Here is a 55,506-nt window from a genome sequence, read left to right on the forward strand (position 1 = left end):
TCTCACTTCTGAAGATCAATCACCTGAAAAGTAAACGAGGCATCCATAATATTAAATACGGTTTTTAGCTGAACATATTTCAATACTTTTAATCGTCCGACATCACTTCTTTATCTTTGTCTGGTTTCTCTTATTATTTATATACACATATATTGTATTTCTGCACTAGGCACAATACATCAAAATAACATTAATTAATGAGAAATCATCGCTAGTTACTTGATTGTCTAATAAGTAACAGGACTTGCACGCCGTAAGCAAACAACGGAACAACTTAAAGAAATAGGTAGACACTCCATATCAGAGATATTTTGGGTAAAACAGCCGATAACGTCACGCCGTGTTTGATTTTTTTACTTCGTTCAAATGAATAATTATTTATTTGTTTGTCTGTTTAAGAGTAGATTTTCTTCGACATGTATTTTCCCTAATACAAAGGTCCGATAGATATCTCGGAGCCATTTCATTAAAGGATTTCAATACTGTCCAGCAAAGCTTATATTTTATTCTCACTGGGCTTTAACCAGTGCAAATCTCGAAGATGTTGTGAGTTGTGAGAATATTTTTTTACTCCCGAAATCATTATTCTCTTTCCGCACCTAATGGTGCATAGGGCACTGCATCGGTACACCAATCGCGGCGTATTTTGATATTTTTTGTTTCATGATCAGTCTTACGCTTCAGGGGTGAAATTATAAATTTTGTCTGTCCCCTTTAGAATGGTTAATTTGAAGAATTTATTTTTCCCAAAGTGCCGACACTTTGCTTCATATATGGCCACACTGATGATTAATCATCAAATGGCGTATAAAACTGCTACAAAAGCGGAAATAAAACTATTACGGTTTGGTCAATTCAAGTTAATTTAGTATTTTGGGTAATGCTTAACCTAATCTTAGAGGGAACTTTAGACAGTCTGAAAAATCGTGCCCCGTACGCGGCAACTGTCTTTAGACATTTTCGACTTTACAGGCTGATACTTTGATAATTACACGATAGATGGCTAAAAAGTTTGTATGGAAATATTCCCTGAACATCTGTTGATGAGTGACATCTCCGAATAATTCCTAGGATTATATTTGTTTATATTATAAAAGATTTAAATCGGAGCGGGCGAAAAAATGACCCAGCAGTTTTAAAATTCCCGCTTGGCAATGACCTCGCGTCGTAACTCGGGTGTCGTATTTTGTTATCTTTATAGAACTGTCATTGATAGTGTTATTGAATACCTTGTGTTACTGTTGACTGAAAAGATGTAAGAATTGTATTTGTAATAATAACGAATTTAAATAATAACTACTATATTAATTACATTAAAAACCTCTTTTCGTTTGTTTCGTATTTTGTTTTTCTAAAAGTATACATAATTTTAAAAAAAATAAAAATAATGAAAATAATCATAATATCTCAATATAACAAACCGATGTTAAAAGTGATGAGCAGATTTGTGAAGGACAGAGTTTAAAGTAAGCGAGAAGAGTATTTCATGTTGAAAACGATATTTGAAATATTGTTGTTTCCATATATGCCACGGAAAACTCCGATATTAACCGACGATAAATGAACTTTAATTATTTTATATGTAGAATCTTAAAATCACAAGTAAGAGTATTTTTATTTTAACAATAAAAACAAGATAAATATGAGTTTCGCTCCTCGCGCATTTTGAAATTTGAACCGTGCGATGTTAAAAAAATAAATAAATCAAAATTAGGGTATAATATTGGACGGATTTTGAACAAACAATATTTTTTTTTGTTGAATATAAGCAAATCCGTTCAATTTATAATCTTAGAACGTAAACACTAATAATTACTGTGCTTAAATGTCTCCGCGCTGTGTTCCATCGACACATTCATAAACATGACTGAGTACCTATAGTATAATGCTAGCGCTCTGTTCACAAATCGGTTTGAACACTTTTATTTGAATGATTATTGTGAGTGATTATTTTTTGTGTACACATAAAAACTTATTTGATTATTGAAGTTCAAGTATTTGGGAAGATAACTAAACGATAAATTATACTGATAAATGCCTTTGTGTCTCAAAACTAGACGGATTAAAAATCTCATCCGTGATTTTTAGCGCTTGAAAATATGGCGCCGTGTACAGGTGTCGAAAAACGTAATCTATGCTTACCGGTGAAAGAGTTAAGGTCGCAGTAATGTTTTAAATGAAAATTATCATGTTTGATTTCACGTGTTTGTATTTTTTGACGTTTACTCATCAGTGTGGCCATTATGTGAAGCGTGGTGTCGTCATATTAAAAAAAATAAAATCTTCAAATTCGTTACTCTCTAGGGGGTGGGAAGCTCCAGAATCCCTTGGTACCAGTCCAGGAACTATGAAATATTCTAGTGTAAAAACACCCCTTTAAATCAATATTTCATCTCAATGTCGGGAATCGAACCCGAGACCTCTTGCATGGTAGGCAATTGCGCCGACCATTACTAGGCAAACTTAAAAAATCATTTAGTAGCTCGGTAACATTAATACAGTTTAATATTATTCTAAGGCTTATTAATAGAAAGCCGGGTAAAAAAATTAAACTACCTGGCAATACTAACAAAATATCAATCTTGTTTTATTTCGCAATCTGACAGACGGTAAAATAATTGAATTCTTAAATAATATTATTTGGGAATTCGCCACTTACACACGAAATATGATCCACCCTATTCCCATTTAATCCCAGCAGTATTTTGACACATAAAAACGACGCAACACGGCGTAATTTAAATTAAATCGGCAGTTGCGTACTAAGTGACGCCTACAGAGTAACTAATGCCCAAAACGTAAAACTACTCATTTATAAGTGGTAAAGTCTGCTTCAGTTGGATGCGCGTACGCAGTTTCTGGACGATTTTAATTCTATAGCTGTAACATTGTTTGATCAATAGCTTTATTCGTGAATAAAAGAAGGCCAATAAACGGTTATGGTTGCCCATAGATAACAAAAGCCTTAACATATTAAGGCTTTTGTCATCCGACATAGTCAGCATTTACCAAACGTAAAAGAAAAGCCCTTTCCTAAAAAAACATTAGTCTTACTTATGACAAAATTACTTTTCAAATGTACACGTATTTCATTGAACTGCAAACATAATTGAGGTTATGTTTGAAGAGTGGCACCAATGCTTCTTTACGAATTGTATGTATGTTACATATCTTTAGGAACTTCCAAATTAACTAATAAACTCACGTTTTACACGGACAAAACCTCAGGAACGCGGATTACAGCACGTAATGGTTGATCCGATGTATGACACACGCGACGCGGCCATTTCGAGGAGGCACATAGACAATATCACAGATGATATTGCGACGACACAGACGGTCATAGACATAAATAAACTTTACAGTAGGTACTTATCCGGAATAAAACATGACTACAATACTTACATTACTTTGCAAAGTATAGGACGAGTTACTGGAATGCGGGTTTAGTATGACACATATTTTATTAGGATAAATAAAGGTAAGTATAATATCCTAATTTACAAATTACAAACATTCATATATAACTTACAAAAAAAAAAATACTCTGTACTTCTTTTGGCCCTCAACCAAGGTTTGAAGTTTATCACTGTTTGAATATTTTGTTAATTATCTATATTGATAAAATATTATTTTGTTAGTAAAGATCTTTAATCACATTACAAATTCGAACACGTTTTCAAACTACCGAAATGCAAAAAGTTTACTTTCCGCCAAACTGATTCTGTTGTGCGCCTGGCTTATATTAACAAAAACAATGGCTCACGAAAACAAGGATACCCATTTATTCCAAAACAAAGCGTGACTCACGCCCTTAGATGCTTATTTAATAAAGTTTAATGCACATTGTAAAATTTAATCGGACTATTTTCTGTAGAAGCTATAAGTATATTTAATGATAACTTAGCGTCAAACAGCACGCCGAGATCCCTGGTTCAACGGACCGCCTCACGCGTCTATCCTGGCATACATTTCTCGCTTCTGCCACATTCATACATCATGTCATTCATGCTCTTCGGTTCTGCCTGCTTTTGACATGACCAGACATAAGATTTTAGTTTATCCGATCATGCCACATTTTCCTCGGTCGTCCTCGTCTCACATTACCGTTAGTTTTCACCATATATGCTTGTTTTACCATTCTTTCATCATACATTTGTTCTACATGACTGAACCATCGCAGAGACCCTTTCTTAATCTTTTTGATTATACCTGACTCAGATTTACACTCTCGCTTGATTCCATCATTCGTAACCCTGTCGTACATTGATTTCCCACAAATTTGTCTAAAAGATTGCATTTTGACCGCGTTCACTTGACTTTCATTTTTCCTCTGCCAGTTCCATGTTTCACTTCCATAAACAAGTAAAATTTACTCTCCTTTCAACATCTTTTTCTATTCTTCCATCTTGTTAAAGTACTTGTAGTGAAATCATTTGTTAATATTAAATGGTTGGTATGACTTACCACAGTTTCGTTGCAAGGTAATGTGAAATTAAATGAAAGATTTACTTACATTGATTTAATAGATAATCTGATGAATATAAGATATACAAAAATGTGATTAAATTAAGTACAACACTGAATGAATTAACCGTGACATAAATTTACATGATGTGGGTATTTGTAGAATTTAGAGAGAGGGAGAGAGAGAGCAAAAGCAAACTATATGTATGAATTAAGATATTTTATTTTGTAATGTACATATATATGAATAAATAAATGATGAAATGATGAATCTAAACCGAAGCAGACTGGGGACACGCGGATTCTGGCGAGTTTCGATCGTGCCGATGTCGTGCAGTTCCGGTGTGTCTTGCGCAGTGATGTTAGTGGTAAAAATACGGCAAAAGTGCGTGCCCATAAACTGAAAATAAATTTTCAATATTGTCGGCGAAAAATCCAATTAGGTAACTTAAACACTTACATAGCTATCATAAACATAATCTAATCCCAACGCCTGGCGGTATTTATCCTTTACGTTAGCCGAACATTTGGATTTTATTACTTAAGTTCTTATTTCGAGAATGATGTTTTTAACAATTGAAAATTTTTGTGTAATTTTTGACAATATTTTTGCATGATATATTAATACACTCGTTCTATACACATTATAAATTACTTGAAATACATACATATTTAAAGTAATTATAAAATAACAAAACACTTTGATCAATGAAATTATAACTATTCTCACCCAATCTCCTGAAGTTGATTTGCTCTTTTTGATAAGAATATGTTGGTCACTTTATTTTTAAAGTTACGCAAAGATAAACTTAATATATCAAAATATGATGCATATTCATTCCCGGTATTCTGTAATCTAACAATAGGTGAGTTATATTGAGCTACCGTTCGACAATTTTGACGATAAAATAATAAAGCTGATTTGATATTCTTGTTTAAAACAATGAAATCAATAATTGACAGCCCGGCTTTACTTGAACTAATTCAAATTCAAATATCTGGTAGGTGCACTAGAAGTAGAGAATTATTTTATTGTAACAATTCTCGTACCAACTTCGAAATGCGTTCACCTTTATTCAGAATACATAGGCATAGAAATAAGTTCGAAAAAATATTTGATATTTTCAATACAAACTCTGTTAATGCATTAAAATTTAATCTCACTCATTATTTTTTAGAAATGGAATGAATTTATATGAAAATTTATTATTAAATTTAACTTTGTTTTCTTGGATAAGTATTTTTGTTTATTTCTTTATATATAAATTATACATTTGTGGACTTATTGCCAAATTCCAACTTCTTCCAAATAACTGATAAAATAAAGTTGTTATTAAGATTATTTAAGCTTTCATATTGATCCAAAAAATGTATTATTTATAAAGTATTATTGTAGCATTATTTTTCTTTTTCATCATTACCTAGCTAAATACTTGCCACTTTATGTTTATATTAAATTATTCTCAGTTTTACTTTGTTTTATATTTATATTTAGAACATAAGATTTTCTCTCATTAATTGTTATCTTTTATTTGTCATCTTAGATATGTTAGGTTTCTTTTTTACTTTTTTGCAGTTTTTTTTAAAATAAAGTTTAGTTTTAATTATGCAGTTGAATTATATAGTTATATTGCATAATAAATTGTTCACTGCTGTGATTATTTCTGTTAAACTTTTTATTGTAAAAGGTTCTTTGAACCGTTGATATATAAATAAATAAATAAATATTGTAGATGTTCTGCCTAACCGAGGTGGTACATAGAATGAAACCAACTTCAGTAGATTGGGGATATCAAACATTGGTTTTAATATTTTATATAAGTCGTAAGATTAGTCGAAATTTTTTGTTTTTGCAATTTAGTTAATTTTAGAGTCTAGAATTTTGATATAATTTAATTGATTACTAGGAAAACCCATCTTAAAATTAATATATCTAAGAAACTTATTCTGAATTCTCTCAATAGACTCTGAGAAAGTGATTTGATAAGGTGACCATATTGGAGAATTATAGTCCAGTTGGCTTCTAACTGGAGATGTGTAGAGATATTTTGATGTATTTATATTATTAAAATCTTTTCCGGTTCTATGTACAAATCCTAATGATTTTAAAGCTTTGTTAGATATTTTAATGATGTGCTCTTTAAATAATAATTTCAAATCGAACAAAACACCCAGATAGCTCACGGTAGAAACATCACTAAGTTTAATTTGATTTAACAAATAATAAAATAGAATAGGATTTTTTATTTTATAGAACCTCATAGCTTGACATTTGCTTATATAGAGTTGCAATTTATTTTCTTGGCACCAGATGTTTAATTTGGACAAATTATGGGACAAAATGTTACAATTGCTAATTTTTTCTTCTTTTTATGTACTTTTTATTCCATTCTCATTATATTTTATTTTTTTCTCCTCTCCTTCTGTCATCATAATAAATAAATGTGAAATCTGTAATTAGTCATGCTTTTAAAAAATGTTTTCTTGTCCTTTGGTTTGTTTAAAAAGATCCTATGATTCCCATAATAGAAAAATAAATATTACGTTGCCTTTCTAATCCAGAATATGTTTATGTGAGATAGCATCTTCCGTCCGGCCGGCGTTACCTAGTTCCTACCCACCTCTCGGTTCAGCCGGATGAATCTCACCCACGTGATAAAGGTTTAAGCTCTTTCATCTCACAAAAGTTAACAGTGAGGAAATTTGGAAGTTTAAACATGGGCAGAATGGTGAATATTACACAGCTGGTCGTAAGCCAGCCAATGACAGGTCATTCAACAACAACAAACAACAAACCATCACGCCGTTTCACGCCACATCACTCTATCTTTGCCTACAGATCTCGCTTCCCTACATTAATACATCTTTTTATGCACGCGCGCTGATTATTCCTACTGTAACAGACGGTTAAAAATATATGTAATATATTTTTAAAAATAAATATAGTTAGGGCCCCCGGTATCTATCGGCTAAACGTTAGACTTGTAAGTCTAAATAATAAAAAAAATAAAGGATGAATATTCCACTTTCGTGTCTGGCTTTAGCGATACCGGGGTACTATGGAAAAAAATATGTTACTGGCCCTAAAAGGCATTTTGTATTGACGAGACTAAAGTCTGCCTTTAAAATGCCGGCACCTCCCCATGTGCACTCACTACCAGTAATTTCTGCATACGAGGTTTTAATCTCTGAGTGCATCTTAGATGCTTGAAAAAATTATATATTTTCAGAAGCCATTGAGTGTTTAATAGATTTTTGGCGTAAAAGTTCAGGGCATTCCAAACTGATTGCCTTATGGGCACCTTTGCAGTTAAGACACTTAATGTCACTTGGCGGTATTTCTCCCCCCACTCCCGGATTAGCCTAACTCCGGTTCGGACGCAGGTAGCGGGAGCCCGCAACAAGCCCTATATAATGTTTACATTTTTTATTAATAAATCAGTTCGCCTTGAGCCTTCACCTTAGTCACATCGTTTTATTTCGTCACTCCGCCCGACCTCCCGCTCTACTACTGGATCTACCCCTTGGACTTGACCATCTCTTCACCCCGGGACTACGAACTAGTATCTTCTACCGACCTACGCAGTGACACCAGACTTGAGAGGGATTTCAAGACATCATAACTTTCGGGATTACCTGTGACTTGTACAGTACACCCACTCTTGACATGTCCATCTTCAACTATTTGATGGAGTTGAGCGTGCCATGTCTTTCTCGGTCTTCCTCGTTTTCTGCATCCATCAACATTCGCATCGCATCCTTTTAGCCGTTCTTTCGCTGTCCATTCGATTTTGTTGATAATGCTTATCTCAGCCTTACATAATGTACGGATCTCAACTGTGCATCTATCGTACATAGTTTTACCACACATTCGACTGTGAGATCGCGTTTTCTGTTGTTTTCGGATGACTTAAAACTATTCTTAAAGGTGACAACTTCTGATGATTTTCGTCTTCTCCAAGCGGATATTTCTAATATACCTGAATTAGAAGGCGAAACAAACTTAGGTTTAATGTTTCCAAGTGTTCGGTCACGTCCTTCACTAGGGCCCAAAAAACAGAACCTAATACGAACATCGAATGTTAAGGATCTGGGCGTTAGATTTGTGAGTACCCTGACATTTCATGAATGCATAGAGACAATCAGTGGTAATGCATTGAATATGATAGGATTTGTTCTGCGTACTACCAGGGTTTTCGAAAATACCCACATACTGAGAACTCTTTACAACTCTTCGGTGCGAAGTAGACTCGAGAATGGCTCGATGATTCGGGGGCCACGTGAACTGAAGTACTCTCTTATGATTGAGAAAATCCAAGAGAAGTTTCTGAGATATCTCTACATGAGAGAGTGCGGGTATTATCCTCGGCTCTACCCGACCGAGTTTCTCCAGGGTATGCTCGGCTACAACAGTTTAGAGACTAGAAGGAATGTGTATTTGACTACACATTTTTATCGATTGTTGCGTGGTATGATCGATAATTTTGAGATTATGATGAGCATTGGTTTGTGATAATTACCTAAGGCAGCGTCAGCATAGTTTGTTTCATATTCCAATATACAGGACCAACCTGCATATGGTTATGCCTGTTGAAAGGGCTACCGCTATACTTACCAACATCGCTCTGGATATTAATCTGTTCCATGTATTCGAAGGGTTTTCCGGAGCAGGATTCTCCTACTACTTTGACATGAATCTCTTTCATGTATTTTTTTCTTTTTTATAATATGTACGTATTGAATATATGTTTGTGATGTATTTGTTATATTTCAATAAATGAATTTAATTGAATTTTGGAAGCATTCAGCCTACTTTCATCTCTGTTTTTCCAAGTCCATACTTCGCTCCCATACATCTACATACAATAATCATACATACATCTACATACATACAAGCGACAACACCTTTTAGACCGATCTCCGATTTCAATCATAGGTTGTGATCTTGCCCCTAGTATAAATGTTAAACTACTGGGTGTTCATTTAGATTCAGATCTTTCTCTTCATTCTCAGGTCAATAAAACGGTAAGTGCTGGTTTCTTCCATCTCCGACAGATCAAATCCGTGCGGAGAAATATTCCTACAGATGCAACTAAAGCTCTTGTAAATGCTTATGTCGTTTCGCTTCTAGATTACTGTAATGGACTTTACGCAAATCTCCCAAAATATCAAACTTATAAACTTCAATCTGTTTCCAATGCAGCGGCGAGGCTTATTACAGGAGTAAAAAAATATTCTCACATCTCACAACACCTTCGAGATTTGCACTGGTTAACAAGCCCAGAGAGAATAAAATACAAGCTTTGCTGGACAGTATTCAAATCTCTTCATGAAATGGCTCCAAAATACCTATCGGACCTCTGTATTAGAGAAAATTTATATCATAAAAAATCTACTCTTAGGTCAGCATTTGATTCAGGAAGAAGAAAACTTGTTGAAATCCGGCGCTCCCCAAACACTAGATTTGGAGATCATGCTTTTGCCGCCACCGGCCCCTCTGCCTGGAACCAATTGCCTTCAAACTTACGGATCATCGACAGTCCCAGTCAGTTCAGATCCCAACTAAAATCCCACTTCTTTAGACTATCATACCCTCAATTCTAAATCTGGAAATATAATATATCACTCTAGTTTAGTTAGAATGTAAGTTTAGGTATACAATTGTAAAGCGCCCTTGAGGTGATTTTTTACAAAAATGGCGCTATATAAATCAGCCAACTATTATTATATTATTAATAAGAGAAACTGCAATTCTTGGTAACAAAGGTCTATGATGTACACGAGGGAAGCGATTTGCTAATGAATGTCGATAAGATGGTTTTTGAAAGAAACGAAAGTATAACTAATTGTGAAATCACTGTGAATGGGGTTATACTTAAAACAGGTAGAGGAATTTGTGTATCTGGGAAGTATATTTACTAGGGGTGGAATGACTGAGAAATATATTGAAAGGAGGGTGAGTGCCGAGAACAGAGTGAACGGTCGAATTGGCAAATAAATGTTTATCGCAAGTGGCAAAATTAGCAGTTCACAATGGAGTCCTGCTTCCGACCCCGATGACAGGTCATATTTCTATACTTCCTTCCCTCTCCGCTGCAACAAATTTAGTTCTAAATAACTCCCTAGGTAAGAACTCCAGCCAGTCTGCAAACATTTGGAGACACTCAAAACATTGTTACGCTATTATTGTTCAAATTTGCTATTTCTGTGCGTAAAGTGTAAAAATAAAATGTTTATAAAAAGGGAAAAGGTGAAAAAAACACAGAAATGATTTGTAAAGAACTAATTTAATCGATGAAACTTATATAAAGTAATTGTAAATACTTTAGACATGTGTATAAACTAAGCATTAAACAATTATAATCCAAATACACAGAAAGAGATCAGTTTGTATGTTCCCAATAATCATACTAGAGCGAGATCTCGTGCACTGTTTTACACACCCAGAAGCACGCACACTAATGCAAGTCAGAATTCACCCATAATAGGGCTATTCGATTGCTGAACATGGTTTCTGCGGATAATACGGATCTATTTTTCCGTACATATCGGCAGTTCAGCCAGCAGCTATCTGCTTTCTATTCACTAACTTATATTTAGAGTCTGCATTACGTGATGGGTTAAATAACCCGTAAAGTAATGCAGACTACATTTGTCGAATAAATAAATGTCAAACAGTATTATAATTATTATTATACTAATTTTAAGGGAGCAGCTTAACTCTTTCACCGCTAAGCATAGATTACGTTTGTCGACACCCGTACGCGGCGGCATATTTTCAAGCGCCAAAAATCACGGATAAGATTTTTAATTAGTCGAGCTTTAAGAGACAAAGGCATTTATCCGTATAATTTATCATTTAGTTATCTTCCCAAATACTTGAACTTCAATAATCAAATAAGTTTTTATGTGTACACAAAGAAATTACATCAATAATCATTAAAATAAAAGTGTTCTAACCAATTTGTGAACAGAGCACTAGCATTATACTCACTCATGTTCATGAATGTGTTGATGGAACACAGCGCGGAGACACTTAAGTACAGTAATTATTAGTGTTTAGGTTCTAAGATTATACATTGAACGCATTTGCTTATTAATATAGTTTTCTCCAAACTATCAGAGTTTCCCCTGGAAATATGCCCCCAAAGAACTGCAGGATTCTTGAATTCTCGAACATGGATGTAAGTCTTTCTCCTATGTCCAGTTCCTGGAGAAAAGATGCATTCGTATGTCTGGCCGTCCATGGAATCCACAGCATTCGCCGCCAACACCACATTTCGAAAGCTTCGATATTTTTTCTTTTCAGATTCCCCCAGTGTCCAACTCTCCACACCGTACATGAACACTGAGAAAACCAAGGCCTTCACCAGTATCTTTTTGGTGTTAATGGTTATACTGCGATTCTTCCAAAATGTATAGGTACACATACTTATTCGATTAAGTAATAATTTAAAAATAGCTTATTACTCAATTGTACAAGCTTTATTACAATATGGTATTGTTGGATGGGCTGGTGCATATGCCAATATATTAAACCCTTTTAAAATGGTATAAAAATAAATTATTAACATAATTTTAAAGAAACCCTGAACATTCGATGTAGAAATTCTCCATAAATTATTTAAAGTTCATACAGTAGACACTATTTATAAGATAAACTCAATTAAAAAAGTTTAATAAGAAGAAAAAATAAAAGAATTTGAGATGAATAAGACACTCAGATACCAAATAATATTAAAAACCTAAATTTCACCAGAAATAAAGAAGGTTGGAAGATGGGGTAAGAGACATTGCAGCAATTGGCCTGAATAACCGAGAGGTGCAGGGAGGAACGGAGACAGATTCTTGAGGGCCCACGGCGGGCTGCAGCGTCCCTGATGATGATTGAAACCCATTATAGTTTCCGCCAGTTTGTATCAACATGCGCATTTTTAAACCATCCTTGCATTTAGTAGTTTATTTACATTCTGAGCATGTGAGCGGTTTCTCTTCAGTATGTGTCAACAAATTAATGCTGTTTAAAATATTAATAAGTTAAGTTACTTAATTATATTCTGAGGATGCGAACGGTTTATCGCTTAAATATTAAAACATGTGCTTTTTCAAATAATCTCTCGGTTGAGCGATATATTTACATTCTGATCACGCGAACGGTTTCTCGCCAGTATGTATTAACATATGCTGTTTTAAATGATCATTCCTTTTAGTTATATATTTACATTCTGAGCATGCAAACGGTTTCTCGCATGAATGTTTCATCATGTGCCGTTTCAATCCATCTTTCCGTTGAGTTTTATATTTACATTCTGAGCACGCGAAAGGTTTCGCAGCAGCGTGTATTAACATATGCTGATTAAAATTATGTTTCCGTTGAGTTAAATAATTACATTCTGAGCATGCGAATGGGTTTTCGTTAGAATGTTTTAACATGTGCTGTTTTAAATAATATTTCCGTTGAGTTGTATATTTACATTCTGAGCATGCAAACGGTTTCTCGACTGAATGTATTATCATGTGTTGATTCAAATTGCCTTTATCTTGAGTTGTATATTTACATTCTGAACATGTAAACGGTTTCTCGCTTGTATGTTTTATCGCGTGCCGTTTCAAATGATCTTTCCGATGAGTTGTATATTTACATTCTGAGCACGCAAACGGTTTCTCGACCGCGTGTATTAACTTATGCTGATTAAAATTATCTTCCCGTTGAGTTTTATAATTACATTCTGAGCACGCGAACGGATTTTCGTTTGAATGTTTTAACATGTGCTGTTTCAAATGATATTTCCGTCGAGTTGTATATTTACATTCTGAGCATGAAAACGGTTTTTCATCCGCGTGTATAGAAAGGTGCCGTTTTAAACTATTCTCATGATGAGTTACATAATTACATTCTGAGCATGCAAACGGTTTCTCACCAGCGTGTATCAACATGTGCTGTTTTAAAAGTCCTGTCCGTCGAGTTGTATATTCGCATTCTGAGCATGCGAACGGTTTCTCGACTAAATGTATCATCATGTGCTGATTCAAATTACCTTTCCGTTTAGTTGTATATTTACAATCTGAACATGTAAACCGTTTCTTGTCAACGCTCGTCAACAGATGTACATTACGAGGTTCCTTCGACTTCCTCTTCTGTCCTGCTTCGTATTCACACTCGGGTAGTGGTTCTGCACTATGAGACGGTAGATTTATACTCTCCACAAATAATGCTGTCGACTTAGAGCCTGAAAAGATAAAATCATAATATAAACCAGGTGGGAAGCATTGGGCCACCGTTTAGCGGACACCAGGGACCTCGTAATAGACCCTGCCTAGGCATAAAGAGAAAGTTTATATATTGATTGAGCTAATTCACATTAACTATTAATTTCATCATTTATAAATACGTTCACCATTATAAATGGTGTTATTATATTTTGCATCACGAATAAAGTACATTGCAGATTTATCGGTTTCCCGTCATGTTATTAGTTAAAAATGAAGTATATTAAATTGAAATAGTGCGGTGTAGGCCAGCACTGAACTTAGTGCTGTTGGCAATGTGTAGATGTGGCGGGCACAGATGTTACTCGGTACTCGGCACTGTGGGTATAGGAAGTTTGTAGTACTCGCCCCTATCGGCTACTGACTACAATAGGAACTGCCCAACCACACACAATATTACTGACAACAATATTACATTTTATACTTGTATTTACAATTGATACTCCCTGAATGGTAAAGTGGAATGCAGTATTACTCACTAGATTCAACTTCAGTGTTGCGAGAGGATTCCAAACATTCTTGTTTTATATCAGTATAATCAATGTCGATTTTCATATTACTCTTTGAAGTATACTGTTGTTCAGTACTGGTCCCCGGTTCAGTCTTTACGGTAATAACACCCGCTTCCTCGCTTCTGTAGGGACATGGCGTCCCTTCCCCAGTATGGAGAAAATCTTTCTTTACTTCGTCAGTCCACGGTTCAGCCTTCACAGTAGCAACGCCAGGTTCTTCGCTTTTGTGGTGACATGGCGTCCCTTCATCAGTATGAAGAATATCTTCTTTTACATCGCCCGTCCACGGTTCAGCCTTTACAGTAGCAAGGCCTGTTTTCTCGCTTCTGTAAGTATCTGTCGGTCCTGCCTCAGTATGGGGAATATATACGTTTACATCGCCAGTCCACGGTTCAGCCTTCACAGTAGCAACACCTGGTTCCTCGCTTCTGTAGGGACGTGGCGTCCCTTCCCCGGCATGGAGAATGTCTCCTTTTACACCGCCAGACTCTGGTTCAGCCTTGACGCCCACTGCAGCAATCTGTTCCATAGTCGAATATAAACACCTCACCACTGAAGATCAATCATCTGAAAATGTAATTGCTCGAAATTAATAAAACGAAGGAGTGTTAAAGACACGAATGGCAAAATATATTATATAATAACTTATATTTTAACGTAAGTTATAAACTTTTAAATTAAAACATTTGGTTCACTTACACTATTTATTCTGATAATATTATGTCAACAATGTTTTATTTAGAGTAATTCGAGGGGACGGCCATGGTATTTCGGTTTGTATACTTTTTGTACCATAACAAAAAGAAACAAAAATAAAGTATATTTACAAATTTGAAAAAAGAGTTTTGTTACGTGGTTTGAGGTTTCGGGACAAATGAAGTAAAGCAAACTTAACTCAAAAGACAGTAGTAAATAATTTCTTTGCGCGCGGTGAAGCAACATCGGGTTCATCATCATTATTCCCTTTGCGCACCTAATGGTGCATAGGGCACTGAATTGATTCATCAATCATAGGGTATATCGATAAGAAAAATGTTACACGAAGGTAAGATGATCAGTCATACGCTTCAGGTGCCAATCAAGGGACTATGAAAGATTCCAGTGTAAAACACGTTAAAAAAAAAAATGTCAACCATGTTGGGAATCGAACCCGAGACCTCTTGACAGGCGAATAAATTTTAAAATTCAGACATTTGAAAAAAAAAACAAACATACTGTTTAATAATTCTTTTTCCATAATTTATATATATGAGGACATAATTTTTCCCTGCAATAAAAAAAAAATTAAAAATCTTAAAAACGCCGGCCACCTAAGATGAAAGCGTCCCCACTGTCAACAAGCGACTAAATCTCTTTTCTCACAAACACCGGCCACAGAACAGCGTCTCCGTCTTTCTTGTCATGAGTTCTATCTTTGTGCTATCTCTCATACATATTTATTTTCGTATTAGCTCACATTCATTATTCGCTTAAAGAAAAATATTTTGTATAAAAATCCAGCTATTCCAAACCCGATGCGTAAATGTATATTTGAAGATAACAAAAAATACTACTTTATCATTTAAAAAAATAAGAGAGATTGTATTGTATTGTATGTCGACTAGTGCGACACCATAGCCACACAAGAGTTTAACAAATTAATTCTACTAAAGACACCTAGTAGTAAAAAATGGACATAGCCCGCTATGTTTGAATATATTAGTACTTTGTTTTCAATTAGAAATACAGAACACAAAATTTTAACTTTCCACGATACGCCAAATTAACCACCACCAATGTTGGTCATAGACAAACTCTCTTTGGTCACGGCTGTTGTCAACTGTCACATCCAGTACTTATCAAACGTAAAAAGTAGCCTTATCTTTTTCAAAAAATCATTACTCTTACTTATAACTCAAGCATAATTACTTTTGAAATGTATTTAATTAAACTACACACATGTCTTATATAATTGATGAAAGATGGCGGAGTTCTAAAATTGAAACGTTCTAAAATTCTTAAATTGATATAAAAAAACCTTATTAACGAATTGTGTGTATTTTAAGTATCTTTGTTGAACTTCCGAATTACATTTTAAAAAATGAACTTACGTTTTAAACAGATAAACCCCTAGAAACACGTAACAGTTGATATGATGCAAAACGCACGCGGGGCGGCCATTTCGGGGGGCACATAGACAATATCACAGATGATATTACGACGATAGAGAAGGTCATAGACATAAATTTACTTTACGGTAGGTACCAATCGGGCTAGTGAGACGGTGTCCGGGCGGTAGAATAATATAGTTTTATTTGAAAACACCTTTTTTTTAAGACTCTGCTAAAATTTTCTTTATGTCCAATGTTGTAACGCTCTGTTACCGGATGCATAGGTCGAGATATTTTTTAATGTAAGCTAAAATACCTAATTATTTACAGTGGTATGTGTTTAAAATATTTGTTATTCTAAGATAACACTTAAAGCGTATTTATGCAAAATTAAGTTATAAATGTGTTCATTCTTTTTAAAATTCCGCCAGAATGCGCTTCCGCCTGCGTTTGGTTATCGATTGAATTCCCAGATTACACATATACGACTGAATTTATCGGAAACAGCGTCAACCGGAAGACTAAAAAGTATGTTTTTCGTAAATACAACACTTATTTGAATGAAAAAAAGAATATCAATTTTTTATAGCAAATAACACGCTGGATTTTACAAGGATACACAAAAACGTTGTTAAAACATATTCTAAGAATAATATTGAAATAAAACTTTAAAAAATAGCGAAAAAAATTTTGTCCCATAAGTGGTATAATCGTGCTCTTTCGGTTTTGTTTTCTATCACTCAAGCTCCGCCCCTAACGAATAGTGTCTTTGGCGTTTTTCTTATTTACTATATTCGCGTGCTCTTTCTTATAAAATTTAAGAAACCACTTGTAATATTAGTAACCGCACCCCAAAAAATATTCTTTATACCACTCTGGAAGGCAGACGAAGCTCAGGCAGACCAACATTAAGATGTCTGGGTAATGTGGAAAGTGACATTAGAGCGATTGGCCCGACAAACTGGAGAAGAGCCGCGGGGTGCAGGGAGGAATGGAGACATATTCTGGAGGTGGCCAGGGCCCACAACGGGCTGTAGCGCCACTGATGATGATATATTCACCATACATTTTTATGTATCTCGGTTTCGAAGCTCTTAAAGTCTTTTATCTGATTTGTAGAAAAAGTGCGTTAAAATTTTATTCGTCATTCAACAGGGCTGAGTTCGATGAGAACGCATGTTCTAAAAATTTGGGAGGATTTTATTTCGTATAATGTAAAAACGAATATATTTTAATGTTTACAAACAACATTCAATTTTTTGTATTGCATTTGCGTAGCTCTTACCATTTTCGATCTGACTGTAGATAAAAAGTTAATTAATGTTTCATTCATCATTCAGCGGGGCAGTATTCGTTGAGAAAACATGTACAGAAAGATTAGTCGGATATTATTTTTTATGATCTTATAAAAGTTTTAATTCGAATGTTTAGAAACGACATAAGTTTTTTTGTATCCCATTTTGGTAAATCTTAAAATCTTCAGTCTGTTCTGTACGAAAAAAGAGCTGCAAAATTTTATTCATCATTCAGCATGGCTGTGTTCTACGAGTATGCATGTACAAGAAAATTGCGAGGAGGTTAATTTTTATGATCTTATAAAAAATTAGAAAATACTAAGAATTATAAAAAAATTAAAAGGTTTCTTTGCTTCTAGTCTTTCGCCAGTCAATTTACTACTAGAAGGGAGAGGGTAGTTGAGAAAATCCTGGCTTCGTGATGAATGAAATGTATTTTAAAAAAAACTTAATCTAACTTAGAAATAATCTTAAAAATAACCTGACGAAGTGTGTGATGGAGGTGAGCGTCGCGGCGCGGCGACGTGTACACTATGGATGCGTCTTCGGCAGGCTTTGGCGACTGGATTCAGATGCTGCAGCTGGACCAGAGACTTCGGCCGCGAAGGTCGACGGCTGAAGGACTAGACGTGGTCCTGGGCGGAGATCTTCTTAGTCGTTTTCAAACGCGGCGTGAATTTCCGAAGTCAGTACCCGCAATTATAGTTTAATCGGGCAGGTAAATTAGTTGAAGGTTGACTGTGTTGAATTATTGGGTGTACGATGGCGCACGGCTGTGTGTTCCACTCTGAGCTAGCGGACTTGGTCGCGGTTTGCGAAGTTAGTCACCATAATCCATAATCACCAATCTAGCGTATTTTATGGAAAATTCTTCCACTCACTTTTTGCTGGACTCTAGGCCTCCCTTCCCGATGGATTCTTTCAATCACCGTCGGTTAAATCGTGTTGGACCAACCCTTTTTCCATCGGGGTTGTCCAGTGGTAGCCCTTAACTTTTTTCATTCCTCGCAGATCGTCATGAGGTGCGTATCTTCCATTTTTGTTCTTAGGCATGACCGTTCATACACTTAATACAATATAAAACAATTCCTTCTTTTCTTCTTATGAATTAATATAAAACTACTTACTAAACTTATTAGCCTAATATCATTCATAATATTATTTATCGAGGATTTTTGTGCCAGACAATATTTTTTAAAATACCGCGAAACCGTCCAATTTTTCCCTGGATGGATATTTTGCCCGAAAAGTCTAATCTATGATCAACCTTTAAACAAATATATTTCCATTTGATTTCGGTAAATTTGGTACATTAAGGACGAAAGTAGATTTATGTCACTAACTTTACTCAGTGGCTTGTCAGAACCTGTCAAAGTGTGCGTGTAATTGGGTTACAATTGTAAATTCAGTTATATTGAAATGCGATTTCAAGCAATTTAAAATTTTGATGGCGGCCAAAATTACCTGCATGTTCCTCCATGTTTGCCCGCAACCATTATTTGTTGAACTGTAGCTCATATGACGTTCCTGTCTAAGAACTACTCTATTGAATTATTAATTCAAGGACAAAATTGTCGTTTGAGCATATTTTCAATGACTAACTAATAAAATATTCGTTTAAAAACAATTGGGCAAATTTACTCGCTAAACTTTACTTGTTTTCATACAAGCAATTTATTAGCCCTAGGGTTGTCAAAATCTGGTTGATAACATAATAAAAATGAATAAATCTTGTTTATTTAAAGAAATGTTTAATTTAAGTACACATGCCAATAATCTTAGTCTTAATTACCTAAATGACCTTTTTTAATATCAGGTAGGTACACACATTTATCGAAATGACAAATACTTATACCTATATTGTGAGAAATAATAACTGTTTCAGGAATATAATTAACGAACAACTAAGAAGACATCAATTTAAAAAAAATCATTTTAATTATTTCGGAATTTAAGTCCATAGCTACGAACGTGAAAAAATATCGTTTGAGGGTGGATACATTGAGGCTGGTTAACTCCAGATATAATGAAAATGATCTAATATAGAAACAAATACAAAAAATGATAAATGCTTCAGAATATATTGAAAAGCAATATAAGAAATTAAAAAACACATTATCAAATGAATTAAGAAAGGCAAAGAAGAATTTAATTAAATTATCCGAAATAATGATAATACTTTTGAAAATCTAAAATACCTTATGTGTGAAAAACCTTCGAATAGTGTAAATTTAATTCAAACTAATTATTGAAATAAGAAAGTTACAACCCTAACACATTTTTTCGTTTGGGTAAAATTGACAACCCAGAGGCGCAACTTATGCCTTTTAATTTGCCCATCGTCATAATTCTTGAATAAGCTACTGACAGCACATAATGTAAACAAGAAATGATTTAAAAACTTATGCAACAAGAAAAACTTACCTTTGTCTTTGCAATCGAGCAGTATATTCGGCCGCCTCCGTGGTGTAGTGGTCAAGACGCTTGACTCACGCACGGAAGGTTCCGGGTTCGATTCCCGGTGAGAACACAAAAATTAAAATGTGATTTTTCTCAAGCCTGGTTGTTCTGTAATGTAATTCACCACTGCAATTGGGCCTCCTGGCCTGTTGTGGTGCAAAAAAAATGAAATGAAAAAAAAAAGAAATATTAAAAAACACAAAGTCGTAATTAGCCCGTAACAAATTACACGCGCACTTTGACAGGTTCCGACAAGCCACTGAGTAAAGCTAGTGACTAAAGCTTCTGAGGGAAGTTAGTGACATAAATCTACTTTCGTCCTTAATGTACCAAATTTACCGAAATCAAATGGAAATATATTTTTTTAAAGGTTGGTCATAGATTAGACTTTTTGGGCATAATATCCATCCAGGGCAAAATTGGACGGTTTCGCGGTACTCAATCAATTTGTTTTATAAATAATTGATTGTAAATTACTGTAATAAATATGTAAAAGATAAATAAATAAATAAAAATAAGTTATTAATATAAAAATACTTGGTACACTTCCACTTATTTATTTGATCAGTTAGCGCTTTCACCCTCTAATGGGCATCTTCAGACTGGTCCCGCCGTCTTTCTTTCAATGAAACATATCAAAGTTTTTATTTATAGAATTTTGTTCGTAAAAATGCAAGTTATTTCAACATTGTTAGATGAAAATAAAATATGTTTTTTTTTTATGTATGGTAGAATTGACTGTGCACTATTTAGCCATATTACTGGATTAAAAGTAATTTTTGTTATATTGTCCTTTATTATTTTATTGATTAGATTTTTTTTGGTATTAGTTTATAATGGCAAACTCAGCAGTTAAAGATCATCATCATCATTTCCTTTTCACACCTAATGGTGCATAGGGCACTGTATTGGTACACCAATCGCAGCGTATCTTGATCATTTTTGATACATGACGGTGAGATGATCAGTCTGACGCTGCAAGTACCAGTCCAGGGGCTATGAAATGTTCTAGTGTAAAAACGCCTTTTTAAATAAATATTTCATGTTATCCGTGTCGGGAATCGAACCCGAGACCTCTCGTATGGTAGGCAAACGCGCTGACCACTTCACCACCAAACCGACAAGATAGCACGTGCCAAAGGTTGACAATATCTCTCAATTGTCATTTATTATTATCCTTGTGTATGTCCGCGGTATATGCAAAAGGCGATAGGCCGATGGGTGTAATGGATAAACGACAACTCTTAGCACCACTGGAACAAATAATATAATTTGTATTTCATTCGTGTCTTTTTAAAGAAAGCTTTATCGAATCTGGTCCGAATTTCTTTATTTATGTCTTAAAATGAAGCTATTTTGTTTTCGAAAGAATAGACTGAATGAAAGTCACGTATAAGATTTATTTATCACGTAATCGATCATTTTCGTATTCATAGGGTCTGAGAATATTTTATTCGATGCAATACGATTGCTGAATACGGCTTCTGCGGACAATATGGATGAATTTTTCTGTACATATCGGCAGTTTAGCAGCTATCTGCTTTTTATTCATTAGCTTCCAACTTATATTTAGTCTGCATTACGTGATGGGTTAACACGTAAAGCCCGATGATTAAAAAAATAACACAGGTGGCGATGTGATATAGCAGCAATTGGCCCGAAGAACTGAAGAAGAACCGCAATGTGCAGGGAGGAATGGAGACAGATTCTGGAAGGCCCACGACGGTCTGTAGAACGACTAATCAGAATTGAAAACTAGTTTAACATTGTTTTAGTATGTCCAATTGCTTGCAGACTGGCCGGATTTCCTCCCAAGGGAGTTATTCATATTTAAATTGATTGCAACAGAGAGGGAAAACATTTCGAGATGGAAATATGGAAGTCTAGGCATTGACAGGGCTTATGGCCTGTCATTCACTGGTTTAAGAGGCCACTTTACACACTGTGTAACATTCGCCATTCTGCCTATGTTTGAACATCCACATTTCCTCAACTCTTCCATCTGTTGACTTTTAGTAAAAGAGCTGAAACCTTTATCATGTGGGTGAGATTCATCCGGCTGAACCAATTCACCTACTAGGCAACGCCTGAAAACAATTTTTATACATCTTCTTTTAGCAGGTGTCAATGTTTTGAGTATGTCGAAATGCTTGAAGACTGGCTATATTTTCTCCCTAGGGAGTTGTTGATATTTAAACCAGTTAAAAAACTCACTAGTTTAAAGTAGGTTTAAACTAGTTTAAAGTCCGAATCAACAAGTGCTTTTTTTACCCGTCCTTGCATTAATTTATTTATATTCTGGGCGCGCAAACGGTTTCTCGCCAGTATGTATTAACATGTGCTGTTTAAAATTATCGTTCCGTTTAGACACATATTTACATTCTGAGCATGCAAAAGATTTATCACTTGAATGATTGATCACGTGCAGTTTCAAATGATCTTTCCGTCGAGTTGTATATTTACATTCTGAGCACGCGAACGGTTTCTCGCTTGAATGTTTCGTTACGTGCAGTTTCAAATGATCTTTCCGTCGAGTTGTATATTTACATTCTGAGCACGCGAACGGTTTTTCACCTGTATGTTTCATCACATGCAATTTCAAATGATCTTTCCGACGAGTTGTATATTTACATTCTGAGCAAACGAACGGTTTCTCGCCTGAATGTTTCATCGCGTGGTTTTTAAAATGATCTTTCCGTTGAGTTTTGTAATTACATTCTGGGCACGAAAACGGTTTTTCATCAGCATGTATCGCGAAGTGTTGTTTTAAACTATTCTCGTGACGAGTTACATAATAAAATTCCGAGCATGCAAACGGTTTCCCGTCAGCGTGAATTAACATGTGCTGTTTCAAATGACTTTTCAGTTGAGTAGTATATTTACATTCTGAGCACGCAAACGGTTTTTCGACTGAATGTATCATCACGTGTCTATTCAAATTACATTTCTTTTGAGTTTTATATTTACATTCTGAACATGCAAATGGTTTCTCGCTTGAATGTTTCATTACGTGCCGCTTCAAATGATCTTTCCGATGAGTTGTATGTTTACATTCTGAGCACGCAAATGGTTTCTCCACGGAATGTATTACGATGTGCTGTTTAAAATCATCTTTCCTGTGAGTAATATAATTACATTTAGAGCAAGCGAACGGGTTTTCGCTTAAATGTTTTAGCATGTGCTGTTTCAAATGATATTGCTGTCGAGTTGTATATTTACATTCTGAGCATGAAAACTGTTTTTCATCCGCATGTACAGAAAAGTGCCGTTTTAAACTACTCTCATGACGAGTTTTATAATTACATACTGAGCATGCAAACGGTTTCTCGCTAGTGTGTATCAACATGTGCTGCTTCAAATTATCTTTCCGTTGAGTTATATATTTACATTCTGAGCATGCAAACGGTTTCTCAACTGAATGTATTATCGAGTGCTGATTAAAAGTTCTTTTGACTTGAGTTGTATATTTACAATCTGAACATGTAAACCATTTCTTGTCTACACTCGTCAACAGACGAACATTACGAGGTTTCTTCGGCTTCCTCTTTTGTCTTGCTTCGTATTCACACTCAGGTTGTGGTTCTGCACTATGAGACGGTAGATTTATACTCTCCACAAATAATATTGTGGACTCAGTGCCTGAAAAGATAAAGTCATAATATAAACCTGATGCGAAGCATTGGGCTTTAGCGAAAAACTTTACAAATTGATTGAGCTAATACACGATGGTATCAAATAAGTACTTATTTACTACAAATGACTTGTTTCATCATTTATAAATATTTTCGCCTATATATTTTGCATCACGAATAAAGTATTTATTGCTAAAGACAATTTATTGGTTTCCCATTACGCTAAGTAGTTAAAAGTATATAAAATTAAAAGTGTGATGTCGGCCAGCACTGAAATTAGTACTGTTATTATTATGGATAACTTTTATTGCGCCATTTTCAAAATACAATACCTCAAGGACACTTTGCAAAGTGATTAAACAAAGGTATAAATTTAATTTAAACTTTTTTAATAGAAGAAAAACAATGTACCTACTTTGTCACCACATGCCAAGAATTTATTCAAATGATTTAGAGAACAAGTGGGTTTTAAGTTTTTTCCTAAACATCACTTCACTCTCACAGTTTCGCACCTCTGCTGGGAGAGCATTCCATGCCGTAGGGGCTGCGACCGCAAATGCGCGTTCGCCGAATTCATGGCGCTGTTTGCGTAGAGGTATAATAACTTTTCCTTTCGACGTAGATGTAGCTGATCTAAGCGTAAAACGTCTATCAGCTAGTTCATCTGGAATGCAGAGTTCGCTTAGATATTCTGGAGCAGAGTTGTGCAGTGACTTATACATAAGCCGACAGAGTTTGTATTCCACCCTCTGTGGAAAACGTAGCCAGTGTAATTCCCGAAGTAGTAAAGTGATATTACTGAATTTAGAGATTCCGAAAATAAGTCTCGCTGCGGCGTTCAATACAGATTGTAGGCGAGTCATTTTATTCATTGGTAGACCTTCGTAGATACCATTACAATAATCTACCCTAGACACTACAAACGTATTTATTAATTGACGGGCGGCATCAACTGGCAATTTTTTGCGTATGCATTTAATCTGTCTCAGCTGTTAAAAGAACGAACTTATCGTTCTACTATTTGAGCGTCAAGAGAAGGGTCAGAATTAAGGAAGACTCCTAGTAGTTTAACGGTGGGTAAAGCGCTAATCCTTACATCGGGTAGTGCCGTATCCTGAATCAAATTCTGTCGTCTGGCTGAAGCCATTAGTTGTTCCGTTTTAGATGGGTTAAGTGTTAGTCTATTTACAGCCATCCAGTTTCCTATTTTCTCAATGCATCCATTAATCAAATTAACAAGCACATTTCTCATTTCATTTCTCGCTCGGTTTACAACAAAAATAAATCTGTGCATCATCCGCATAGCAGTGAGACTACAATCCACATTTTTTGATAATATTCTCTATATCTTAGTGAATAGGAGATAGAGGAGTAGTCCGAGTACTGATCATTGGGGTACTCCAGAAGACAACTGAAAGTTTGATGAGCTATTACCCTAGAACACAACTGCATATTCTCTTTTATGAAGATATGAACTGAATCACATATGTGCCTGATCACGGATACCATAAGTTTTTTCCAAACGTTCAAGCAAAATGTTATGATATACAGTATCAAATGCAGCACTTATGTCCAATAGACCCAACAACACTAGATTAACAGTCTACCGCCGTTATAATGTCAGATAGCACTCTTATCACTCCTGTCTCCGTATAATGAAAACGTCAGTAAGTCGATTATCTTATCGAAAATAATAAATTCCGCTCGACATAGTTGATAAGCCTATGAGAAACTATTTTTCTAACATTTTTGATACGATGGGAAGATTTGAAATAGGGCGAAAATTGGAAAGATCTTCCATATCTATATGGGATTTTTTTTAAAGTGGAGTTACATTCGCTTTCTTGATGGCTCTTGGAACAATGCTGCGCTCCATAGAAGTATTAAATAAGTCTGTAAGACATCATTGGCGTTGATGCACTTTTTAAATAGACATGTTGGAATCGGATCTAATTTCCTTTGTTTGTTGGGTAATGCCGCAACAATCTTTTTTACCTCATTTACAGATGTTGGATCAAATTTACCTAATTTTTGGGAGGCGTTAGCTGAAAAACCGGTTTTTCCCCGAACTAGATGCCAGTCTAATTTTTCGACCTTATTTGTAAAAAAGTTGGTAAAATCAGTAGCAGTAGTGCCTGTATTAGGTGTCTCTGTTATACAGTCACTGCGAACAGATTAAAGGATTCGCCAGAGTTGTTTTCGAGACTTTCTATGTTCAGTGATTTTTGTGCACCAGATGTATAGATGTGGCGGGCACAGATGATACTCGGTACTCGGCACTGTGGGTATAGGAAGTTTGTAGTACTCACCCCTAGCGGCTACTGACAACAATAGGAACTGCCCAACCACACACAATATTACTGACAACAATATTACATTTCATACTTTTATTTACAATTTATACTCCCTGAATGGTAAAGTGAAATGCAGTATTACTTACTAGATTCAACTCCAGTGTTGCGAGAGGATTCCAAACATTCTTGTTTTATATCAGGATAATCAATGTCGATGTCCATATTACTCTCTGTAGTATACTGTTGTTCAGTACTGGTCCCCGGTTCAGCCTTCACGGTAGCAACACTTGGGTCCTCGCTTTTATAGGGACATGGAATCCTTTCTCCAATAAGGAGAGTAACTCCTTTTACATCGCCAGTCCACGGTTCAGCCTTCAGAGAATCAACATCAGGTTCTTCGCTTCTGTAGGAACATGGCGTCCTTTCATCAGTATGGAGAATATCTTCTTTTACATCGCCAGTCCACGGTTCAGCCTTCAGAGAATCAACATCAGGTTCTTCGCTTCTGTAGGAACATGGCGTCCTTTCATCAGTATAGAGAATATCTTCTTTTACATCGCCAGTCGACGGTTCAGCCTTAACGGTAGCAATACCTGTTTTCTCGCTTCTGTAAGGATAGGGCGTTCCTTCCTCAGTAGGGAGAATATCTCCTTTTACATCACCAGTCCACGGTTCAGCCTTCACGGTAGCAACACATGGTTCGTCGCTTCTGTAGGGACGTGGCGTCCCTTCTCCAGTATGGAGAATATCTCCTTTTACATGGCCAGACTCTGGTTCAGCCTTGACACTCACTGCAGCAATCTGCTCCATAGTCGAAGATAAACACCTCACCACTGAAGATCAATCACCTGAGAATGTAATTGCTTGAAATTAATAAAACGAAGGTATGTTAAAGATCCGAATAGCAAAAAATATTATACAATAACTAATATTTAAATACAATTTATAAATTTGGTTCACTTCCACATATGATATTTATCAACCATGGGTGCTATTACAATTTTTTATTTAAATAATAATAAATCTTTATTAACCATAATATACAATACCATAAGTACAAAAATAAAGACAATTGTATCCACAGTTAAATGGCGGACTTATTGCTACTAGCAATTTCTTACAGTCTTATTAAAACTAAATAAAAAAATGCAATCAAATTAATTTCAAAAGTAAAAAAATTAAATTAATATAAAAAACATAGAAATGAAAAAGTTTAGTAAACACAAACAGTAAAAACATTATAAAATATTATAGAGTGTATTGGTAACATTAATTATATTTAATACATTTTAATTTATTCTGTTACATCTTCCAAATATTAATTAATAGAATAGAAACACCTTTAACACACAATTTTTATACACAATTTATTTTCTTAATTTTATGAGGGGTCTTATACCACCAATAAGACACACAAAATAAACCATCACCAATATTTGTCATAGACAAACTCCCAACGGTTACGGCTATCGTCAACTGTCACTTCCAGCATTTACCAAAGGTCAGTGTACGTCCTTTATAAAAAAAAAACATTAATCTTACTTTTATAACAGAAGCCGAATTACTTTTTAATTGTATTCAATTTAACTACAGACTCAACTTATGTCATTTAAGAAAGATGGTGGAGTTCTAAAATTGCGAATATATTGATATATGAAGAATGCTTACTGACAAATCGTGTGTACTATATGTTTATTTGTTGAACTTACAAATTAAATATAAACAACATTACAAATTAAATAAACTTACGTTTTATACAGACAAAACCTTGGGAATACGGATTAAAGCCCGTAATGGTTAATATGATGCATGACGCAATCGGTTCGGCCATTTTGAGGAGGCACAGACAATATTAAATATCACAGATTATATTACGACGAAATAGAAGATCATAGACATAAATATACTTTGCAGTAGGTACTTATCTGGCTTACGAGACATAGTGTCCGAGTGGCAGAATAATACAGTGAATATCATAATATCACAACCTTTTTTCTGTCGAGAGGTGTAATGAATTACTAAAATAAGAATATTTTGAAAACTTTATTATTTACTCAGTTGAAATTGACGTTAAAAGTAATCAAGTGGTAGAGGTGAAGAGAAGTAGGATAGGTATAACCAATATTGTTCGCGCCAGTTTTTTATTTTTTTTTATTAAATCATACAAAATTTTTTTTTTGTACTCCCAGGAGTTACAACAAACTCATTTTGGGACAGAAAAATATTTACACATAGGTATGTTAACAACAATAGTATAGCAACAAATAGTAATAAAGTAACAAGTAATAATATGTACATAAAAACTGAAATACGATAGCAAGCAAATATATGATACAAATCATACATCTGGTGCAGGGTTCTCGCTTCGACGGTCTCGCCTTATCTCGGGTGACATGCGAATGAAGAAAAATACACAAAGTTTCTTCAAAATACTATTTATTATTCCAATTCCGCAATGTCACATAAATCACAATTGAAAATAGTCTGAAAAAGTTGAGCCGGTAAATAATCATTAAACACACAAATCAGCTCGAATAAAACCACAGGGTTATCACACCCTCACACTTGCAACTCGTAACACTCGAGGATGCGTACAAGCCTCGCCTGTCACTTCAGGACCTTCCGTCATCGTCTCTAGAAGCTCACTCAATGTCACAGAAATAACAATTAGTGCAACTGTTCTAACAGATAGCTGCTGATTTATAGTAGTTATCAATTATTACAAAGTATATTAGTTATAAAAGTTGGAATGCATAAAACATCGTCGGTTTAAAAAAACAACAATCAAGTTTATTAAAACTGAAATAATACTAATTTTATTGTAATGAAAGCTAAGAATCTACATTAGGAAGGAAGGATTTAAAGTAAATCTGTTACTTTCGTTGGGTGTGGTGTTGTTCCTGGGTGGTGTGGTGTTGACCCGTGGAGGTGTGGCGGTGATTCCTGGAGGCGGCGGGCTGGGGTGGTGGGACTAGATCCTTGAAGACTGCATCAGTCTGAAGGTAGCTGGCATCTAATTTTCCGCAGGAAGAGGAAAATACCCTTCACATCTCAGCGTGGATGTCAAGGTCTCACGTCTCGATGAGAGAGCCTCCGCGTCTTAAGAGTGGCCACCGTAAATACGAGGGATGCAAGAGACCAAATAATTCCCTTGTACTGTTTTTATAGCATTTTGATAGGTGCTTTTTGGTGGGGGTTGTATCTCTCTCCCTATTGGTTGTTAGCTCTAGACCACCCCTTTCCTTTGCCAGATTATAATACAGAATTAATATTATTTAATACACACATTACCCATCTCACATAATTAAAATTATTTTTTTAATTATCTCTCCCTTCCCATATTTTTTTTATGTTAAACTATTTCAAGTATATTTATGATACCGAACCAAACAAGAAAATTTATAATCCAAATATACTGAACACGATCAGTTTGTATGTTCCCAATAATATTATAATCGAGCGAGATCTGATGCACTGTTTTACACACCCAGAAGCTTTTCATTTTAACTTTTAATTTTAAACATTTGATTTCAACTCTTAATTTATACTTACTTACATCTACTACCTGCATCGAATAATTTATTGTTGGTTGTGATTTTTTACAATTAAATGTAAATGTTCATGGAAGCCGAGAGAGAGGGAGGAAAGTAGAGAAGCTTTACAGTGTCTTCTTCTTTTTATGAACTTTTTATGTAATATTTTTATTTTTACTTTTTTAGAATTAAATTATTTTTCCCCTCTCCTCCTGCATTCATTAGTGTGAAATCTGTAATTGGTCTTACTTTTAAAATTGTTCTTTTGTACCTTGTTTAATACAAAGACTGTATGATTTCATTAATAAATAAATAAAAAATAAAAAAATGGATCTATTTTTCTGTACATATCGGCAGTTTAGCAGCCATCTGCTTTCTATTCATTAACTTCTAACTTATATTTATAGTCTGCATTACGTGATGGGTTAAACAGTTCGTAGAGTAATGCAGACTACAATCGTCAAATAAATAATTTCTATAATATACGTACAATATTTAGTATATAATCAAATGTTTATCATGAAATAAAAAAAAATAAGCGCCAATAAAACTAAGCAATTTTGAAATAATATGATGTTACAAGTATATATTAGTCAATTTTAAAAAAGTTTCACTGAAGAAACAGTAAGTGAATAAAAAAAATAGGTTAACAAAGAAGAAAATACATAAAATAAACAACCAAGTAGACCAATTCACCTATTCGCCACGCTTTTTCTTAATTGAACCTATGCTATTTTTGTTGAGTTTTCTAGGTATCGTTTATTTTTTGTGCTGTTGCATGTTCATTAAATTTGCAAAAGTTACTAGTTCTTTGTTCATTGAATGTATTATTATTGTATGTTTTGTTTTAAACTTTTTTTCTGTTGCTGGAATTCCACTCGTCGATGCGCTTTGTAGCTGCAAGACTTTTTGTGATGCTAGCTTTCATACTATATATAAATTAAACTTCAACTGCAAACGGGGTCTAGATTTTTAACCGCCCATGCGCTCCGTAGCTGCAGGACATGTTATCTTGATTCTATTTGTAAACGATTGTTTGTAAATTAAAAAGACTTCTTGCTCATTTTTTTGAGCAGTGGAAATAGAGGTTGTATTTCGAAACATCCGAGTGCTATGTAGCTGCAAGACGTGTTGTAATCTTGGTCTTATAAAATAATTACAATTCAATTTAAATGGAAATGGGTAACTAGAATCCCAACCGCCTATGCGCTCTGTAGCTTCAAGGAGTGTTGGGATGCTTATTTTACAGAGCCCTTGAGGTGATTTTCATACAAATGGCGGTATAAAAATAATCCTAAGTAAATTAATAAAATATTTAAAGTAAGAAATAAAATATAGCATTTGGTTCATTCAAATGCATATTCCTATATATAACTATTAAGGATATAAAAATCATATTCATAAATATTGTAAAACATTGAAATAAATCAAGACTTAAAGAGTTGGTCTCTTTTTTTGGAGATTTAGTGATAAAATTTACTAGGTGTGTAAAAGTAGATATGTATAGAATTTTAAAAAAACATGTAAATTTATGAAGTTTATTAATAAAAAAATCAATACACCCAGTAAGAAAGATACGCTGTTAAAAAAAAATCCTAAGTGTTACTATAAATACACAGTTGGAAGCGGGTAGGAAAATTAAATCAAACTGCGGAACTGCACTCGGCAGTCTATGGAAAGACAAATGTTGGGCGTCTCCTTAAGGGACCGAATAAGGAATGAGGAGATAAGACGCCGTACAAAGGTGACCGATATCGCAGAAAGAGTGAGAAGACAAAAATGGCAGTGGGCGGGTCATGTGGCGAGACAAGAAGTCGATAGGTGGACCCCCAGAATACTAAACTGGAGACCCCACGAAAATAAAGGGCAAGTAGGACGACTCAGAGGAGATGGACTGAAGACGTCGTCGAAGTCGCGAGCCATGGATGGAAAAAGAGTACTCAGGACAGAAAAACATGGAAAAAATTGGAAGAGGAATATATCTAGCAGTGGAGAGAAACGGGCCGATAAGAAGAAGAAGAAAGGTGTAGACAAATTATTAACGCGCTTTGAAATGGTTCAAAGTATACATCTGTAAAAAAAGGGTGATAGTATTGTGGTGGTCGAAGTTGCACGAGGCAATGGCTGAAATTACGGATTACTAAATAGCAAATAAGACTAACTAAGATGACAACGTCTAGAACACAATGTTCTGTGAAGTTCCAAAACAGCAAATCAGATATATTTCAGGCGCACAACAGTCTGGCAAGGCGATGCACTGGCGAGCGTGTTTAATTCTGCTCTAGAAAAATCCATGAGATGCGGGAGTAAGAAAAATGCTAACTACTTTTAGGAAGAACACCCAGATAAATATATTAATGCCTGTGCAGATGACCTAGAATAAATCTCCAGAACTAATGCCAGATTAAAAGATAATTTCCTAAAGCTAGAGATGGCTACGAGTGACATGGGTCTTAAAATAAATAGATCTAAGACTAGACATATTATTAAGTCACAAATAAATTATGCACAACAGGCAATTGCCGTTGGGTCACACAACACAGACAGTTGAAATATTTGGGTATTGAAATTACTAATTAGATCGGTTGAGGATACAAGAAGCAAACTTAGAAATCTTCACCAAAAACAGACAATTAGTTATTGATGCCAAAATAAACAATACGTAATAATAGCGTAGTTTTAAACCGTCTCTTGAACTTGAAAAACAGATTTCAAATGTACTGTAATTTGACACCGCAAACTGAGCATTCTTCATCGAGTTAGTGAAGCATAATTAGGAATCTCACAATTATTTTTTCAAAGTTTTTCGCAAATATCTCGGATTTCAAAGATTGCTCCTAATACCCTTAATTATAGAAACGAGATTAGAGCGCGGCTATCGGGAGCAAACAAATGTTCGATGGCTTGTTTAAACGTCCCGAGCCAAACTGCTCTGTAGAAAATTAATGATAAGATTCTTTATACCGCTCCGGAAGGTAGACGAAGCAGAGGCGAGGCAGAAATAAAGACGGCTGGAAGATGGACTAAATGACGTCACAGCAATTGGGCTGAAAAACTGGAGAAGAACCACAAGGTGCAGATAGGAATGGAGACAGATTCTGGAGGGCTCACGCCGGGCTCCAGCGCCACTGATGATGATTGAAAACTATTTTAGTTTCTCGCTCCAGTTTCAGTTCCAGTCTCCAGTTTGTATAAACATGTGCTTTTTTAATCCATCCTTGGATTTACTAGTTTATTTACATTCTGAGCGTGAGCAGTTTCTCTCCAGCATATGTCAACAAATAAATCCTGTTTTAAAATATTCTCAAGTCAAGTTACATAATTACATTCTGAGGATGCGAACGATTTATCGCTTGAATGTTTTAACATGTGCTGTTTTAAATTATCTTTCCGTCGAGTTGTATGTTTACATTCCGAGCATGCGAACGGTTTGTCGCTTGAATGTATTAACATATGCTGTTTCAAATAATCTCTCCGTTGAGTTGTGTATTTACATTTTGAGCATGCAAGCGGTTTCTCGCCAATATGGATCAAAATGTGCTGTTTTAAATTACTTTTATGTCGGGTAGTATATTTACATTCTGCGCATGCGAGCGGTTTCTCATCAGTATGTATCAAGAAATGCCGTTTTAAACTATTCTTATGTCGAGTAATATAATTACATTCTGAGCATGCTAACGGTTTTTCGCTTGAATGTTTCAGCATGTGCTGTTTCAAGTGATCTTTCCGTTGAGTTGTATATTTACATTCTGAGCATGCTAACGGTTTCTCGCGAGTATCATGTATCGAAATATGCTGTTTTAAATGACCTTTATTTTGAGTCGTATATTTACATTCTGAGCACGCGAGCTGTTTCTCGCCAGTATGTTTCAATAAATGCTGATTTAAATTACTCTTATATCGAGTTACATATTCACATTCTGAGCATGCAAATGGTTTCTCGTTTAAATGTTTCATTATGTGCAATTTCAATACATATTTTCGTTGAGTTGTATATTCACATTTTGAGCACGAGAAAGGTTTCTCGCCAGTATGTTTAAACACGTGCTGTTTAAAATTATCATACCGTTTACATACATAATTACATTCTGAGCATGCAAACGGTTTCTCACTTGAATGTTTTATCGCATGCCGTTTCAAATGATCTTTCCGAGGAGTTGTATATGTACATTCTGAGCACGCGAACGGTTTCTCGCTTGAATGTTGCATCACGTGCAGTTTCAAATGATCTTTCCGTCGAGTTGTGTATTTACATTCTGAGCAAGCGAAAGGTTTCTCACCTGAATGTCTCATCATGTGCTTTTTTAGATGATCTTTCCGTTGAGTTATGTAATTACATTCTGAACATGAAAACGGTTTTTCATCCGCATGTATCAAAAGGTGCTGTTTTAAACTATTCTCGTGACGAGTTAAATAATTGCATTCTGAGCATGAAAACGGTTTCTCGCCAGCGTGTATGAGGATGTGCTGTTTTAAGTGGCTTTTCCGTTGAGTTGTATATTTACATTCTGAGCATGCAAACGGCTTCTCGACTGAATGTATCATCATGTGTTGATTCAAACTTCCTTTGTTTTGAGTTGTATATTTACATTCTGAACATGTTAACGGTTTCTCGCATGAATGTTTCATTACGTGTCGTTTCAAATGATCTTTCCGATGAGTTGTATATTTACATTCTGAGCATACGAACGGTTTCTCGACAGAATGTATTAAAATGTGCTGCTTGAAATTATCTTTTCGATGAGTTATATAATTACATTCTGAGCATGCGAACGGGTTTTCACTCGAATGTTTTAACATGTGCTGTTTTAAATGATATTTCCGTCGAGTTTTATATTTACATTCTGAGCATGAAAACGGTTTTTCATCCGCATGTATGGAAGAGTGCCGTTTTAAACTACTCTCATGGCGAGTAATATAATTACATACTGTGCATGCAAACGGTTTTTCGCTAGTGTGTTTTAACATGTGCTGTTTCAAATTATCTCTTCGTTGAGTTATATATTCACATTGTGAGCATGCAAACGGTTTCTCGACTGAATGTTTCATCATATGCTGATTTAAATTATTTTTCACGTTAGTTGTATATTTACAGTCTGAACATTCAAACTGTTTCTTGTTAACACTCGTCAACAGATGAACATTACGAGGTTTCTTCGTCTTTCTCTTCTGTCCTGCTTTGTATTCACACTCAGGTAGTGGTTCTGCACTATGAGACGGTAGATTTATACTCTCCACAAATAATGCTGTCGACTTAGAGCCTGAAAAGATAAAGTCATAATATAAACCTGGTGGGAAGCATTGGGCCAGCGTCTAGCGGGAATTGAGCTAATCCACGCTTATATCAGATGAGTACTAATTTACTACAAATGACTCGTTTGATCCTTCATAAATATATTCGCCTATGTGATTGTATATTTGCCATTACAAATAGAGTACATTGCCGATTTACTGGTTTTCCATAACGCTTAGTAGTTAAAAATGAGGTATATTCAATTTAAATAGTGTTAAGTCAGCCAGCACTGAACTTAGTACTGTTGGCAATGTATATATGTGGCGGGCACGGATGGTACTCGGTACTCGGCACTGTGGGAATAGGAAGTTTAAAGTACTCACCCCTATCGGCTACTGACTACAAAAGGAACTGCTCAACCACACACAATATTACTTACAATTCATAATTTTATTTACTCGTAAAATGCAGTATTACTCACTAGAATCAACTTCAGTGTTGCGAGAGGATTCCAAGCTTTCATGTTTTATATCAGGATAATCAATATCGATGTTTATATTATTCTCAATAGTATACTGTTCAGTACTAGTCCCTGGTTCAGCTTTCACGGTAACAACACCTAGTTTCTCGCTTCTGTAGGAACATGACGTCCTTTCCCCAGTAAGGAGAATATCTCCGTTGACATCGCCAGTCCACGGTTCAGCCTTCACGGTGACAACGCCAGGTTCTTGGCTTCTGTAGGGACGTGGCGTCGCTTCCCCAGTAAGGAGAATATCACCATTTACATTGCTAGTCCACGGTTCAGCCTTTACAGTAGCAAGACCTGTTTTCTCGCTTCTGTAAGAACAAGGCGTTCCTTCCTCAGAATTGAGAATATCTTTTTTTACATCGCCAGTCCACGGTTCAGCCTTCAGGGTAGCAACACCAGGGTCGTCGCTTCTGTAGGGACGTAGCATCTCTTCCCCAGTATGGAGAATATCTCCTTCTACACCGCCAGCCTCCGGTTCAGCCTTGACACTTTTGCGGCGATCTGTTCCATAGTTGTATATGAACACCTCACAACTGAAGATCAATCACCTGAAAATGTAATTGCCCTAAATTAATAATACGAAGGTATGTTAAAGATCCGAATGGAAAAATATATTAAATAATAACTTATATTTTAATATAGGTCATAAATTAAAACATTTTATTATCTTCCGCTATTTGTCCTAGCTATAGTAGTAATATATCAACAATGGGTGTTATCACAATGATTTATTTAGGGTAATTCGAGAAAAAAGCCATAGTTTTTTTTTTGGAATCAAATACTTTCTGCACCATAACAAATAAAACAGTGAATTATTTTTTAACTGAGCCTTTATTAATCATTCTTTCATTTTCGTACAGAGACGTCATAAAAATAATATGTTATGAAACTCGAAAAAATAATATTCTAATACATTTGGGTGGTCATCTAACCTATAGAATTAGTGGTAAGGTGGCCATGCTAGTTAAGGTAAGATAGATATAAAAAAGGACGCGGTTTTTTTACTAATGGGTCAAGAGTCTCGTTTAAGAGTAGTTTAGTCGCCTTCTGTGTGATGCGCGTATGCGGTTTCTAGACTATTCCTAATTCCTATTCCATGCCTAACAGTGAAAATTTATAACGTAAGCCCCCGGCTTTTTTTAACAAAAAAGTACGTTTTTTTCAATTATAAACAAAGAAAAATAATTTTCCACGACACAATCAACCACCACCAATGTTAGTCATAGACAAACTCCATTATCTAGGTACGACTGTTGTCAACTGTCACTTCTAGCATTTACCAAATGTAAAAGTACAGCCTTTTCAAAGAAAAATACCATTAGTCTTTCTTATATAACTCATGCCTAATTACTTTTCAATTGTTTTAAATTAAACTACACACTTAACTTATAAAATTTGTGAAAGATGGTGGGGTTCTAAAATTTAGGATATATTGATATATGAAGATGCCTACTAACAAATCTTGTGTATTTTACGTATATTTGTTGAACTAACAAATTAAATAATAATAATAACTCACGTTTTAAACAGACAAATCCTCAGAAACATGGATTTCAGCACGTAATGGTCAATTTGATGCATGACACACGCGATGCGGCCATTTCGAGGAGGCACATAGACAATATACCAGATAATATTACGACGATATAAAAGATCATAGACATAAATTTACTTTACAGTAGGTACTCATCCTGCCGGGACAGTGTCCAGGCGTCAGAATAATCTAGCGAACAAAATTTGGAGTTATTCCAAATTTTTGTAGACAAGGACTGGATTCAACTCCTCGGGGTGCTGTTAATATTAACATACTACAACAGAGCTGAAGAACATTTTAGAGAAGGTTTTACAGAAGTGCTTTTGACCTGTTGTTAGCTGGTTAAAGTGGTTTAGTGTTCTTAGCTCTGTTGAATACGTTTTTTTTTTTTAAGAAAAAAGAAATATTAGCGCTCAATTTTAGTGGCCATTTTCAACGAGTTGTAAATAACCCACTATTAGAAAATAGAAATTAAGTTGGGGTAGTATTCGAACCTCTGATCCGTAAGTCCGCAACGATAGCCACGGGACCACAGCCCAACCAGCATCCTAGGGAGTTGAATCCAGTCCTTGTCTACAAAAATTTGGACTAATTCAAAATATTGTTGATGTTTCTACCCGGTCCATGAAGAAGTATAGAAATAAAAAATAAAATAAAGTTAGAATATACAAGACATGCGTGTGAGACCCATCTTGGCATATTCCGTAGAAACACGCGCGGTCACCATGAGCATGAATAACCTGCTGAGAACATCAGGGATGAGGGTCCTCAGATAGTCAGAAAAGAGTTTCTACGGGAAACATGCAAAATCGAAGATAAAGTGCACTGGAGCAGAATCCGTCGAAGGTTCTGGAGTGACCACATAAACAGAATGAGCAGCGATAGACTGGTGTCCACAGCAATCGAAGAATTGCCTTCCGGAAGGCGCCCACCTGATAGACCTCCTAAGCGATGAAAGGATATTATATCCATATAAGAGCGGGCATTATTACTTTAAGTAGTAAGTACTCTTCTGTAGGATAAGGTTGTTGGGTATTGGTTGGAGTTCCTACCGCAGTTAGAGATTGACAGAGAAGACACGAGATTGCTGTTTGATGTTTATTTATTACATGGCGAATAAATAATGAATTATGTCGGACGAGTTTTACGTCGATGATGGGTTGATGAGACTGCACTTGAACTATATGCTGGAACTGAGTGAACTGGACAAACTTGTTGGGCTGACTAACTGAACGAGTTGATTGATGTTGGCTGCGTCCTGTAGTCTCTTTATAGACGACGTTCCTTTGTAGTTCATTTCTTCATGGTAGGGACGGTGTGAATGTTCTGCAGAACGATGCCCTCCGATTTCATGTGCAATATTCAGAGAGTTAAAAATGAACTTAACTCAAATGTAGACAAGTGTTGTGTAATATCATTTACAAGAAGTAAAAAACCTATATTATTCGATTACAACATCAATAATATCAATCTGGGAAGAGTTACACAAATAAAGGATTTGGGGATAGTTTTTGACGAAAAATTGTCATTTATTTCTTACATTGATACCATCACTAATAAGGCGATGAAATGTCTTAGATATTTACAGCGAACTGTTAAGGATTTTAATTCCATCACTACCCTCAAAGTGATATTTACTGCCTTGGTTAGAAGTAATTTGGAATTCAATTCAACAATTTGGTCACCTTTTTACAATAAAACATTTAAGTTTGTAAGTGAAAATTCTTGATTGAAGTTCATTGTAATTTATTATATAAATAAAACACGAGTGATACTTTAATCCACAAATCTGGAATATCCAGTGACCGGTTTCATCGCTTTCGCGACATCTTCGAGACTGGTATCTTTATTAAGGAGTTAAATGTATTTATACAAAACAGAGTATAACTTTGAATTATCTATCCTTACCTCTGTTTTGTATAAATACATTTAACTCTTTAATAAAGATACCAGTCTCGAAGATGTCGCGAAAGCGATGAAACCGGTCACTGGATATTACAAATTTGCGGATTTAAGTATCACTCGTGTTTTATTTATATAATATATTATTGTATCTTTTAGTTTTCCTTGTGTTATCTTTAATTTGAACTAAATGTACATACTTATGTTTCACTGCTGCACTTGAATGTATTTCTGATAAATGTAAGAGCCCGTAGAGCGTATAAATTATTGAATAAGGAATATTTTTTTTGATTGTATAATATTTTTACTTTTAAATATGAAATTACTACATTGAATTCATAAAATTATTTTTGCTTTTTGTGGTCTAAAAGCCTAAGTAAATTAACTTTTTTTATGTTTAATACTTTTCCATCTTCATTCCTTTTCCGCACCAAATAGGGGATAGGGCACTGCTTTGGTACACCAATCGCCACGTTCCATGAAGGTAAGACGATCAGTCTTACGCTTTAGGTGCCAGTCCAGGGACTTTGAAACATTTTGGTGTAAAAACACCCTTTTAAAAAAAATATTACATGTCAACAATACCGGGAACCCGAGACATCTTGCATGGCAGGCAAACGTGCTGACCACCATACCAGTTTAAGAATAGAAAACAATAAATAATATTAAGAATCATTCCAGGTTAAATAGGAAATCAATTTTGAGTAATTTCACAGTAAGCACTTTCTCACCAATGTGATTTAACGAATGAAGAATTAAATCCTCTTTTGTGGAAAACTCGTTTCCACAAGCTAAACATGATAACGGTTCCTTGCTGGCATGAGTCAACATGTGACGCTTTAAAGTACCATTCCCGGAACATTTAAATTTGCACTTCGAGCATCCAAATAATTGCTCACCAGTATGAGTTAACATGTGTAATTTTAACTTATTTCTCAGAAAACATTTAAATTGGCACATTGGGCACGAGAATGGTCTCTCGCCGGAATGAGTAAACATGTGTACTCTCAAAGCATCTTTTAGTGAACATTTATATTGGCACTCTGAGCATGAGAATGGTTTCTCGCCGGTATGAGTTAACACGTGTTTTTTTAAGTGACTATTTCTTGAAAATTTATTTTGGCACTTGGAACATGAGAATGGTTTCTCACCGGTATGAGTTAACATGTGTGATTTCAAATGACCTCCATGTGAAAATTTTGATTGGCACTCTGGGCATGATAATGGTTTCTCACCGGTATGAATTACCGTGTGCGATTTCAAATTTCTTTTCTGGGAACATTTAAATTGGCACTCTGAGCATGAGAATGGTTTTTCATCAGTATGAATAGACATAATATGATATTTCAAATGCTGTCTGTGTGAAGATTTATATTGGCACTCTGGGCATGAGAATGGTTTCTCACGGGTGCGAGTTGACATTTTGCGTGATTTCAAATGACTTTTCTTCGGACTTTTATGTGGACGTTCTGAACATTTGGAATATTTATGGCTTGCTTGTAAACCTAAAACACAAACAATAATGTAATAAACCTTAAAAATCTTATAATGAAATGTATGAAACATTGAAGTTTTTCTAAAATAATCAGAGCTACATGGAAAAGTGGATTGAGATAACATTTTTTTCGTTTATTGATTTTTTTTCACACAGTAAGTATAAAATTATAAATGTTCTAAACAAATATGGTTACTAATAACGTTTCTACCTCTCTAATAAAGTGAAAACTCGTGTTTAGAAATGGAGTTTGTTTTACATAAATTTTTATTTTATATGTACATTTATTTTATTTTATTTTATTGACATAAACGGCAAATCTGCCTTTTACAAACATTTATAATACTAACATATTTGGCTAAATATTATTTTTTTTTATTTTAAGAACATGAATTTCCTTATACCCAAGATTTATAAAAAGAAAATTAAACCAAATATTATACAAGATTTAAATTTTAAAAAAAAGGCACAATCAGTAGAAAGTTTAAATAATAAAACATGAATGTATACATATAGGTATTATAATTTATTTACATTTCATTATTAATTTAAGGAGCAGGTTCCTTAAAATTAGTTATTATACTACAAATATGCATAATTTTTCACTGTTTGTAACTCAGAATAGGGTGGGTCATGTGTTCTTTAAATTTACATTTAAAGTTTTAATATTTGCTATTGATTTTAATATTTCTGGAAGATTATTAAAGTTTTAATCCCCAACATATGAGTAATAATTTCTAAAATCTTTTTAAATTAGTGGTTTTTTTTCTTTTTCTTTGAAAGTTTGTATGATGGATGTTTTATTAAAGATGTCATCAATTGTAGGTTTGTCTAGTTCTTTAAAAAATAAATTTGAAGAGCAAGTTCTAAGTTTCTTTAATACGATTTTAGCTATTGTTTATTGGGCAGTTAAAAGTGGACGTAAATTTGTCTTGTAAGTTCCTCCCCATCCTATAATTCCATACTGCAGAATAAACTGTATGATTGCGTAGTAGACAGTTTTTATATTTTTTACAGATAGAATGTTTTTTAATCTAACAGATATGTAAACAAGTTTTCTAACTCTTTTTACCATAAAGCATTTATTTGTAATATCCATTTCATATTACTATCTAGGTTAATACCAAGGTACTTTATATCTTTAGACTTTTTTACTGGCGTACATGTTTGTACCATCAAGCCGTTTCCCCGTAGGGGTAGGAAGATAGAATAGAACGCCATATCACTTTATATTGGCATACAGACCTCGCTTCTTCTACATTCATACATTTTCTCATGCACGCACGCCGATTATTCCTAATTTGACATGTCCATCTTCAAGTATTTTATGGACTCGATTGTGCCATGTCTTTCTCGGTCTTCCTCGTTTTCTGCATCCATCAACATTCGCATCGTAGATCCTTTTAGCCGTTCTTTCGCTGTTCATTCGCTCTACATGTCCAAACCAACGCAGCACCCCTTTCTTGATTCTGTCGATAATGCATGTCTCAGCCTTACACAGTTCACGGATTTCGACATTTGTGCACCTATCATGCATCTTTTTATGACACATTTGCCTGAGGGATCGCATTTCGACAGCATTCAACCTAATTTCATCGTCATACTTCGCTCCCATACATTAGAGTTAGCACTAGAACTCCATTGTGAACTGCTACTTTATCCTCCTGCGATAAACATTTGTTTGCCAAAGTAGATTTCAGAGCACCGTTCACCCTGTTTCCGGCACTCACCATCATTTCAATATCTTTCTCGGTCTTTCCATCCCAGTAAACATGCTTCCCAGGTACACAAATTCTTCTACCTGATTCTGAATATCATTTCAACCGCGTTCACTCGGATTTCATATTTCCTCTGCCAGTTCCACGTTTCACTTCCATACATAAGTGCTGGGACTAAAACTCCGTTGTGCACTGCCAGTTCAGCTTCGATTGACATATTTTTATTAGCAATTACTGCGCTTAGTGCTCCGTTCATTTTGTTGCCCGCATTGACTCTTATTTCAACATCTTTTTCTACTCTTCCATGTCTTGAAAACTTGCTTCCCAACCTCAATGTTATGTCGGCAATTATATAATAAGAGTTTACGTCCTCTGCGAATCATCATCCATAGTCCACAGATGCAATCTCAGAGCAGATAGAGTGGAAGAAAGTGCTACTTACTCGAGACAATTTTGTTGTTGCGAGAAACATCCAAACATTCCTGTTTAATGTCGGGATAATCGATATCCATATCTCTGTAGATAATTATGTCACTTGTTATCCTGGGCAGGTCAGCACTGGTCCCCGGTTCGGCCTTCACGGTAGCGACACCCGGCTCCTCGCTCATATAGCGACACGGCGCCCCTTTCCCAGTACGGAGAATATCTCCTTCTGCATCGCCAGTCTCCGGTTCGGCCTTAATATTCACCGAAGCGATTTCCATGTTTTTTTATAAATAGTTCTGAAGAGTATCCTGGAAATTATTCAAATCATTTATATTGAAAATTAAATCACAATTCGTTCACTTAAGTTATGAAATAATAAAATTGCACATAATATGATGCTGGAATAGAAATAAATTCATGAATGTTGTACTTTCTCCACTTTTATTTTCCCTTTTTATCAATCCAATAATTTGCAATTGTATATTCATTTCGAACCCGTCGACATTGTTGAAAACTTTATATCAGTTTGCACTCACTTAAAAGCTAGTCATTTTATGTCTCGTCTAGTCTAGTTAGTTCAGTCATCATGTGCTTTTTTAGATTGATTTTAAATTTGTCTCCAGTAAAAGTTTTCAGTAATAAGGTAGGTCGTTGTAGTGTTTAAGTCCATTATGTAGTATTTTTGACTGTCCTGTGTTTGTCTTTGCTTTTTCAATATGATAGTGTTGTTGTTGTCTGGTGTTGTATTTGTGTATGTCAGCATTTTTGACTAATATTATGTCGTCGTCTTGTATGTTTCCCAGTGTTATTTTGTGCACAATTTTTAAGGTCTCAATTTTAGTTAAGTAGTTTATGTCAAACTGGTGTGTTTTTTTGTACAGTTCAGTCGTAGAGGTCAGGTAGGGTAGGTTGTATGTTAGTTTAAGAATTTTATTTTGTTGTCTTTGTATTCTTGTTATGTCTGTCTTGTTACCAGTTCCCCAGAAGGCGATCATGTAACTCAATTTACTTTTGACATAGGCTTCGTACATCATAATTGTTTCCTTTCTTGATATAAAATCTTTAATTTTGTAGAAGAGGCTATGTAGTGATGCCATTACTTTAGTGAGTCCGTCTATGTGTTTTGTCCATTTTAATTGTCTGTCCATTGTGAGTCCTAGGTAAGTCACATGTTCTATTCTTTAAGAGTTTCGTTGTTTATTTTTATGTTCATGTTATAGTTCTTCCTTTGTGTTTCGAAATGTATTATATTGCATTTCTTGGCATTTAGTGTTAAGAAGTTTTTGTTTGTCCATTCTAATAGTTTTTGCATGTCATTGTTGACATTGAACAGAAGTGAAAGGGAGTGATAGTCTCTCCGCTGTCTAATTTTGAGCCATTTCAGTTGCCTATTATAGTGCCGATCTATTATGCCGAGTATTATTATTGCCTATTATAGTGCCGATCATTAAAAAATCACCCCTGAGAAGCGTCTGCTTCATCATTTTTTTTTTTTGCAGTATCTCGACAGTGCCATTAAATTCTAATAAAATAATTCCACCATGCCATAAAGTCGCTTGTGAGTAGCACCTGCTAACGTCACTCAACAAAAATATTCTACCGTACATTCATGGAGACTGGACCACTGTGCACGGGCAAACCACGCATGATATCACATAGTTGTCATCACCATCAAGCCGTAAAGTTGGCAGGGCCGAACAACCTTTCGGCTCGCAACGCGTAAATATCTTTTTTTGAGTTTTATTACATTATTTGAATGGGGTTGTGGTCCCGTGGCTAGTAAAGCGGACTCACGGATCAGATGTGCGAGGTTCAAACCCCACTCTTCCCCAACTTGATTTCCATTTTCTGATAGAGAGTTATTTTCAAATCGTTGAAAACGGTCACCAAAATATTTGTTTAAATATAAGAACGCTATTTAAAAAAATAAATATATATTGACCGAGGCGTTTTAATTTATGTTTTTACTAAAACCATTAATGGTTAGTTAAATACAGATTTTTATTTAAAAAATTAAAACTTCAAATATTATCAAATCTAGGGTTTTAGCTCTTTAACTTCACAAACATCAACAGATGAAAGAATTGAAGGAATATGAATGTTTGAATATGGGCAGAATGGTAAATATTACACAGTGTGTAAAATGGCCACTTTAACCAGCCATTAATAGGTCATAAGCCCCGTAGATGCCTAGACTTCTATATTACCTTCTCTTAATATGTTAATATAAGCAGCTCCCCAGGGAGTTGAATACAGTCCTTGTCTACAAAAATTTGGACTAACTCAAAATATTATTGATAAATCCACCTAGTCCATGAAGAAGTATAGACATTGAAAAAATAAGATTTTCAGGCGTTGCCTAGTTTGTAGGTGAAATAATTCAATCAGATGAATCTTACCCGCATAAATAAAGGTTTTAGCTGTTTAACTTCACAAACATCAACAGATGGAAGAATTGAAGGAATTTAGATGTTCGATTATGGGCAGAATGGTAAATGTTACACAGTGCGTAAAGTGGCCACTTAAACCAGCCATTGACAGGTCATAAGCCCTGTAGATGATAGCCCTAGACTTCTATATTACCTTTTCTTAAATGTTCTTCATCTCTGTTGTGATATGTTAAATCTAAATAGGTAAAAACGAATCTAATAAATGTCAATCCAATATAATTTTACCGTTCCGTTTAGATTTAGATGATGTGTGCGAAATTCAATTCAATTTTAATAGTTAAGAGATGAATTAATGAAATTAATATGATTAATAATTATTGTGATGTACACATTTTGCAAAACATTTAACACACTAAATGAAGGTTAGTAATTTCTTTGCATTTTTTTTAGTTACGATTACATCTTTTATTGCGACCTGGAAATTAAATGCCAGTATTTTTGCTATTCACTACCCGACTGACGACTGTGAGAAAAACAATCTTCATTGCGTCGTCTTTTCTGGTGCACATTTTTTTCTGGTTTGAAAATCAAGGAAAATATTGTCAGCCATTGCTGTGATCCCAACTAATATCAGATTGCTTAATTCCCGAATAAGATGCTTGAAATTTAACTGATATGGCTGTCAAAGTTTAAAGCTACTGTCATAGAATTAAGAATAGCCCAGAAGGAGCGTAGAATCATATTTGAATACATCGGACTGTGTCCAATAATTCCCCCACTTTAGACACACTTTCGCCGCGCGCATACGTTAAGTCGCCGGATAATGTTGGTTGATGGGGAAAAAAATAATCACAACACAAATGTAAGGTAAAAAAAAGTAATCTGTTAATTTCTCTAAAATTTTATTGAGCACGCGGAAACATTGATTGACACAACAGATTAGATAAATAAAGGGTCATTTAATAAGAGTAATTGAATTTATGAACTTTGAACTTAAAATATAAAACAAATTTTATTTGACACAAAACTGATATTTTTATATCATGCTAAATAATAGTTGACGTTTTAAAGATAATGTCGTTCAAATGTCCCCCACGGCGTTGTTGCATCCGAGGTCTAATTTTTATTAGTTCTTTTATTAAATGAGCAAAGTAGGGTAAAAAAAATCCTACCCTGTCAACGCCAACGAAATTTCCATTTTGTTTCTTCGACAATCTGACAGATGGAAAAATAATTCAATTTTTAAGTAATTCATTATCTACTTAAATATTCACATGAAATGTGATGCCATCCTGTTTCTTTAAGATCCTAGCAGTATTTCTACACTTAAAAAGGACAACACGGCATAGTTGAATTCAAATCAGGAGTTGCGTACTGAGCGACGTCTACAAATAAACTAATGGGGCAAAACGTAAACATACTCATTTATTAGTAGTTGAATCGCTTTCTGTTTTATGTGAGTATGCGGTTTCTGGACTATTCTTAATTATATGGCTACTGTCATATAGAGCATCACCCGTAGAGCGAAGTACAGCCAAAATATTTCGATTGGCTATCTCTCCTGCATGGCCAATTATTAATTGTATATGGCTAAGGTAGGGCTGCCATATTTCGCTAGGGTCTCGTCGGGACATTCTGGAATGGGCATATGCAGCAACAAAAAAAGCAATTTTATAATGGTTGTTCAGAAATATAATAAATATGTTTTTCTTACATTTTATTTGGTGCTTCAATTCATATTTATATATTTTTTCTGACTTAATATTGACATAATACTGCAATATTGATTCTACAGTCCCTGGCAGCAAACGACATTTTTTATCGTTGCTTTTTACTGGGCCAACATCAATTATATTACATTTTTCAATGTGGTTTTATGAGTAGGAATGGAAATTAAATACTCGCTAAATTATTTTTTTTTTAAAAAAAAATATTTCACAGAGCCTTTCAACTTCCACTCTATCGAGGCAAGATGAGCTTCGATGAATTTCTTTAAATACATCAATTGCTGGAAGCATTTGCAACCATATTTACACATTCATAGTCAGTACGGTCGTAGAAGATTTATGTTGATGAACAGCATTGTACTGTGTAATTCTAAATCGGGACATTATAGGTTTCATCGGGACGTCGGGATAGAGGGTTCAATAACGGTGACAGTCCCGATATATCGGGACGGGTGGCAGCCCTAGGCTAAGGATATTGTCATTTATCAAAAGTAAAAGTACAGATTTTTCTTTTTAAAAAGCATTCAAGCCTTAGCCTAAGTATTCAATGAAACTACACACTTAACTAGTATCATTTATGGAATATGCTGGAGTTCTAATATTGAGGCTATATCAGTATCTGAAGAATGCTTATTTACAAATTGTGGGTATTTTATGTACCTGTGTTGAACTTTCAAATTAAATTAAATAAAACTCACGTTTTATGCAGACGAAACCTCGGGAACATGGATCACAGCACGTAATGGTTGATACGATGGATGAACACGCGGTGCGGCCATTTCGAAGAGGCACATAGGCAATATCATAGATGATATTAGGAAGATTTAGAAGGTCATAGACATAAATATACTTTGCATTAGGTACTTATCTAGCTAATGGGACTAATAGAGCTAATTTATTTATGGTCTTCGGTACCTCTTTATCGTTTTCTATTCGTCGGAGAACGTCATCGTTTCAGACTCTGTCCACCCAGGAGATTTTTAATATCTTTCTGTAGCACCACATTTCAAGGGCCTCGATATTTTTTGAAGTGCTTTGGGTAATTGTCACGTTTCGACGCCGTTAAAAATTCAGTAACTAATTTAAAAAATATTAATCTTGTGGATAAACTAAGCATTAAAAAATGTATTCATTTTTATTTATTTATTTAAACGCTTTATATTTTATTTTTATTTTTGCACCACAACAGGCCAGGAGGCCCAATTACAGCGGTGAATTACATCACAGAACACCCAGGCTTGAGAAAAATCACATTTAATTTTTGTGTTCTCACCGGGAATCGAACCCGGCACCTTCCGTCTGCGAGTCAAGCGTCTTGACCACTACACCACGGAGGCCGCTACACATGCATATACAGTTTACATAAATATGCATAAGGGCCGGGCAAATTGTTTTAAGGAAATTTCTTCCTACCTACCCACCGTTAACCGTTCAAATTGAAAAAAATAGAGGTAAATGAACACATTGACGGAATATAAAAATATTTTCATTATTACACAAAATATTGATAAACTTAAGTATTTTTTATGAAATAAAAATTGATTCAATATCTAAACTATACTATGAGGAGAGGACTGAGTAAAGAGGAAAGGAAAGAGGGAGGAGAATGGAAAAACTAAAATATTTGGGAAATGACATTTCATTTTAAAAAATTCAAGAAAAAAAGAAAAGTTTTAAAGAACTTTTTTTTAAAATATAGAATATTTTTGATTGGTTGACTCACTAAAAATAAAAACACACGATCAAGAATAATTTATTACATATTAAACAAACATAAAAAATCTTAAAAATAGCATATTTGAAACGAAATAAACATGCGTTTTTAAGACAGTTATTAGACTTTTAAAGCTTATCAATGGAAACCAAAATACAAAATAAAGATTTTATGCTTATAAAAAGGTACGTGCAAAAAAATTAACAAATTAAGAAAGTCTAAAAAAGATAAACCGTATTTATTTATTTATTTATTATATATATACGGCCTAAGCCAATTACAACAGTTACATGAAGAAACATAAATGCAAGAAACTAAACAAAAAGAACATAAAACTATTAAGCAAAGACAAACAAGGGCAAAACAATAATAGTATACAATATATTTAAAAAAACGAAAGACCAAAAACTTTGAGCTAAACCATGCCAATCCAACTTCATCCCACACTGTTTAGTCGCGAAGAGATCTGCGAAAAGCCGGAAGATCTATCCCAAAAAATTCCAAGTCGTGTGATGAATTGGCTAATCCACACATTCTGGACATTGGGGCATAAAAACCAAAGTTGCTCTTGAAGATTTAATAAATAGCAGATTTTGACTTCTGGTGACGCGGTTGGGAACATGAAAAGAAATTGATCGCAACAGAGATGGGACATCACTTAAAGCATTAAGTATTTTGAAAATGCATATAAGGTCCATCTCAGTTCTACGTCTCTCCAATGAAGACATATAAAATAATAAATAGAATTATCGATAAAAAAAGATCATTTGGTATTAGAAATACTTTGAACCAGTTAAAAAAAAAACTACGAAAACAATTTTGAATAACATTAAACGAAAAAATAATATATATATGTATTATTATTTAAAACTAATACTAGATAGTATATATTTATGTAAAAAAAATATATAATGATGTAAAAAAATGATGAAGAGAAATATTTCGTACTTATAAATTAATTAAAGAAAAGAAACGAAAAAAGAAAACACTGATAAACAATTTTTAACAATAGTAACACATAGTTACCTAGAACTATTACCAATGAAATACAGGAGAAGAGCCGTTCTATATGTACTAAATTTTATGTGAAATTAGTCACCAACGCAACGTCCTGGTACTCATTGCCTAGAGAGTGAAGTCTATTGATGACTGCATTTTTACCATATGATGTCGAACTATTGTTGCTACAGTATTGGTAGGTTTGCCGAGTTGTCCTTTTCGGTACATCAAAATTAATTAGTGATAAAATTGCAGGGGTGTCAAACATAGAATAGATTATTTTATATACATTTAAAAAATCATTCATAACTCTCCTATCGCTTAGTCTTAATAATTTCAAAATAAACAGTAACAAATTATAATTTAAAAAATTCAAATATAATCTTTGAACACCATAGTTTATTTACATTGATATAAATTTATATATTGAAAATATCACAAATAAAGTTTTAAGACTTGAAAACAATTTGAAATATCATTAATGCAAAATAAATTTTTAAGGTTTATTTAAGCGATCACGATTCCGAAAGCGAGCGGAAGATGGACAAAGACCCTGAGGAGGATGATTCCGATTATTCTGAAGAGGTACAACGCTCTGCAAGTTATTGTTATGATAAAAACCCGTTATAAATGGTCTAAAACCGCCGCAGCGCCTTCACGTACCTACTAGAGCTCACAATATTGTAATGTTTTTAAATGGTGTAAAAGGATCGGCTTTAGCGTCACCCAATTCGACTCTTTTGCAATCCTGGTCACTGCTTATTACCGACGAAATGAAATAATATATATGTGAAAAAACAAATGAAAAGATTTATTAATATTTATATTTATAATATATCTTTGTGGTCAAACATTTTACTAAATGTTATTAAATATTTGTAAATAACCACTTACCGACTTTTCTATGTCTACCGGTTTCGAGACGTACCCGTCTCTTCGTCAGGACACCAATTAAACCAACACGCAAAACCCACTATACACCTTCACCATAGTTGTTGCACAAACATACAAAACCAGCACGACATGCATTTTAATAAGCACGTGCACTGATTGGGACGAAAATGCACTGATTAAATTATAAAAATATTATCTTGTAGAATTAATGTTAACAAAACAAAACAAAGCTTTAAAAAATAATTTTCCTTTGATCAATAATCAAACAAACTTCCAATATAGTCCTTCATACGATGTTCCACTGTAATGGTCACCCTATAAAATCTATTAAGCTTATTCCCTCCCTCCATCCCATCTACTTTTTTAATTAACTCTCACACAAGAGAATATTTTCATAATTAAATCAGTGCATGTGCCTTTTAAAATGCATGTCGTGTTGGTTTTATATTTTTGCGCAACAACTATGGTGAAGGTGTATAGTGGGTTTTGCATGTTGGTTTAATTGGTGTCCTGACGAAGAGACGGGTACGTCTTGAAACCGGTAGACATAGAAAAGTCGGTAAGTGATTATTAACAAATATTTAATAACATTTAGTGTAAAGATTTATTACCGACAACAATATTACATTTCATACTTTTATTTACAATTTATACTTAAAATTATGGTAAAGTGGAATGCAGTATTACTCACTAGAGTCAACTTTAGTGTTGCGAGAGGATTCCAAACATTCTTGTTTTATATCGGGATAATCTATGTCGATTTCCGTGATCCTTATTTTTGTGTATGTAAATTAATTTTAGTCTATTTTATTACATCTTTTATGTTTTTATTTTCTCTTTTCTTTTCTTAAAAAATAAAAATGTAGTTTTATGTTTCACTCAATTTTATTTCTTTAACTTAATCTTTATCGCACAAAGTCAAACCACCGCACACCCAATATTCTTCTGAGACACCTATTCTCAAAACTCAGAATTTTGCAGCTTTGGGCCCTAGTGAGGTGCTACGATTCGCATCCGTAGAGAAGAACAGGAGTTATGCAGGCGTTATATAGGCGGCATTTGGTTTTCACTGAGTAAATATCCGATCTCCAGACAGCATTCATACTATTGAATGTGTCGCCTGCTATTCATAGCCGCAATCCCAGTTCTTTTTTAAAGCTGCTATTTTCCGTAACATAAACTCCCAGGTATTTGAAACTCTAGACTCTTTCGATGACTCGGTGTGACAGTCAGGGGATTTAGGGCATCAAGGCATAAAGTGTTACAACGTACATGGGTTTTTGCAATGCTGATTTTTAAGCCCATGCATGCAGAGTACCTATTGAGGCTATCTACAGTGGCCTGAAGACCCCTGAGTAAGCATCAACCACAAAGTATTTTTTAATAATAATTTATAATGAAGTGTAACGAAGCGAACGCCTATTCGATCAATTATTAAAAACAAAGTATTCTAACATAGAATTGACAATAAATAAACCACCAAGCGAATTAACGAATTCAGGTGCTGACTTTTCTACTTAGTGCGCTTCTTTTTAATTTAACCAAATTATTGAAAACAATTAAAGTTTCTCACCACTATGCATCAACATGTGTTTATTTAAATTATCTTTTCGTCGAGTTGCATATTGACATTCAGAGCAAGCAAACGGTTTCTCGCCAATATGTATTAAAATGTGCTGTTTTAAATGAGCTTTCTGTCTAGTTTTATATTTACATTCTGAACATGCGAACGGTTTCTCGTCGGTATGTCTCAAAAGGTGTTGTTTCAAATTCCTTTTATGTCGAGTTGTATATTTACATTCTGAGCAAGCGAACGGTTTCTCTTCAGTATGTCTCGAAACGTGCTGTTTCAAATTCTTTTTATGTTGAGTTGTATATTTACATTCTGGGCAAGCAAACGGTTTCTTGTCAGTATGTTTCAAAATGTGCTGATTCAAATTACTTTTACAAAGAGTTATATATTTACATTCTGAGCATGCGAACGGTTTGTTGCCAGAATGTTTTAACATGTGCTGATTCAAATTGCGTTTGTGTTGAGTTGTATATTTACATTCTGAGCATGCGAACGGTTTCCCGACAGTATGTCTCAAAACGTGCTGTTTCAAATTCCTTTTATGTTGAGTTGTAAATTTACATTCCGAGCAAGCGAACGGTTTCTCGTCAGTGTGTTTCAACATGTGCTGTTTCAAATTACCTTTACATATTGTTACATATTTACATTCTGAGCATGCGAACGGTTTGTTGCTTGCATGATTCAAAATATGCTGATTCAAATTACGTTTGTATTGAGTTGTATATTTACATTCTAAGCAAGCGAACGGTTTCTTGCAAGTATGTTTTAGAATGTGCTGACTCAAATTGCCTTTGTGGTGAGTTGTATATTTACATTCTGCGCAAGCGAATGGTTTCTCGCTAGTATGTATTAGAATGTGCTGTTTCAAATTACATTTATATAGAGTTGTATATTTACATTCTGAGCATGCAAAGGGTTTCTTGCCAGTATGCTTCAGGATGTGCTGATTCAAATTGCATTTGCGTTGAGTTGTATATTTGCATTCTGAGCATCTAAACCATTGTTTGTCAGCACTCGTCAAAAGGCGTATATTACGAGGTTTGTTTGTCTTCCTCTTCTTTTGTGTTTCGTATTCACCCTCGGGTAGTGGTTCTGCACTATGGGAAGGTAGATTTATACTCTCCACAAATAATGCTGTCGACTTAGAGCCTGAAAAGATAAAGTCATAATATAAACCTGGTGGGAAGCATTGGGCCAGCGTTTAGCGGACACCAGAGACCTACTTGTAATAGACCCTGATTAGACCTAGAGGGAATCTTTGTATACTGATTGAGCTAATCCACCCTGGCAATAATGATTAGTAATTAACAATTAATTTTTACGACTTATTTCATCGTTTGTTTGCGTAAAAAGGATATTATCACTGACAACCACGCACAATATTACTGACAGCGATGCTCAATTTTATAATTTTATTTACAATTCATACTTACAATTACGGTAAAGTGGAATGCAGTATTACTTACTAGATTCAACTTTAGTGCTGTGAGATGATTCAAAACATTCTTGTTTTATATCAGGATAATCAATGTCGATGTCCATATTATTCCCTATAATAAACTGTTGTTCAGTACTGGTCCCCGGTTCAGCCTTTACAATAGCAACACTTAGTTCCTCGCTTCTGTAGGGACATTTCGTTCCTTCCCCAGTATGGAGAATGTCTCCTTCTACATCTCTAGCCCCTGGTTCAGTCTTTATGGCAACAACACCGAGTTTCTCGCTTCTGTAGGAACATGGCGTCCCTGCCCCAGTAAGGAGAATATCTCCTTTTACATCGCCAGTCCAAGGTTCAGCCTTTATATTAGCAAGACCTGTTTTCTCGCTTTTGTGAAGATATGGTGTCCCTTGCCCAGTATGAAGAAAATCTCGTTTTACATCGCTATTCCACGGTTCAGCCTTTACAGTAGCAACACCTGGTTCCTCGCTTCTGCAGGGACATGGCGTCCCTTCCCCAGTATGGAAAATATCTGATTTTACACCGTCAGTCTTCAGTTCAGCCTTGACACTCACTGAAGCTATTTGTTCCATTGTCGAATATGAACACCTCACTTCTAAAGATCAATAACCTGAAAACGTAAACGGTGCATATTAAATATTAATTGAACAACTTCATCTTTCGTCGCATAAATATTTCCACACAATAAGATTTATTCAAATCATATTTAACTTTTGACGGGAACTTAAATCTAAATGTTAGCCATAGAATTAAGATGTTAGCATTGCCATCATTTTTCACGTCATCGTTTCATCGCTTCACTACTCTTTGTGAATCTAGTAGGTAGGAGAAGGTGAAAGAATTCTTCTATCGGAAAATTTTAAAAGATTTCCTTAAGAGAACAGTTGATTATAATTAACTAAAGCAGCTGGAATATGTAGTTAAAAATTAATATATATTATAGTTTTTTTCTGGACGCGCTCGAGTGAATTAGAATTTACACTATAATTGGGCGACCAGATTGGAGAAATATATTCCAAACGACTTCTAACCAGGGAATTGCGTACTAAGCGACCTCTACAGAGAAACTAACGGCCAAAACGAAAAACTATTCATTTGTGAGTAGTTTAGTCGGGTTCAGTTAGATGTGCGTAGGTACGCGGTCTCTGGACTATTAAAATTCTTTGAATTTCAAGTTAAAACGCCTAAACTCATTTTCTTTTTACATGGCACGTTTGTCTTCGAGAACATCGACATTAACCAGACATAAGGGTATAGCCCTTTCTTGAAAAAAAAATCGTAAAATAGCTAGGCTAAACTAGCCGTTCACAATGGAGTCCTAGTGCCAACTCTAATGTATGGGAGCGAAAAATGGAATTGGAAAAATGATGATGAAAGTAGGTAAAATGCTGTCGATATGCGATCCCCCAGGCGAATGTGTGGTAAAAAGATGTATGATAGGTGCACAAATGTCGAAATCCGTGAACTGTGTAAGGCTGAGACATGCATCTTCGACAGAATCAAGAAAGGGGGTGCTGTGTTGGTTTGGACATGTAGAGCGAATGGACAGCAAAAGAACGGCTAAAAGGATCTACGATGCAAATGTTGATGGATGCAGAAAACGAGGAAGACCAAGAAAGACATGGCACGAGCAAGTCCATCAAATACTTGAAGATGGACATGCCAAAAGTAGGAATAATCGGCGTGCGTGCATGAGAATGTATGAATGTAGAGGAAGCGTCTGTATGCAAGAATATAGTGATGTGGCGTTCTATCCTCTATGCCTACCCCTACGGGGAAAAGGCGTGATGGTTTGTTGTTGCTGTTGCTTATATAGCTTATGAAAGGTAGTGGATTTCTGAAATTGAGGATATGTATACGGAGAGAGCTAATTTACAAATATAATGTATTTCACGTCACTTTGTTAAACAAAAATACTTTTCAAATGTACACGTATTTCATTGAACTGCAAACATAATTGAGGTTATGTTTGAAGAGTAGCACCGATGCTTCTTTACGAATTGTATGTATGTTACATATCTTTAGGAACTTCCAAATTAACTAATAAACTCACGTTTTACACAGACAAAACCTTAGGAACGCGGATTACAGCACGAAATGGTTGATATGATATATGACGCACGCGGTGCGGCCATTTTGAGGAGGCACATAGACAATAATTCAGATGATAAAACGACGACATAGAAAATCATAGACATAAACATACTTTACCGTAGGTACTTATTTGCCTAATGAGATAGTGTCGGGCGACAGAAGAATACCGTTCTGTTCATGAAATAAAACTAGAATCCTCGACGAGTGTTTTCAACTTCAAATATCAAGGTAAAAATCAAGAAAAATAAATCCAGTGAACGTAATATTAC

The 55,506-nt window shown here is 34.9% G+C and overlaps 4 protein-coding genes and 1 long non-coding RNA gene across 5 annotated transcripts; all 5 read right to left on the minus strand.

Annotated features, from left to right (window-relative positions):
* Positions 1-10,735: 10,735 nt before the first annotated feature.
* On the minus strand, positions 10,736-16,413 carry LOC148278971 (uncharacterized). Its single transcript, XR_015823014.1, has 3 exons — positions 16,340-16,413; positions 14,217-14,816; positions 10,736-13,697 (listed from the first exon to the last, which is right to left on the minus strand). It is a non-coding gene; the product is annotated as an uncharacterized LOC148278971 (long non-coding RNA).
* Positions 16,414-21,474: 5,061 nt separating this feature from the next.
* LOC148278972 (uncharacterized) lies at positions 21,475-27,904 on the minus strand. The gene is made up of 3 exons (XM_088230622.1): positions 27,770-27,904; positions 26,167-26,868; positions 21,475-23,733 (listed from the first exon to the last, which is right to left on the minus strand). Exons 2-3 carry the CDS (start codon positions 26,828-26,830, stop codon positions 22,382-22,384), a joined length of 2,016 nt encoding a protein of 671 aa, XP_088086748.1. The 5' UTR covers positions 26,831-26,868; positions 27,770-27,904; the 3' UTR covers positions 21,475-22,381.
* A 3,973-nt stretch (positions 27,905-31,877) lies between these two features.
* On the minus strand, positions 31,878-36,905 carry LOC148278973 (uncharacterized). The gene is made up of 3 exons (XM_088230625.1): positions 36,835-36,905; positions 35,268-35,863; positions 31,878-34,814 (listed from the first exon to the last, which is right to left on the minus strand). The coding sequence occupies exons 2-3, from the start codon at positions 35,740-35,742 to the stop codon at positions 32,863-32,865; spliced, it is 2,427 nt and encodes an 808-aa protein (XP_088086751.1). The 5' UTR covers positions 35,743-35,863; positions 36,835-36,905; the 3' UTR covers positions 31,878-32,862.
* Positions 36,906-39,164: 2,259 nt separating this feature from the next.
* On the minus strand, positions 39,165-47,287 carry LOC148278974 (uncharacterized). The gene is made up of 3 exons (XM_088230631.1): positions 47,206-47,287; positions 42,407-42,698; positions 39,165-40,256 (listed from the first exon to the last, which is right to left on the minus strand). Exons 2-3 carry the CDS (start codon positions 42,666-42,668, stop codon positions 39,424-39,426), a joined length of 1,095 nt encoding a protein of 364 aa, XP_088086757.1. The 5' UTR covers positions 42,669-42,698; positions 47,206-47,287; the 3' UTR covers positions 39,165-39,423.
* Positions 47,288-50,937: 3,650 nt separating this feature from the next.
* On the minus strand, positions 50,938-55,305 carry LOC148278975 (uncharacterized). Its single transcript, XM_088230628.1, has 3 exons — positions 55,197-55,305; positions 53,154-53,753; positions 50,938-52,836 (listed from the first exon to the last, which is right to left on the minus strand). The coding sequence occupies exons 2-3, from the start codon at positions 53,713-53,715 to the stop codon at positions 51,674-51,676; spliced, it is 1,725 nt and encodes a 574-aa protein (XP_088086754.1). The 5' UTR covers positions 53,716-53,753; positions 55,197-55,305; the 3' UTR covers positions 50,938-51,673.
* Positions 55,306-55,506: the final 201 nt, after the last annotated feature.

Source organism: Micrasema longulum, unplaced genomic scaffold (genome assembly GCF_059751315.1).
Source record: "Micrasema longulum isolate JH-2025_06_02 unplaced genomic scaffold, ASM5975131v1 h1tg000801l, whole genome shotgun sequence".
Taxonomy (NCBI): Eukaryota; Metazoa; Arthropoda; class Insecta; order Trichoptera; family Brachycentridae; genus Micrasema; species Micrasema longulum.

Coding starts and splice junctions, on each gene's coding strand:
- LOC148278972 (XM_088230622.1), bottom strand. CDS start 26,830: ATGGAGCAGATTGCTGCAGTGAGTGTCAAGGCTGAACCAGAGTCTGGC. Junction 23,734..26,166: donor CAACACTGGAGTTGAATCTA/GTAAGTAATACT, acceptor TTATCTTTTCAG/GCACTGAGTCCACAATATTA.
- LOC148278973 (XM_088230625.1), bottom strand. CDS start 35,742: ATGCTACGTCCCTACAGAAGCGACGACCCTGGTGTTGCTACCCTGAAG. Junction 34,815..35,267: donor CAACACTGAAGTTGATTCTA/GTGAGTAATACT, acceptor TTATCTTTTCAG/GCTCTAAGTCGACAGCATTA.
- LOC148278974 (XM_088230631.1), bottom strand. CDS start 42,668: ATGGAAATCGCTTCGGTGAATATTAAGGCCGAACCGGAGACTGGCGAT. Junction 40,257..42,406: donor CAACAACAAAATTGTCTCGA/GTAAGTAGCACT, acceptor TTTGTGTTTTAG/GTTTACAAGCAAGCCATAAA.
- LOC148278975 (XM_088230628.1), bottom strand. CDS start 53,715: ATGGAACAAATAGCTTCAGTGAGTGTCAAGGCTGAACTGAAGACTGAC. Junction 52,837..53,153: donor CAGCACTAAAGTTGAATCTA/GTAAGTAATACT, acceptor TTATCTTTTCAG/GCTCTAAGTCGACAGCATTA.